Genomic DNA, 63,615 nt, shown 5'->3' on the forward strand with positions numbered 1-63,615 from the left:
AATCCGAGCTATCAGGTGACGAGAAGAACCGCCAGACCCGCCTGCTGCTCTCCTATTGGCCGCGCTGAAACGATTGGCCGAAGTCCATTGCGCAAAATTGGAAACACGGCCCTGCGGGTCTGCCGCGGTGGGCTCCGTGTTCGGCTGAATTTTCATTCATTCAGCGTTCAGTGTGAAAGCAGCTGAAAACTGCGCTGCGTGCCCAGCTCGAGCCTTCAACACGGTATAATCACGCGGGCTCTCGCATCTGATCGCTTTAATAAGTCAGCGCTGCTGTCTGTCTCAGATCACGGACAGACTTTATCCTGAGTAGAACCGTATAAATGATCGTTTGTCTGTTTACCTGCTGAAGTGAAGACTGTGGCTGTGTGTACGGCGAGCATCGAGGTCTTCACCATAAAGCAAAGCTAAAGCGGACTGGGGCCGTTTTGTTTTCACAATGCACAAATTAATCGAACCACAAAATGGTCAAAATGGGTCTTGGCAAATAAAAGGACCTACCTGAGGAGTTGGGTGTGGGAGCATGTAGCCTGTCTGAGACTTTTATGGCGCCAGCAGAATTGTTAAGCTGTGCTACTTAACGCTTGAAAATGTAGTCAGTGCCTCCCGCTGTATTTTGGGTGACGATTAGACCTGGTTAGGCAGGTTAGCTTTTGGTTTATTGGTTTTGTTTTTGGCACTGTCCTCAGTCCATCTTTGCAGTTGGTCAGATCATCCAAGTCAGCGCTCATAATTATGAAGTGGTTATTTGAATCTTATCACTAAACTCCATACTCATCCTGTGTATTATTAATTCCTAGCATCCTAGCAAGTGATAGCTCTCTACTCCTCAGCCTGCTAGAAAAAGTAGCCTAGACCAGCATGGATACCTGCAATACCAGCAAATGTTGTGTTTTGGATGCTAGGATACTGGTCGGCAGCAATGGAGGTTAATATGCTGGTCGGCAGCAAAACTAGAATATGTTGTGTTTTGGATTCTTGTACAAGCATGCTGGGTGACCAGCTAAACCAACACCAGACCAGCATTAGACCAGTATTTGCAATTAGGTTTTACATTTCAGCTTGAAATTTTTGTATCAGGGTTAATATTTATTTTAAAGTTAATTGCCATGTCGTTGTTTTAATTTATTGTTTTCTACAATGTATAAAATGTGTCTGCAAATGCTGTAACGTTTCATACTTGAGTTTACATTTATTAAAGAAAACTGTAAAAGCTAAAGCAGCTGAGTTCCATATTGTCATTATGCTAAATGGGTTTGCTTTTAAGTGGGATGGCAAGCTATATCTCAAGTCTTTTTTGGTAGCAGTTACAAAATACAACATACTGAGAAAACAACAGTGCTATATGTATCTTTAGGCAGATCTAGTGGTTACATGGCTACAGTTTCCAGCAATGGCGCTGTCCCCTTTTTACAGTAAACTCATGCAGCATGCCTCACTTCACAGACTTTAAGAAAGCAAACCTCTAACTGCCATCAACTCTAACACGCTGACTGTTGTGTCAGCAAAAACAGAAGTGGTTTAAGTTCTGACCGTGCTGAGTAAAGCTTAGAGATGTTGGTTAGTGTTGCTCTGAAGCCCTGGAAATTGAAAGTACTTTGCACAAAAAATAAAACTGCCATTAGAGTTGTGTGGGGTTCCTTTCGGTCATACAGAGCTTTGGGCAGCAGACTACAGCAGTCACGATTGTGACTTATCTAGAACTGAGCTGGCTTCTTCAGAAGTTCTTACAAGGAAGAGAGCGGGGGTACTGCCGGGATTTGCATCAGCGACGTTTCTTGTTTCCTCTATGGCACACACAAGTCGAAGGTAGAGGATCTGGCCTTTAACAGGAAGTGCTTACTCCCCACATCCTTCCTAAAGTCCATAAGTGTGTCATCATCTCATCACCAAAAGGGACAAGCTGCGAGGCTTGTTGGGGTCACCTATTTTTTGTCCGTTGCCGTTCGGAGAAAGTTGCCCAATAGGATTAAGATTTAAGTTCATGTTTATCATTCTGCAGAGATTTGCCTTTTTCTTTGTTCTAGGGAAACCACTTCCTCTCAAAACACACACACACACACAGGCACCCACAAAATCAATCACCAAGCAATGATGATTACAGAACAATAAGCATAAATGATGAAATGATACACATGAAATAGCAAATGATGCTAAAACTTATTTCTAAAATGCCTTTCTTGCCCAGGTTTGAGCTACATATTGGGTAGACCCAACCTGTGTTCACAGATGGCTATATTGATTCAGCTCCTTTCACTGGTAATTACAACGTGAGAAAGAACATTATAAATGTCGGTTGTGCTTTGCACCCCTTGACACAGTAATTCTAGCAGCTAACATTGTTACAGTGAAGTAAAATGTGCAAAAAGGCAAAGTCAGATATTGTTGTGGAAATAAAATGTGCAAAAAATGCAAGTATGAAGCTCGTGGAAAGAAAGCCCGAGTGTAAATGTCCGTCCTCACTATTCGTCGGAGGGTCTTGCTAGCTAATTCACCATGTTGGTTAAAGCCTCGAATGCTAGCTTGAAATAGTTTAATAGCTAACTACACCACTTGGGTCCATAACGGATATTTTAGTTATGGGTTTGGTTTTAGATTATAAATGTGTACAACATTACTGGAGTGAAAAAAAAAAAAACATTGTTTGCCTTTGAACAATGCTTCGCTTGCAAGATAGCTAACCTAGCTAGCCTTTATCGCGTGTTAAATAAAAACGTTCAGAACCCGACACGTTTTGTTCTGTGAACATTCTTTTCTCGAATAACACTGGATCCTCTGAATTAGGAGGTCGTTAAAGAGTTGAAATATGAATATTGCTGCATGTAAGCTAAAGCTACTGCGCACTGAATTCACGTCATTAGACTGACAGCCTTAAGCAGGATATCACCCCCCGATAAACGGATTTCGGCTCTCAGAATATCCTAATTTTTATTTTAATGCTGGTAACATTTTTCTCAGGACATTTTCTATGGACATTCGCCAGCGTTTTGTTAGACTTTTCTGTTCCACCTTAAATGGTACAGCAGTCACGTTCTGAACTGCTGCGCCATTTAAGGTGGAACGGGGAACTTCGAACAAGCAGCCGGCGAAAATACAGCTGACTTCAGCTTCATGGAGGGTTGAACGGCCTGATATGAGGAGGTTTCTCTATTTCTGCTTAACAGCTGAGCAACATTAACTTATTTTTGCTGTTTCACAGAACCGACAGGTCATTATTTTTGTCTACCCCTAACATCGGCCGTCCCCCAATATCGGCCACTTGCGCGTATTGCGCATTTCATCTCACTCTCTCCGCCAATTGCTCAGGCGAAATTCAAAACACATAAGCCTGCGCCTTACAAGGGCATTTTAACTTTATTCTAGCAAAAAAATAATATCTGAAAACAATATTTATATGTCGCCAACAACGTTGTAATTCTGCTTGTACAAAACCGCATAGAACACACAACTCATTTTCATTCCGCGATGGATATTCGTCTGTGTAGAAAATTATCGGTTAGCTTTCTCTGCTCTGAGGTAAAAAAAAAAGTTTCCCGCCATGGTAGTTTTACGTATATGGCGTAAGGGTGCCCACTGAGGACAGACTTAACCTCATTGTAAAGCATTGAATCTGGTAGGAATGATGCGTAAACGCGATTACTCATTTGACTGGCATAATCAGATACGCAGTAAAGAGCGGTGCTCCATACTTAGTTAAACAAGCAAATCAAGCTGAATAATGAAACAATACATATATTTCATGTTTTTTACAATTTTATACGCTGAATTTTAGGCTGAAAGATAAGTTACTGAAAACCGAAAGTGAGGTGGCCGATATTGGGGGACCCCCATCATTCTAGCGATTCCAACTGTTCTCTTATCATGTCAAATGACTCTTGGACATTAATCTACCCATGTATCTCTCCCGAAAAACATTGATTTGGGTGAGTAAAGTGCTTTCATTTATTTACAGTTAGCTTAGATTCCCGATGTTTTGTTTTGAGGTGGCCGATAACAGGGGTACCTAGCGTTACTAATGTTTGTGATAGCTAGTCACAGCTGCTGCACTATTTAAGGTGGAACTGAAACATTCAAACAAGAAGCTGCGAAAAAAGAAGCTAAATTCAGCCTCGTAGTTTTAACACGGGTAGTGTTTTTGATAAGGAGTTTTAGCCTATCAAAATATCCTACACGGAGGTTTTATTTACGGGTTATGCGCGACAGTAGAACATTTCGAATCAAATTGATGCGCAGTAGCTTTAGCTCACGTGTAGCAATATTAGTATTATAGCTCTTTAACGGCCTCGTAATTCAGAGGATCCAGTGGTATCCGGGAGAAAAGTGTATACAGGACAAAATGTATCAGGTTCTGAACAGTTTTATTTAACACAGGGTGAGATAGAGGCGATTTTTCGAAAACCCTATTCATTCTGGCCATAGAGAAATGGGGCTTAGACCCGGAGTTCCTAATATGGGCATAACGAGGACTACAGAATGATGCACGACTACAGTGGTAAATTGCTTGCAAGATTGCATAAGCTAGCTAGTGTTAAGTGTCAGCTGGGTCTCTACAGTCAATTCTAAATCATCACGCCTTATCTTGTGCCTTATCATGGTGACGATCTGTTGAGTGTTTCAGGATTTGTATTTCTTTTTTAGGACGTAACTGCCATGGAAAAATCCCAAAATACAGTTTTATTTATCCCATTTACTCTTTATTCATTCTGTAGCGCGCTCTCTCTACCACAGCTGTTCTCACTGTCTTATGCACTGCTTGTTTTCACATGTGAAAAACGTTGTGCCCTTTTTAGATTCTGCATTACATGTTATAAAGTGTATGTGTGACGGTCATGTTTAATTCATCTTCTAGTTCTGTTCTTAATGGGGCTGCAAGCAATGAAGAATGATTCTCTGAAGAATTTTTTCATGATGAAAAGAGCCCTTTAAGCATGCAAATGGTTCTTTGAGTGTTCATGGTTCTATGTAGAACTATTTTCTTTACTAAACCCTTAAAGCACTTCAAATCTTTCTTTTTCAAAAAATTTCGAAGTTAACTAGTGATGGCAAATTTTTCAAGAGAATTTATGATAATACAGATTGCTGAAAGAGCATCTGATTGGAATATAGTAATTATAGCAGTAATATAATTATTCATAATAATAAACAACACACCAGTTAAATGGTAATGGTACACAATAATATGCAAATTCTGAGTTGATCATTGTAATTTTCCCCCTTCTTCTGGCAGTCCAAATTATGAATAATAAGCTTAACACCAAATTGACCCTGATTAATTTCAGCTCTTTTCAAAGTCATTTTAGTGTCCATATCTTGACCAACTGTATGTAACATGCAATGTAAATGATGACTAAATCTGTGCATTTGTTTTAGGTTCATGGAGGAAACCTGGACTTCCTCATCAAGGGAATGCGCATTGGACTTCTGATTGGACATGAAGGTGCCTTACATGATGCTTTTCCTCATGAAATCTTCAACATGGCCGTGGTGGTAGAGGAGACGATCGTTCTTCATGAACTCAGAGACGTGCCCACTGGTTTTGCTATGCTAATGGGAACCATCTACTGCCTTAATCTGGAGTACCCTCGCAAAATGAAGTACTCATTTGAATTCCTGCAGAGGGTCATCATGAAGATAAAACCTGACCACTGTTCAGCTGGGATACATGGCCTTAGGATCAAACTGCTGAGGTATTGTTTATGGACTTACAACTGCACATCTCTCAACACTTAACTGGGAGGAAACTTACTCTGCTGTGTTTAACATTGCATCCCCAAAGAAAGTGATATGTGGACCAAATGTTGGAAAGATAGTCAGGTGGAAAACAGTATACACTTGTTTAGTACATCTCAAGCCTTTGGAGGACATCTTAGCTATACAACACTGTACAAAATTGATCTTGCAGACCATGTCAAATGTAAAATATCAGAAATATAAATGTTGAGACTTGTTTTGACAACAAGGAAGTTAATACATAAAAGTAAACTACTTTGTGGAGTCTGAGAGGAAACATTAATGTTAATCTTAACAATGTTAATGTTAATCTGCACTGTTCAGCATTGCTTTTGCACAGCAACTCTGTATAGACAAAATATTGTTAAAGAATTGTTTAGCTAGAGGCAGAAACATGACATGGAGCTGCTCTTAGAACAAGGCTGAATGTCAAGAGTTATATTAACACTTCAAATGTTTACATGGAGGAAAACTGTTGAGAATTGTTTAGAGGCAAAAACATTACACATGCTTGTTATTTTTACTTGTAGAAAGTGTTTCTTACATGGGTTAAGTTCAGTGTATTCATAACATCAGTCAGCGACCAAGTATTATGCAGACCATTCAGAGGTCAAAAAGTTATGTCAACTTGTTCATAAAGAGTACACCTTAAGTTTAAAGTAGCTGACAAGCAGTTATGTTTTGTCATTGTACATGCAATATCCCTTCTTATCACTATCTTTGTCTCCCTCCTTCTGTCTGTCTCCTTTCTTATTCTTTCTATCCCACTCACACTCGTTACATCTCTCCATTTGCCTCTTTCTCCCCGTCTCTTACTTTTTCTATACCTTTGTCACTCTGTCATCTCCATTTCCCCCAGTTCTGTAAAACACTGGAGAAACCTGTATAGTATTGTGATAAAATGGATGATTAGGCAGTTTTATTTATAAAAAGCTTTTTTTATAATCTGTTTTTCTACCAGGAATGCATTCCCAAGTGGCAGTGAGCTTTGTTAATGTTTTGGTGTATCTTCCTAATTTTAACTGCTTTCTCACATCCCTTCAACCTCCACTTCTCCATTGTCTGCATTAGATGAAGACACTATATTTGAAAATGTACATAGAGCCAATGTGAAAGTTTGTGTAACATTGTTCTTGTTCAAATAAATTGTACAGTTTTGAACAGAGAATTTGTAAGTTACTTCAGTGTGAAGTTTAAAGAAAGTGGCAAACATGCCATTATTAGTCAACAGGAGAAAAAAATCTTTATAGAAACTATTGTATAACATTATTGTTCTTAACTTTAAATGGCAATTGATATGAATATAGTTGAAGTTATCTTCACTTGAAAGTGTGAGTAGAAATAGTGAGGAATTGTATGTTTATTTGACAACTGCTGCACAGTTTGTGTTGGTCATCCTCTAGTCCTTCGTCAGTGGTCACAGGACGCTGTTGGCTGGATAACTTTGGTTGGTGGACTATTCTCAGTCCAGCAGTGATAGTGAGGTGTTTAAAAACTCCAGCAGCACTGCTGTGTCTGGTCTAACTAACACACCACCACCACGTCAGTGTTACTGCAGTGCTGAGAATGATCCGCCGCCCAAATAAAATGAATTTATATAATAGCAATTCCAGACTGTCAGGAATCTGTGAGGAGCTGATTTGTAGAATCATTATTGGGATAAAATTAGGGCAAAGAAAGAAAGAAAAAAGGCAGTGATAATCCCTCTTATCACTAGAGTGGTACCGTCAAGGGTACATCTTCAATAACCTTTGTTAGGGAACATAACTGTACCATAATCCACTGCAATCACATTTTTTAAAATTGTATTGACTCCAACCTTCTATTGTCTTGTCAAAGGGCTTTTTATTTCATTGATCTGTTTTAAAATGATAGATTATGCACAAATATGTGCCTTTGCCCTCATAAAAACTTATTTCAGGTACACAGTTGGACCTTAAAACCATTGTTGTACCTTTGAGGGTACTTTTACATTGTTTGTACCTGCACAGTACCTTTCTCTGACAGTGTACAGTGGTGCCATTGTAGCCTAATTAATGAGATTTTCCTGTTTAAAGACAAAGAAAATCTCTTTCTAATCATGTGTATTAACGGTGGGGTGCATACATGGCTAGCTAACTAATGCAGAAGGAAGCCCGATAGCTAATGCTACAGCATTTGCATAATGCATGCTGGGTACTGTAAAAAAAAACACTGAGCATGTACTTAATAGTTCGATCATTATCAGATTTCAGCAATTATCTGATTTTTCAAATTTGATGAGGAATTTTGATAAAGAGAGCTGGATTTTAGCTCAGTAATTGGGTTTCTCGTGATTGTAAATCCTCACTCTGATTTCCTTTGTTTTTCTCAGTCTGCACATGTGCAAAAACAGAGCGCTGTCCTGGAAATAGCAAGCAGCGTTTAACCAGAGTCGGTTAATTAGGAGCCTGACCTCTTCCTATTTCCCCCGTTATATCAAAAACAGGACGGCAAAACACCAGAGGGCGCCCGCAAGCAAGTGCTCAAGAGAATGAGGGAGAATGGAGCTAAAAGGCTAAAAACAAAAAGTTAAAAAGTCTCGCCTAGATTGTTCCATCAAGTTTTAGAAAGTAGGAGGATGTATTGCACTAAAAAAGCAAAGAAAACTTACCTGTATGTTTCCTTTTTTCTATAGCAATCGGGTTTTGGGCAGCAGGACGCTAGCATTGCTGCTACTGAGTGCTGATTGGTTGGCGAGCATGCATGTCATGGATTTACATGAGGTGCCATTTTAAACTCCTCTAAATCAAGTTTAAAGGCTCTTAAAAATATAACAGTGGTTTTGAAATGTTTTATGCTGTTCTGTGTTCAGGAGATGAATGTATTCCTTTACATTAAAAATGCTTAAGCATTTATAATCTATGATTTTGTTGCTCCATCTTAACCAATTCATTTTGGACTCAGAGCGCCCTCTAGTGTTTGAGAAACCCCAAAGACATTACAGAGCGGTAAATCTCCTCTCTACAAGTTCTCTGGTAACAAGACGGGTTTGCATTATGCTTACGTCACTTCTTAATCTGTGAGTTTACTGGCCGGTTACAAAGAGGAAATCCGATTACTGCCTGACTCATGTCGACCCTAAGTTTCCTATTATCTAGAATATAAAAACAAACAAATCAATAAATAAATAAAAAACGCATTGAACTAATTACTGATCAAATCTGATTTTCTGTAGTTATCAGATTGTTACGTGCATGTTAACACACTCACTCCTGGATGAAAATACGAAAAAGACATAAAATCGTGAATTCTGTGGTGATTGAAGGTTATGTGTCATGTTATGTAATATTCCTCTGTACATCAGCGCTTCCTCGACCTCATCAGTCTGACAAAGGGCATCCCAGCCTACATTTAGCATTAAATAGCTATAAATGCTAGTGTTAGGCCAGGATGCCCTTTAAGATCATACACTGAGAGAAACTAAATAATGAGTAAACAAGCACCACTGCTTTGAATAAATAATAGTTAACAGGTTTTGCTGACAGGGTTGCACAAATGTTGGGACATAAGTTTATAGCTTAAAATATTATTATTATACTTAAAATAAGCAAAACTTTTTCTAACCTTTTTAAAAAAGGGAAATCAAAGTAAAAGGCCTAGAATATCAACTTTCCTGGGCATCCTAATGGCTTATTTTAATCCTAATGGTTCTAATGGTCTTTTTTTCCAGCAGAGAAAAGTTGCCATATTTCATTACAGTATAAACTAACCAAATCCGCTGAATTTCTGCTAATAGCTAAAATATTAATATTTTTAAATAGTAGTACACTTCAACTCACTAAGCAAATAGATACCTTTCTACACTAGGTGGCAGTTTGTGCCTTAAAGTTGTTTTTCCTGCCGTGGGCAACACTGAAGAAGAGGAGCGCGTCGGGATTTGTTGAACTGTGGAAGTGTAACCAGCATCTTTAAAATGACTAGAATGGAGCACTTGAATTCCTTTTTTATCGAGCGGTTAATGTCAGTCGCTGCAGAGATATTTGAAGCCGTTCAAGACACAGTCTCGGAGTATCAGGTGGAGATAGAGCGAACTAAGCGAGAGAACCGCCGCCTGAGGGAGATTCTGACCGAGATCAACAGTAACAGTAGTGCCAGCAGCGAGCAGCGAACACCGAGTTCAGCAGGTTAGTGTTTATTAATTTACGTTCTTATTTATTGTTATTTATGATGGTAACGTTACTGTTAAGAGTGCATTAGTCTTGTTATGAGTGCATTAGGACTGTCGGTGCTACTCTGTGTATACTCCGCTTCCCAGTTAGGGCTGAGGAGGCGTGAGAGCCTAAAGTAAACCAACGTCAGCGAGCAGTTTGATTATGGGGTCCTTGCTTAATTTAGTAATAGAGCATCGGCTCAACACAGGGCCGTTTCTGAACACCCATCCCAGTCATATTCTCGATTAATACTAAAAGAAACAAAGTAGATCTCAGGATTCACTGTTTGGAAAAATAAAATACAGGCTGTCCCAAAAAAATGACATCATTTGAGATGTGAATATCTGAGGGACTACATGTTCTAGGCAAACCTAATTAAATAGGCTTCATGTTGAACAATACAAGATTTATTTATCAAAAAAAATAAATTATTAAATTATTATTAAATGTATCAAAAATTCAGAGGGATGTAGATTTTATAACCGACTTCACAAAGCTTCACAAATGTAATATTTTCTGATACTGGTGGTCGTCCAGATCCCTTTGCCCTGCACAGACAGCAATAAATTAAATAAAAATTGAATAATACATAAATTCGATAAAAATGCACCAACCGGAAAGCAGATTTGGATTCAAAGAGGAACTTTGAATCCAAATCTGCTTTCCAGTTGGTGCATTTTTATTGAATTTTCTCAAAAATGCATGCTGCACACTCTTGTTTGGCTGTGTTCGAGCATATTCTAACACACAAAATGCTTTTTCATTTCTAGTGAACGCCGTTCTTCAACCTGGAAAAAAAAAAAATTATACTTGGTTAGTTTTTACACATTTTGTTAAAATTTAGAGATTATTTGAGGGAGAATTGGCTATATTATTAGACTATGAAATGATGTCAGTTTTTTTTGGGACACCTGTATATAGTCAGGGGGCCCTGGTGGCTCAAGGGCCTTACATGACTTATGAATGAGGCCTCCCAGACAATAGATAGAATAATTGCATATTGCATATTGCAGAATTGCAATATGCAGAATTTATGATATCTGATAAATTGCAGAAATATGCAGAAATTATGATATCTGAAAGTATTTTTCTCTGTTATAAATATGTAAAAGGATATAAATACATAAATAAAATTTCCATTTACTGTTTATATTTACTGCCTAAAACGATATAGGAAATGTGGGCCAATACCCAGTGTGTGTGTGTGTGTGTGTGTGTGTATACATATATATATATATATATATATATATATATATATATATATATATATATATATATATATATATATCCTATTTGTAGAGGGTTGAAATGAATAAAATGGAGACATTTTATCACAGTGGCCCAGCATTGCCTAACATTCTTCCAGAGTACAGAAAATACAAATGTTGGCCAAATTTACACATTATTTTTTAAAGCAAATATCTGCAGATACTGATATAATTCATATCATTCTAATTCTGTGCATCTCCACCTAAAGCATTGTCAGGTTTCATTCCTTTTGTTTCATCTGTCCATTTGTATCTCTGTAAACTCGCATTTTGTCTTTTTCTGCATTTACCTCAGATGTACAGCTCAGTCATGCTGATGGAGCTCCACTTCAGCAGAACTCCAACCAAGGACCATTAGACTCCGATCCCTCAGTACTACAGCTAAAGCTGGAGGTTGCTACTATGAAGCAAGAAGGTGAGCCACAGCCAGCACTGAACAGTGTATCTATCCTTCACCTTGTGAAAAATCTGCCTATGTTGAGGAGTTTGTCCTCACTGAATTGTCTTACTTACATCACACATAGAAAATCATGCAAACACATTGTCTGATTGCAAGGTTTGTGCTTGCACTTACACTTAATGTTTACAGGCAATAATTTGAGGCTTTTATAAATTCAGTTTTTTTGTATGCACAATCCCTACAGGTGATCAGTCAAGTCATGCAGTTCCGCAGGAGCTACCAAACTTCAGCCAAGAATCACTGGACTCAAAGTCTTCATTTATACAAGTAAAGGTGGAGCTTTCCACCATGCATCAGGATGCTGAACCACAGGGGCCACTAAACAATCCAACCTCATCCTCTTCTCCCTCAGCAGAGACTGCGAATACCAAAGACCCACTACATAATTGCTTAGGAGTGACCATAAAGGAAGAAAAAGCTGATGATGGCCCACATAACACAGGATCCACAATCGAATTGGAGCCACTGGACTCCCAAGTCATCTTCTTTGATGATGCACCATCTTTGATGCAAAGAGAAAATATTACTAAGAATCACTGGGAAGGCTTAAGAGATGATCAAGGTAACCATCCTTCCCGATGCAAGACATTATGTGATCATTTTTCTCAAGCTGAAGCTCGTGTTCAGAGCCAGACTGCTGAAGATTTTTTTGGCTGCAAGCATTGTGGAAAGCCTTTTAGAAGTCATAGACAGCTGAAACAACATCAGGTCGTGCATCAGAAAAACAGACCGAGACCATATCGCTGTGACCTGTGTGGGAAGAGCTACAGTTATGCACAAGTACTTGAAAACCACCGTAGAACTCATACAGGAGAGAGACCATACAACTGTAGGTTTTGTGGGAGATGTTTCAAACAGAGAGGTCACCTGAATGACCATGAGAGAATTCACACTGGCGAAAGACCTTTTAGCTGTTCAGTTTGTGGGAAGCGGTTCATTCAGTCAAGTCAAGTGAAGAAACATGTTCGTAACCATCATCAGGCTAAGTAACAATAAACATAACAAGCAGTAAGATCGGAGATGAGTGATGTTTTTATTTTGTGTCGGGGTGCCATTGGCTGCATTCATTGGATCGTGGATTGACATAGTGGATTATAGGATTACACCTTTATAAAGTTCTGTACTGATTTGGTTGCATGTACACTAGGGGTGTCATGACATGCATGGTAATATTAATCTTAAAAAAAAATCTCCATTATGAAGCTCTCTGGAAAAACTGGTTTGGTTAGCCTACCTTGGACGAAACTGAAGTACCACTGCTTGGTTGTAGAGAGTCCCGGATTGCACAATTTGCTGGGAGTGTTTGAGTCTTCTAATAAAGTGACTTGCACTAGTTATCCCTTCGGCAAGCACTGTTGTCTTATTTGAGGGGTGGGGGGGCATTTTGGCAATTACCAAAAATAAATAATAAAATAAAGAAAGAAAAACATGTTAAATGTTTTTGAAAATGGTTCCATATAGCAACAAAAAGGGTTCCCTTTTCAGTGCTATATAGAACCATTTTCAAAACCATTTTCATATACAACACATTGTCTATCAATCTGAAGAACCATTTCACCACACAAAGAACAAGTGTGGTATTCGAGTTCGGTCTTGGCCTCAAGACCATAAACTAGTGGCCTCGGTCTCGTCTCAGTCTCGACCTCATTTGGAATTGGTCTCGGGGTGAGGGGGACTCAGAAATTGTTGCCTCATTTAATACCTGCTGAGCTTCATTTAAACATTAAATCAGTTCCGTCGTGAAACACTCACAATGGTAATAGATACACACACAGACACAAGTACAACAGAAAATTTCAGCCTCTGCAGTTCAGTTTTGACGTCACCACACATAGAAACAACTGTTCCATATATAATGTTACTCAGAAAAAGTTATGCCTTACTACACATACTGTACTGACTGGTACTTTTTCTGAGTAACATATCTGTAACATTGGTTTATATGTGTGGTGACGTCATGATGAATTTATAACTATAAGCTGCAGATGATGAACTTTTCTCTGTTGTACTTGTGTCTGTGTGTGTATCTGTTGAATTAACATTTGGGGCTGTTTCATGATGGAACTGATTGTACATTTAAATGAAGCTCAGCAGGTATTCGATGAGTCCATGAAGGAAGTGGACCACATCCTTGAGGTTTCAACAAAGGAAAAGGAGATGAGCGTGGTGACCCGGATGAGAAGAACGACTCAGCACTTTGGAAAAAGACAGTGGACATGCAAAGAGCCGATGCCCATCTGTTAGGACAGAAAGGCACCACAGTCTTGTAAGGGAGAAAACAGAGATGGAGATAAAAAAAAGAATCTATAGATCTGTAGGAAACTAAAGAACACTGGCAGGTCATTTGCAAGGAAGTGTAATCAGGACAGCAAGGATGGGATATCTCTCTCAGTATAGAGACGTTTTTCAGCAGCTGGTACTTAAGCAGTTAAAGCCGTGGGAAAGACAGAAGGCTTCAGCGGACTATGAATAATAAATAAGCAATCAAGTAATAATAGAAATAATAATAACAATAAATAAAGAACATATAACTTGACAGCTGTCAGTTATAATAATAACATTCACTGTTATTCAATTATTATAATAATAATAATTAGTAATAATAATAACAAAAGTAAGAATTATTAGTTATTATTATTCAATTATAATAATAACAATGTTTTGCTCTCTCTAGGTTACAAAACAATGCACTGACAATGGCATCTTTGATGATATATCCATCATTTTGTTTCTTCTTCTTCAAAGGCAGGAAACCTCTTTGACATGTTAAAAAGCACCACACAAGCACTACTAATACTGCTGGCCCTTGGTGGCTCCACACATAATTCACTGTGGGGACAGTGGAACCTACGTTTGAGCTACCTAATGGTCCTCTCAATGATGCATCTGGTGGTTGTCAAGGCGTTGTTCTCCCTTGCCTAGAAAAAAAGAAAAGGTAAACTCCAGCAACCTGTGTGATACTGTGTGATTTTATCCACTCTTTAAATTGAACATTTCATAGTGAGCTAACAACTTTAATTTACTTTATGTAGTTGTTGATATCGAAAGCAAGTAGCTAGTATTATTTATGAGCCTCCATTACAGGGATAACAGCTTGTTTCATTCTAGGGCCAAACCAGAGAACTTGTTGTGAGGAGAATTACCACTCTGTAATGTCTTCCGGGTTTCTCAAACTCTAGAGGGTGTTACTGAGCGAGCCCAAAATGAATGGGTTAAGAGAGAGCATTTGAGCAAAATCATAGTTTATAAATACTTACATAACATTTTTATGTAAAAGAATACATTTCCTGAACACTGGATAGCATAAAACATTTTAACACCATGGTTATATTTTAAGAGTTTTTGAGCTCCAGTTATAGGAGTTTAAATCGGTGCCTCATGTAGGTTTATGATGTCAGTGAGCACAAACAGCCAATGAGCTGCTCCGCTAGCCAACCAATCAGCACACAGTAGCAATAATGCTATGTCCTGCTACCCAAAACCCTTTTGCTGTAGAAAAAAAGGAAATATACAGGTATGTTTTCTTTGCTTTTTTAGTGAAATACATCCTTCTACTTTCTAAAAATAAAGGAAAGCTTCCGGGCAAGTGATTAGAAGCTATTCTAACTTTTCGTTTTTGCCTTTTAGCTCCATTTACTCCCATTCATTGAGGACTCACTCGCGGGCGCCGTCTGCTGTTTTGCAGTTCATTTTGATAGAACAGTGGAAATAGGAAGAGTTCTGGCTCCTCGTGAACCGCCTCTGGCCAAACCGTAGGGTTGCCCTGTTTTTTTTTTTTATTATTTTTTTTTTTTTCCACATGTGAAAAGCTCACATACCTTCAATGTAGACATCAGAGAACAATTTAAAATGCTGAGTAAATGCGTTCTGTGGCACCTTTAACATATAGGAGATACATGACTGACAGAGAAAGGTGGTTGAGTAGGTGAGCGGACATGCATCGACGAACTAACGTGCCACTCAAGGCCAAATGTGCTAATATGCAACCCTGTGTACAGTACGGTAGATGTCAGTATAGACCTGTTTTTCCTGCTGTTGGTAAAACCGAGGAAGAAGAATGCTTCACGAGAGCCCACCCGCAACTTTATCAACAACTACGGCACTCAAAAACTTGACAGTCTCTTTAAAATGACTAGAATGGAGCACTTGAATTCTTTTTTTATCGAGCGGTTAATGTCAGTCGCTGGAGAGATATTTGAAGCAGTTAAAGACACAGTTTCTGAGTACCAGGAAGAGATAGAGCGAACTAAGCAAGAGAACCGCCGCCTGAGGGAAATACTGACCGAGATTAGCCTTAGCGCTAGCAGCGAGATTCGAGCAGCAGGTAACATTAGTTAGCTTCATGACTTCAGTGTTCATATCCCCGTCTTATGTTAGCATATAACTGCCACCCTTAAGCCTTACTGTGAGTGTGTTAGGACTCTCCAGGCTGCGCTGTGAAAGTGTCGTGTGCGTTGTTTTCCGTCAGCCTAGCCTGCTAGGAGAAAGCCTGAGTACTTCAGTTCTAGAAAACTAGGAAGCTGTTTGATCAACAAAAGCACCATCAACTCCCCCGTGATGGTTGTGATGTAACCACACATGTCTGGGTCGAGAAAACCTGCTCGAGTTTCTCATTTATATGTCTGGAGCTAGATAGCTAGCTGACCCAAAAACTCAGGAAGTGTAAACTCGCACTGCTTTCTGAGGCTGGTTTCCCATTCTCCAGGCTCTTTTTAGATTGTCCCGTGCCACCTTAAGACTCCTATTCGAATCTTTCGTATCTAATGATGATACTGACTGCACTGCTGCAAAATTTAAGGTGGAATGGGAAAATTCTAAGAAGAAGCTGGCGAATAGCAATCCAGCTTCATCCTTGTCAAGCCTTGACCATTTCCATAAATACCACATATAGATGTCGAATCTCCAAAAACACTCTACAGTGGCAGGAATAAACATCTTTGAATGGCAGTTAATGGAACAGCATCTTATTCTTAGTCATTTTGGATCATTTCTGTTCTATTATTCATTATGAAACTTTGACACTGTGAAGGGCAGCTGCTGTTGTGAAAACATGACAAACAACAAAAATGGACAGCGGCGATATCTGCTTATTCATTTTACTGTTTGTAATCTGACAGAAAGAAATATTGGTAGGTCTGGTCAGAAGTTATACATTTCATTTGCAACCCTGTGTACAGCGCAGTAGGTGTCACTACCTGTATGTGTATAAGTACTGACGTGTGCAGATACGTATAAATGAAAATGATCAGCATGGGCCCACAGTTCCCATATTGGTGCATCTCTGGTTGTCTTACACTGTTTTTCTCTGTCAGAATAAGTTGTCATGATCTCCAAAAATACTGATATGATAATATATCTGTGTGATGAAGTATCAGTACACCTTTCCTTTGTGTTCACTCATACATAATTCTGTGTTCAACTTAAGATGTACGACCCAGTCGTGCTGGTGGAGCTCCTCTTGAACAAGACTCCAACCAAAGACCCCTGAACTCGGATCCTTCAGTATTGCAGCTGAAGCTGGAGCTTGCCACCATAAAGCAAGAAGCTGAGCCACAGCTGCCACTGAATGATGCCTCTACAAGCACTTCTCCTTGTGCAAAGAGTGTCCATGGTGAGGAGTTTAAGTGTTTATCAGGTACTCCAGTTATGGTTGAGAAAAACGAAGATGATGGCTTGCATATGAACGAGATGATCGCTGTCAAATTAGAACACTGTGACTCCCAACTCACACACTCTGACACCTTGAACTCAGTCGCAGTGCAAATGGTCGGCCCAAGTAGTGATCAGATGGGACTTATACAGGTTAAGCAAGGCCCCTGTGTTTGTCCTCATTGTGAAGAAGCATTTGTTGATTTGTCTTATCTAACATTACACCTGCAGAGTCATGCAGACAGATTGGCTGACTGTAAGGTTTGTGGTAGGCCTTTCACAAACTGCGTTTGCGTGTTGCAACATAAGAAGGATTTGCGTGAAAAAGGTAAATCCTATCGCTGCAAGCTGTGTGGGAAATGTTATAGGCATCCACATTCCCTTACAATCCACCTCAGAACTCACACAGGTGAAAAACCATATTGCTGCAAATTCTGTGGGAAGGCCTTCATTCAAAAAGGCCACTGTAATGAGCATGAGAGGATTCACACGGGAGAAAAACCCTATACCTGTCCGATTTGCGGAAAAGGTTTTATTCAGTCGACTCCCCTCAAGTCACATATTCGCAATCAGCATCGCAATCAGCTGCAGTTATTAGAAGGGCAAGAAATTGAGATGGTTCAAATCAGGGCACTCGAAAACAAGAATGTGAGGTCATTTGAAATAAAGCACTAGCCATTCTCTCAGTTTACAGTGGACTATTTTTTAAGTTTTTAGCCAAGCACTTATTGCCCAGTTCAGTGACTGTCAGTCAGCAAAAAGAGAGTGAACAAGGATGGGCAAGTAGGAATTGTATAAAATGTTTTGTGCACATAAGTTAAATTATTTTGGATCAGGCAAATAGAGAGAGCATTTAAATTTCAGATAAAGTTAAAAGTATTTGATACTCAAATCTGTGCTTGGTCTGCAAACAGGATTTGGGCCTTTCTAAGCTTTTTTGTACCATTGGTAGTTTATTATTTTGTTCTAGGCATAATAGGGAATTTCACCAATTTTGCCAAATCATTGTATAATTCAACTGTTGAGATGTAAACAAATTCTTTCAGAGTGGTTTGATGCAATGGTGAAATGGTCCATTGTAAATTAACTTTCTTCACAGTGGTGTTGATGGTAACCAGGGGTTGGCAGATATGTAGATGTTCACCCCAAATATAGTTGTTTTACTTACTGTCAAAAATGATCAGTGAACCAACATGCGTTTTAATTTTTTAAAAATATGTAATGTAGAAATAAACGTTTTCTTTATTTACTATTTTGGCTTGTAGTTACCTACATATACCTCTCCACTGCTTAAAAAAAAGTTTTTGGCCGAAAACAAACCATATTTTTAACCATACTTTTTTATGCAGGAGCATTTAGAGGTATAAAATACTTCAGACGTCTGGTTCCTATCACCATTGTGACTTAGTAAGTTTCTCTAGAAATAAACTACTCTGAAAGACATTGTTTGTGTCGTAATGTTTTAATTTAGCAAAAATTGGTGAAATTCTTTTTAAACACATTCCAGACTCTAGGAATACCTCTTTGTATTTCAGTGTCTAATATGCAGGTGCAGGTGATGCACAAAAATAGTAAGGCCATTCTGAAGGTCTTAAAACATAATGAAAACCAAAAAATCAAAATTAAAAAAGGAAACAAAATGAATTTTAGTCTTGGAACCTGTGGTCTAAAATGAGAAGAAAGCCGTTGCACGCGGACACTTGTGTGCGAGATGTGGACTCCCTAAGGAGAAAAGTTTAAAGATGTCTTCCAGCCTTATTAAAGGGTTTTTTGTTTGTTTGAGAAACACTGTTGTGTGAAAAATTGTGCATTTTGCATTTGTTTCTTTATATTACAGCCATCTGTTTTATTTATCTTTATTATGAGGGCCAGTTATTGTAGAACTGATTGTGCATCTCAAGTTACATATTAAAATGTTGTTTTTCAGATTTTTTTTTCTTTTGACAAAACACTGGTTGTAATTCTTAACATAAATAAGAAATGGGCTGCTTTACTTATTTCAAGGGTTGATTTATTTTTCATTTCATGTTTCTATTATTTTGTCTATCCTCATATACCCTTCAGACACATGGACTAGCCATGCAGATGGAGTACTTCTTGAACAGCAAAACAGCAGCCAGGGCCCACAGGACCCAGAGCCCTCATTAATACAAGTGAAGCTTGAGCTCGCCACCTTACAAGATGAAAATGGGCCTCCACAGCACTTGAGCAAAGAAAACCACGCTGGTAACCAGGAGCCACATCGGTCTGTTTCATTTAAGGCTTTGGACAAGGAGGGAAGAATAGACAACTGTCTACGCGGGAACTCCTCTATCGCAATCAAGTTAGAGCCATACGACTCCCAAGTGCAACAGTTGTCCTCGACTCAGATTCAGAGTGGCCATCACCTGGATTCTATGGAATCTGAGTCAGGGATCTGTCCCAGTCCTCACTGTAACCAAATATGCAATGATCTCTCCAGTGTAGCAGCACACTCGCAAAGCCATTTACCTGAGAAAGCGTTCAGGTGTGCTGTATGTGATAAACCATTAAGAAGTGCCTGGTTATTGAAGAAACACATGATTAAGTGTCACAAAGAAAGGCCGTATCACTGTGACTTGTGTGGAAAGAGCTATGGTGATGCCCATGTGCTTAGAGTCCATCTCAAAACCCATTCCACAGAGAGACCCTTTCAGTGTGAGTCATGTGGCAAAATGTACAAAAAGAAAAGTCATTTGAAGGACCATGAGAGGACCCACACGGGAGATAAGCGTTACAGCTGCTCGGCATGTGGAATGTGTTTTATTTGGACAAACCAGGTCAAGGTGCACATTCAGAATCATCATCGTGGGCAGTTAGCTACAGTTATTAAGAAATCTATAGTATAAATGTGAAATTGAGAGTGTTAATTTGGTCTGTGTCAGGGATTCTCTCCTTTTGAAGTTGGGCCTTTAAAAGTGTTCAGAATTTTTTTTGGAAACTTGAAAGATGACATGAGCACACCAATAAACAATAAAGGTTTATAATCATCAGACCAAATATGGATTACAGCATATACATTATAAGCTTTGTCTACCATGTGTGTGTGTGTGTGTGTGTGTGTGTGTGTGTATATATATATGTATGTATGTGTGTGGAAGCTTTAACTGGGCCATAGTTAGATGTTCTTGCAGGACAGCGATCTGACCACAGAATTAAGTTTTTGCCACCCCAGTCCTCTGACCTAAACCCCATAGAACACCTGTGGAATGAGCTGAAGAGGAGAGTCCACAGTGTGGACCCCAGAATCTGAAAATTCTGGAGAGGTTCTGTATGGAGGAACGGTCTCAGATTCTTTGCCATGTGTTCTCAAGTCTCATGAAGTTTGACAGGAGAAGACTCAGAGCTGTTATCTTTGCAAAGTGAGCTGCACAAAGTATTAAACGAAGGGGTGCCAACAATTCAACATAGATTCAACATAGATTTGAGAAAAAGATTTTTCAGTTTTTATTGGGTGGCAATATTGGTGGAGGGCACTGTATGTATATATATATACAACCCCGTTTACAAAAAAGTTGGGACACTCTGCAGAATGTAAATAAAAATAGAATGCAATGATATGCAAATCATGTAAACCATATTTTTAAAAGAAAATACTACAAAGACAAAATATCAGATGTTGAAACTGAGAACTTTTATTGTTTTTTGAAAAATATATGCCCATTTTGAATTTGATGCCACAAATACATTTTGTAACACATTACAAAAAAGTTGGGGCATGTTTACCACTGTGTTTCATCACCTCTTCTTTTAACAAAGCTCTGTAAGCGTTTGGGAACTGAGGAGACGCAACTGCTGTAGTTTTGAAAGTGAAATGCTTTCCCATTCTTGCTTGATTCAGGATTTCAGCTGTTCATCAGTTCAGGGTCTCCTTTGTCGTATTTTTTTATTTCATAATGCACCAAATGTTTTCAGTGGTGACAGGTCTGGACTGCAAGCAGGCCAGTTTAGCACCCTGACTCTTTTAATACAGAGCAATGCTGCTGTAATACGTGCAGAATGTGGTTTGACATTGTCTTGCTTAAATAAGCAAAATAAATTTTTCCCTGAAAACAACGTCTGGATGCAGCATATGTTGCCAAAACATGTATATATCGTTCTGCATTAATGGTGCCTTCACAGATGTGCACGTCACCCATGCCATGTGCACTAATGCACCTCTATACCATCTTGAATACTGGCTTTTGAACTGTGCACTGATAACAAGCTGAGCGCCTGGAGGACACAGTGTCCATGATTTCCAAAAACAATTTCAAATATTGATTCATTGGACCACGGGACACTTTTCCACTTCCCCTCAGTCCATTTTAAATGAGCTTGGGGCCCAGAGAAGGTGGCGGGGTTTCTGGATCCTGTTTATATTTGGTTTCTTTTTTGCGTTTTAGAGTTTTAACTTGCATTTTTGGATGCAGTGATGGAACTGTTTTCACAGACAGTGGTTTTCAGAAGTGTTTCTGAGCCCATGCAGGAATTACATTTCCACTACAGAATCATGTTTGTTTTTAATGCAGTGCCACCTGAGGGCCCAAAAATCATTGCCAGCAAATACTGGTTTTTGGCCTTGTCCCTTGCATACAGAGATTTCTCCAGATTCTCTGAATCTTTCAATGTTATTATGTACCGAAGATGATGAAATCGCCAAGTTCTTTGCTATTTTACGTTGAGAAACGTTATTCTTGAATCGTTGCACTATTTGATTGTGCAGTCTTTCAGAGAGTTGTGAACCCCTCCTCATCTTTGCTTCTGAAAGACTCAGCCTTTTTTTATACCCAATCATGTTATTGACCTGTTACCAATTAACCACCAGGTGTTTTTTTTTTCAGCATTACACAACTTTATCAGCCTTTTGTTGCCCCATCCCAACTTTTTGGAACTTGTTGTTGGCATCAAATTCAAAATGGTGATATATTTTACAAAACTTCACATGCTGTTTAAGCAAGCAAACCTACAAACAAACAAATAAATAAATGGGAAATTCAAGGAAATTTCCAACCGTGACAATATATTACAGTTACTGCACACTCAAAGGTATTTTACATGTTTTTTTATTTAATTATAGTTGGGGAACTAGACATTATTGAATGATATTGTGCTGTAATTATCTGTTTACAGTGTTTTTGTTCATTTGTCTCAAACATTCTAAAATATTTCTGTTTCATATTAATTCATTGCAACTTCATTCTTGGTGCTATGCAGACTTTTTTGGTAAATTTAACTGCTCTTAATTATTCAAACCCCTTAAGTTGCACCGTTTATCTGCAACCAGATTTGTTTTATATTGTTGAAAACATCAATTCCATCCTTTTGAATGGTAGTAATGATATGGGGTGACCGTACTGGATTGTCCATTATTAACTGGAATTCCATAATTATTCAAAAAATAATTGCAAGAAATATTAATGTGTTAATAACCCAAAACATTTAAACATTGTTCCATAGCCTACTTTGCTCTCCTAACCATTTTACACAATTATACATTTTAAATTAATAACATTTTTACGTTATTGGTTCACTTATGTTACTCAGATTTACAGGACAAATCCACGGATTTGTCAAATTTCAGTCGTTGAGATGTAAAAGTCATTCAAATTGGTTTTATGTAAAATTAGAGAAACATACTGAATCTTTGCAGTGGTAGTGATGGCATCCAGGGGTCACAATATCTACAACACAAATGTAGCCATTTTATTTGCTTTCCAAAACCAGTCATGAACCTACATGTGTCTTCTGATTTTTTCCTGGTATATTCCTAACCATTTTGTGCAATACATTTGAGGGTGCTTTTATAGGTATGAAACTCTTTAGATGTCTGCCCCCTCTCACCACCACTGTGAACAGGTCTCTGACTTCATAAGTTTTCCATAGAACAGAGCATTTCACATCAAACTACTTTAAATGATTTTGTGTACATCTTAAACTGGTCCACTGATTTCTCAGAATTTGTTCATAATTCAATGGTTGAGATGTAGACAAAGTTAGAGTGGTTTAATGTGAATTTGAATGAATGGTTACCTGAAGAGAAACTTACTGAATCTTCACAGTGGTGGTGATAGGAACCAGATGTCACAATGTTTACAACACAAATATAGCTATTTTATTTACTTTCCAGAACAGAGCTTTTCCCAGCGCATTCATAATTTTGTGTAATAACTTTGTGAGGGAGCTTTTAGAGGTATTAAATTCTTCAGACGTCTGGTTCCCATCACCACCACTGTGAGCAGTTCTGACTACGAAAGTTTCTCTAGAACGGACCGTTTCACAACAATCCACTCTGAACGACTTTGTTTACATCTTTTTAAGTATACATTTTGAAACATTTGTGGGGTTTCCCTTTAAACAATTTGGATGTCTGGTTGACTCGATATGTTTCTCTAGAACAGACCGTTCTGAATGACTTTGTTTAACGTGTTAATCATGCAGAAAATTTCGGTGGAATTCCCCTCAAATCATGTAATTAATCCCAACATTGGAAAATCAGTGGAATTCCGCTCGGACTCGCGGGTGCTGAACAAACTCCAGTCGTTAAGCGGCGCTATTTCACAAGTGGCGTCCTTGTGAATATCGCCATGTTTAGAACTCGGAGCTAAAGGAGAAGTTTGGCGGTGGTAACGTGAGTTTCTGCTACTGCAAAGCACAGCTACGGGCAAAATGACGAAATTAGACGCATTTAATTCGTTCCTGAGGGAACGACTGATCGGCGTGGCTGAAGAAATCTTTGAGGCTGTTCAGGACATCGTTTGCGAACAACAGGACGAATTAAAACGCGCCAGAGAGGAGATCTGTATCCTAAGGAAAGAGCTGGCTGAAGCGAGCCTCAACAAGGAAACAGGTAGGATAAACATGTTTGCTAACTTAGGATAGCTAGCTCACCTAAGGGATTCGCCTGTTCCTTGTATCCTGTGTTACATATTTTACCACTTAATATTTGTTATTCAGGCAACACTTCCATTATGTTTATACTGAGCCGTTAAAGTGTCATTGCAAAAAAATTGCAACAGCAAATATTTTGCGTTCCCTTGCAAAAGCAGGGATATTTACTTCTCTTTTTAACCTCGGCCTCTATGGGGCTCCGTACTTTTACTCTACATTTTCAAGGAAAACCATGCAACTCATTGTGCTGAGTCAGTCAGGCTTTGTAGGAAAGGCTGCAAAAGCAGCGTAAGGATAATACCAGAGCTCCATTGTAACAACAATTAAAGATCAGTTTTATTGAAGTTTTATTCAGAATTGTCTAATTTCAACATGATTTAAATCGTTCAGATGTAAACAAAGTCATTCAGAGTGTTCTGTGAAATGGTTCAATGTAGACAAACTTACCAACTTTGGTGGTGATAGGAAACAGGAATGGCGATGTGTACAGCACAAATGTAGTCATTTTAACATTGAGCCTTATTACACCCTGCATTTACTAAAGATACATTTAGTCAGGCTTTTACTTAAAATGTTATAAAATAATGTCTCAGGCAATATTTTCTTTCATTACGATTTTCTTTAATAACTTTGTAAGATTGCTTTTAAAGGCATTAATCTCTTCAGATGTCTGATTCCTATTATAAACACTGTGAACATAAATTGCTAAAATGCTTGTTTCTCTTTACATGATGAATGGACCAAAAGAAAAGGCTCAAAATAACTTTCAAAAAAGTTTGGTTAAAGACTTTAACGTATGTGAAGTATGTTTTTCCTTCCCCTGTAAAGTTATCATTTTGGAGATACAAAGTTTTGTTCCGAAAGCAGCTAAATTAATTTAACTGTTTAATATATTATTTATTTAATTTTAATTGCAGAATCAGGCAAAAGTTTTTACTGGTGACCTATTTTGTGTGTAAACTCACTTGAGAAATACCACCAGGTGGCAGGCAAGACCAAACAAAAAGAACATGTTGGTTTCACTGCTGATGCTAAACACTTTCTTGATTAGTTCACTGCTAACTCCTGATTGGCACAGTGCTACAGGAATGACCTCTGAGATTTGTACATGTTTGGAGCCCAATGTACAGTTGTTCTTGAAGGCTCACTGAAGACAGGTTAGTGTGGTGGCTTTGTTGTAGAAAAGGTCCTTGCAGACATGTTCAGTCTGTGCTGGGTTCTAATCCTGTACTGTTTTTCCTTTAGACGCTCAGGCCAGCCATCCAGAAGGACTTTGTACTGAACAGCAGCCATCCCAAAACGAACCGCTGAGTTCAGAGTCTTCATTAATTCAGGTGAAACTGGAGCTTTGCGCCCTTCAGCAGGACGCAGAGCCACAGCTATTGAGCAATGCCTCGACATGCAGCAGCTCTTCCTCTGCAAAGTCAACTGACATTCAGAAAAAACCTCTGTGCTTGCCTCCAAAAACAAAAGAGAGTGAAGGTCTACAGATGAACTCCTATATCTCAATCAACTTGGTACCTTGTGATGCCCTGCTCCGCTCCGAAAACCTGAACTCAAGTGCAGTGAGAAACCAAACTGCAAAAGGTGGACGTGTGGCGGGTATAAAACAGGAAGATATTCATTCTTGTCCCTATTGTGACGCATCTTTTGGTGATTTTTCTCAGCTAGCATCTCACATGGAATGTCACAAAAATGCGATGGGCCCTTTGCAGTGCCAGATCTGTGGCAAGCATTTCAATCATCGTGTGACCTGGAAAAACCATATGCTTGTGCACCAGAAAATAAGGCCCTTCCGTTGCAAGTTTTGCAGTAAGGGATTCAATCAGAAAGGTCATCTGAAGGAGCACGAGAGGATCCATACAGGTGAAAAACCTTTTGGCTGCTCAATATGTGGGAAACGCTTCACTCAGTTCAATCATGTCAGGGCGCATATTCGCAATCATCATCAGGATAAATAGCAGACATCGGAAACAACAAAAAGTGAATGAGATGTTTCAACAGTCGACGTTTGTCATTCAAATCACGCTAGACTTCAAGACACCAAAATTGCCTGGAAGGATTTTAAGACTGATCTTAGCACATTGACTAAAAACTGACCATAAATTTGTTGTGTGATAAGAAACTGATGAATTCATTTTTAAGTATTTGGTATATTGAAAGTTTTAAATGTGATGCTGGTAAAGGACATGGTTGCTTCTTTAGAGGAACAGTCTACAGAGTTAAATTCTCAATCTGATCCAGAACACGACAAGTATTTGATGGGTTTTCTGCCATTGTTTTGTTTTTAGCCTGAAATGGGGGAAAAACGTTTTTCATCATATGAGTTTTATTAAAACAGACTTATTTTCTATCGGTGTAATTGCTCTTATTTGTGCTTTCTGTTGTTTAATAAGTTTTGTAACATAAAATATATATGTTCATATTGTTGTAGGGCCTTTCCAAATATTTGTCTTGAGGGTGCCAAACTACATTGGGCCTTATTCACCAATATCTTTTCCTCAAATTTGTTCTTGAGAAAGGTCTTAAGAAAAAGTCTGTCAGGTTCATGACTTGTTCTTAAACCGCAAAACTGTTTGTTCCTTTGTGCTCTTAAGTGTGTAGATTCTGTTCTTACCTAAGAACAGATTCCAAATAAGAAAACACTGATGAATGTCAGAATCTTAGTGAAAATTGCGTAAGTGGGTTGTAAGAAGATATTTCTTTTTTGGAACGGTTGTTTAATGAGGCCCAATGATTTTGGTGGACGGAGGACCACAAAGACAAACAGTTTGCAAATAAGTCAGTAGGTTTTTAAAATGTATTTTATAGTACATTTGATATTCTATATTTTGTTACTAAAATACTTTAAAAATACAATTTCATAATTGAGTGAGTTTTATATATAGTGTTTAAAAATGTGCTCATTCTCTCTTTGGGTGAGGGTTTGAGGTTAGGTTAACTTCCTGGTGGACCAAATCAGATGTGGGCCACCGTTTGGGCAGCCTTGCTTTTGATGTTTCAACTTATTAGAATGGAACTTATTAGTATTTGCACCTATCTGAGTTAGACGTGGCTGAAGCGTTCTTAAATTAGGCCTGCCGTAACAGTATTGTTTAGTCTTGGGCTTTGCTTAATCCCTATGTGTTAAACCACAGTTTTATTTTAAGTTATGATCCTGTCTGACATTGCATTAAGATGCAGTCCATCCTCATGAATGTTTTTCACTTTGAGCAATAAAATCCCACTTAACTTTAGAAATTTCAAGCCCAGAGAAACTGCCCCTTTACAGAGAGCCAAAAAACCCACCCTTCATGGGCCAAATATACAAATCAAAAGAAAACTACTGTATTTTTTTTTATTTTAAATTCATGAGGTACATTAAGTCCTCAAGTGTTAGGTTATCTGTGATTATGGGTAATAGTGGTCTCAGTTTAGACCATCTCCAAACGTAACGTTGAGATACTTAGACGTTATATGCACAAACAATGCAAAATAAAAGCCCTTTCTCTGTCGGTATTTTTATGGGTAAGGGTAGTGGTTTTATTATTCTGTACTTCATCTTCGATTACATTTATTTATTTATTTATTTATTATTTATTTTTTTAATCAATTAATCAGGAACAACATTAATTAACGTAAAGTAGATGTGCGAGTGTTAGCCAACTGTAGTCCCAGAGACACGAATAGTTTAAGCACAGTGGAGAAAAAAACAGACATACAAACCTTAAAAAAGGAAATAAAACATAACATAGCAATAACGAAAAAATAGAAATAAATGTCGGCAAGTGTACAAAATAAACCGTGGTGTTTTATTATTATTATTATACTGATTTTAATTATCATATTCACCACAATACAGAGCGACTGTGATGACGGTGTTTTTTTAACACCTCAAATATTATCATTTAGTTTCGTAAATTTATTTTAATCTTTAAACGGCTTTGTAAGAAAAACCAGTACGTTTTAGTCTTACTGGTATTTTGAAATGTACAACCCACTGCGACCGGAAGTTCATTCACACCGTTTGGAAGGGTTTTCTTGTTTATGGTCCTGTGTTTAAAGTAAAATTTGTCAAACTGTTTCATATCAAAGTTTTAGATGCTTATTTCGGCCAGGAAAGGGATTTTATCGGTAAACTGAGGAGTTTATTTACAATGGAAAAACTGGAGTTTTTGAATGGCTTTTTCACAGAGCGTTTAATTGCAGCAGCTGATGAGATATTTCAGGTAGTTAAAGACACGATTTCTGAATATCAAGAGGAAATAGAGCGGGCAAAACAAGAGAATCGCTACCTGAGGGACATGCTGGTGAGCATCAACAGCAGTGGAGAAGACCGGAGAGGTAACGAGCTGGGGTTAGTTAGCAATGTGGCTAAGGGCTCAGAAGACATAGCAAGGCTAACGTATAGACCGAGTACAGCTGCAGTTTTTTTTGTTTGCTTCATGCACTAACATCACACAACGTCTGTAGGTGAAAATAAAAGAAACCTATGTGATAAGTTTCGTTTATCCGTCTGCGAAATAAAGTGAGAGTCAGAAACGTACACAGTTCATAGGTTCCACAGTAAGTGTGTAAGGCAAGGCAAGTTTATTTATATAGCTAGGACCTTTCATACACCCGGTCATTCAAAGTGCTTTACGAGTAAGAAAACAGGAAGATATTTCAAATTAAATTGAAAACGATGTAAGAGAATAATAATAAAAATAAACAATAGATTTAAAGCTAGCCCACACAATAATAATGGGAGTGAAATCTAACTATTTATGAATTTTTATGATCATCTGGTCTCGTAGTGCCCACTTGTTTGTTATGAATTGTGTAAGATTTTTTACATTTTTTTCCCAAAAGAGAGATATTTTATTATTGTGTATTTTCTTTCATTTGTTTTTTGTACTTTTTGTTTGTTTGTTTGTGTGCCTTTCTTTTTTTCTGTCAATCAGACTTTATTTACATAGCACCTTTCAAACAACTCAAATTGCAATGCAAAATGCTTTACTAGCGATTGACAAATGAAAGATGTTAAAATGGATTTAGAGATAAAAACACACCAAATTAAATAAGACAACAATAAAGATGGGTAGTTAAGATGATAAAAGGTAAATACTAAAAGATAACTAGAACTAGAAACAACAGAAATTAAATAATGAAGTACTACACTAAATAAATTGTTTATGGTAAAACAGTAAAATGTTAATGAAATAAATAAAATTGAATAGTAAAGTGTTCAAATGCAAATAGAATAAAATAAATAAGATTGTTGATAAATAAAATTGAAAGTAATTCATAAGTTCATAAGATGAGTAGTAACAACATTAGGCACAATTGCAAAAAACAGCAACAATAAACAACAAATAATTCAACATGTCGTTGAATGTTTCATCTTTGCCTAAAACTATTAAATGAACATGATAGTTAACTCTGGAATTAAGAGTATCTGATGTTGTAATTTGCATCTGTAATACTTTTACAACTGTTCTCCGCTGATCACGTTGTAATATGTTTTATTTCACAGTTAAATCAGCATGTGACTCTATCTAAACCAAAAGCAAGGTAGTAGACTTTTGCCGGTATCTTTGTAGAAGAGATGTGTACGTATTTGAAAGTTCTTATGCTCAAAGAGGATGATGTCATGCATATGCAGTACAAATGTAGCATTTAAAGTTAGTGAAGCAAAGAAAATACTTAAAGGGGAAGTCCAGTTAAATTTAAAGATTGTAGAGAAACTTACAGACTCAGATTTCTTTACAGTGGTGATGATAGGAGCCAAGGGTCGCCATGTCTACAATGCAGATACAGACGTTTTATTTACAACTCTAAACCGCCATCAGGCAGCAAATTCATAACCATTTTGCCTTATAACCTTCTGTGAGGGAGCTTTAAGAGACAGTAATCTCTTCAGATGTCTGGTTCCTATCACCTCCAAAGTGGACAATTCTGTCTTGATAAGTTTTTCTAGAATGAAGCATTTCACATCGAACTACTCTGAATAATTTTGGTTACATTTTAATAATTTAATTTTGCCAAAATCCAATGTCGAAATCCAGATCATTTTTAATTCCCCTTTAATGTGTCACAGCTATGCTCACTCTACCTGCATGCTGATCAGTAAATTCTGTGTTTTCTGAGGGTTAGAATAGAGGACTCTAAATCTGCTATTTGATTCTTTCGAAAATGAACAGCATATGCAGAGGTGTTGCATTGATTTGTGGTGGTTTCAATGTTTTCCTCAATTCTCACAGATATACAACCCTGTCATGCAGATGAGAGCCAGACCAACCAAGGGCTACCAGACTCTGAGCCCATGATACAAGTGAAGTTGGAGCTTTGCACTGTACAGCAGGAACTGGAGCCACAACAGCCAATAACTGTTGCACCATGCACAACAACTCACATGGACATAGCGCTCAACCAAGAGCCACTTCCCTGTCTCCCTGTTAAGTCTATGGATACAGAGGAGAAAGAGTGCACTAGTCTGCATGTGGATCCAGTCCCTGTTAAAGCAGAGCTGTGTGACTCCCAAGCCACCTGCACGGAAAACTCTGATTCATCCGCAGCGCAGCGGGAACAAGAAAGCGCCGGATACTTTGAAGTTGATGAGGATGACCCGAGCTCAGGTTACACACTTCTTAATGCGTTGCCTGATCGTCCATCACAGACACAAAATGACCTCGCAGACAGTCTGTTTTACTGTAAGGTTTGTAACAAACCTTTCAAAACGTACTTATGGCTGGAGAAGCATATGGCGAGTCACAAAAATGAGGAACGACACGTCTGTGGTGTTTGCGGAAAGCGTTTCAAACTTGCGCAGACACTTGAGAGTCACATAAACAATCACACGAGGGAGAGGCCGTATTGTTGCCGGTTCTGTGGGAAGGGTTTTGGTCAGAAAAGTCATGTGAAGGACCACGAGAGAATTCACACGGGGGAGAAGCCCTTCATTTGCTCAATATGTCAGAAAGGTTTCGTGCAAAGAAGTCAGCTAATGACCCACATTCACACGCACTCTTACTTGATGAAAGACTTGTCAGAGGTAAAACAGTGGAAGAGACGAAAATAAGAACTGTGTGTGTGTTGAAGGGGAATTCAGACCATTTTTTCTCACAATTTCTGCAAAATCCAGGCAGGATGTTAAAGTTGTTCAGAGTGGCTTGATGTGAAATGCTCCACTGTAGAGAAACTTAGAGTCAGAATTGTTCACAGTGGGGTTGATAGGAACCAGAAGCGATTAATTCATCCAAAGGTTACCTCAGTTATTACATGAAATGGCTACAACTACACTGCTTGATGCCGGAGATGTTAGTTTACGGTAGTTTTGAGTTTTAAGGTTTTGGCCTAAAATGTATCCATTCATGACGGAGAGACAGATACAGGGCACTGTAAGGAATAATAGTCCTCAAAGAAAACTTACTTTTACAGATTTACCGCTATTTTACCTTCATCAACATTACATATAAAGCTTAGAAGACGTGTAGGTTCACTGATTATTTTGTATAGTAAATAAACTGGCTATTTTTGCTTTGTAGACATTGTGACCCATGGTTTCTTTCACCATCACTGTAAAGAAATCAGTCTGTAAGTGTCTCTACAATGCACCACTTCACACCAAACCACTCTGAATGGTGTTACATCTCAACAGCTGAATTATGCAAAAATGTAAAAAAATCAGAGGAGTTCCTCTTTAAAACCCTGTTTGTTTTCTATTTGAAGTGATGTTTCTCCTTTCGGTCTCTGTTTCTTTAAACAGCCTGTACTAAAACTGTTCTGGAAAGTCTTTAGTAAGCGTAAGGTTTTCTCCCCAATGCTTAAGTTTTTTTTGTTTGGTGTGATGATGCCCCTCACCAAATCATTCATATTATTAAATGTGAAAATGAAAGAGTTTGATTCTCTTCAGGCTTCATTGCATAGAGAAGTGACTACTTGCTGTAGGGGTTTAGGATTTCACATTTTAAGTTAGAATGAAATCTTGCGTTTCCCAACCCTGGAGTACCCATGCTATAACACACCCTTGAATTACGTGTTAATTAGCTGATGATAATTGATTGAAAAGTGTTAGGAGCAGGAAAATGATCAGAGCCATTTTGGGTCAAAGCCAAGTTAGGAGCAGGAAAATGGTCAATACAGGGGTGTTCCAGTTCCAGTACTAGGAAAGACTAGCCCAATCTGAGGAGACTGTAGATGTCTAAGGGATGTATGAAATGATCAGGTCTGCTGTGTAGTTATTCTGGAGTGAATTACCTTAATTAAAATTCCCTGAACGCAGAGCTCCCTCAGTAATAGTAGTCCTGTTAAAATTGACATTACAGTAATGTAATAATAAAACCGGGTAACAGAAAATGGCACCTCCGTTTTTTTTTGCAACCTGAAGTCGACTAACCGCTAAAATGGAGCTTGATTAGACCCAGTTCCTTAATCCTCGTCCTTATGACCAGACTGCTGAAATCCACAATTCAGTGGATATCACAATTCCCTCCCGCACGCTCTTATTATGCACCATCATTTGGAATTGCTGTTGATAATGGGAGTCACCACACAATCCTGCACAGATCCTTTATTCCTTACAAATTGGCCAGTCAAATCACGTTCAAATTACATTACTGAGCTTCCTCTGTTAAAACATCCAGCTCGAATAGGGCTCTAATAGCCAGAATCCCCCAGCAGATCTAAATATTGATTACACATTTCTATCACTTAAGAATTACTTAGCCAGTTTGCACTATAGTCCATTATTACTGAATGATACGTTTTAGGATGAAATAACCCGGGTATTAGTTAAGGTGTTTGGTCTAATAAGGAAGCTTTCGCTACTAGACTATTGGTTATAATGTAACTATTCCAGTAGACACCCAGTGTATACTACTTTGCACAAGTCAGAGAACATTCCTGGTTTATTTCATTTCCTGTCAAAAGTTATTTATGGAGTTAGGAGAAAATTAAGATCCACTCTTGCTTCAGATCTGATTGTGTGATTGTCACTGAATGTGTTTGGGGTTACTTGTTTTGTGAGAAGCAGAAAATTCAAACAACTTCTAAGAACTTTGAAGCTAAAATGTTCCTGCAGATTTCTGTGAAAAACTGAACTGAAAAGAATGGAAGCAGTAATAAAGACAAAGGATGGACCCACTAAGTAGAGAAAATTTTGACATTACATGAAGTTGTTGAGGCTTCTGTGTAATTTTCTGTTAATGATATGTTTTCTGTTTTTCTTTTTCTGGTGCTGAAAAGTGAGTGACTTGTACTTAATGGCCATTTTGAATGGAAAATACATGAATGAAGGGGTTCAGAGTTACATTGGTGTAGCAGTGTCTGAAGTGAACCAATTTTTTCCATTCATGTAACTCTACTTATTTATGTTATAAACTTGATGTTGAGTCAAACGTCTATAGGTGGCTTGGTTGGACCCATAACTAAGAGAGTACTACATCAGTCTTTAGCCAACCTCAGCAGGCTGCTATGGTAACACTAGAGGGCAGCACAGTATTCATGTTTGCTGTGCTGTCCTTTTGTGTGTTTACGTTCATGCATGTTTAATGAACTTAAAATAGGCTTAAGGATAAGAGTATTAAAACTCCCCATCACTTAATGTCATCTCATCTCATTAACAGGCAGGTAAAGCAATGATCCATTAGATGATTATGATGCAGGTCTAGCTCAGAGATCTTCCTCTGAGGGGAGTGTGGTGCAGTTAGTGATCCCCACGACTGCAATCAAGGTGTTTAATAACTGTTATGAGCCAGACAGCTGATGACAAATTAGTATGTTTGTGGTTCAGCTATGCTAATAGGAAAAGTGGTGTGACATTCTCAGGGACGTCTCAGTTTGTTCTGAAATATTTGATACTTTTACATTTATTTAGGAATGAAAGTGAAGTAAAAATCAGAATATTGAATTTAGGAGCTTCACTGCCTGTTTGGTCATGCTTGCACTTAAATGTCAGGTTAGTCCATGTTAAGCCGTCTCACTGGGAAAACCTGCAAAGCGTTTTCCTGAGAAAGAGGAGTGCTTGTTTAGTGCAGGTACTATTCAGGTTTGGAATAAAAAGGGCAGGAAAATGCCAAGTTTAGACAAACCACTAGTCACTGTCACTACTCACTACATACAGCGACTAAACAGAGGCAGTTATTTACATAAGGAAGATTTTGAGTTAAAAGTTTAAGCAAAAACTACAGTACAGGTCCACATTTTAATTTATTTTTCATTTATTCTCATTTGGCTTTAAAAACATATTTGACATAGTTACACAGAAGCATCAACAACTAAATATATTTTTTTAGTATTTAAGTATGTCCACCCTTTACCTTTATTGCAGCTTCTATTCTTTTCAGAAGGCTTGCTTTTGATTTTTCAAATAAATGGGCATTTTCTCACACTTCCAAAGTTCAGTCTTAGAATTTGGTTGTATTTTCTGCTTCTTATGATCCACCTAATCCCAATTATAAATTTAAGCTCCTTAGTCCGTAAAACCTTACTCCATGTCTCCGATGTCCAGTTTCAGTGTTCTACACACTTGAAGAAGGTTTTTCAGTAGTTCTTTAGTAAAGAAAATGGTTCTATATAGAACCATGAACATACAAAGAATCCTTTGCATGATTAAAGGGTTCATTGCATCATAAAATGGTTTTTCAGATTGATGGAGATTCTGTTTTATATGGTTCTGTATAGAACCTTTTTTAAAGGTTTCTTTATAGCACCAAAAAAGGTCCTTATATTGTTACAGGCTTGGCATCGTAAAAATAGAAGAACGCTTTTTTGGTGCTATATATTTGGTGCTGGCAGTGTGGGTTGACAGGCAGCAGCAAAAATGGTCATGGCAAAATCTGTAAAACCAGTATTTCATGGTAGTGAGTGGTAGTGAGTGATATACCAGTTGTAATTCTTCCTAGGGTATTTCACTGATACGCCACAAATACACCAGATAAAGCAACATACAAACAGTGTAAAACACAACTGGAAACCCCTACCTGAATATCTGAGTTAGGCTGCTTTCAGTAATCCTTCATCAGTCAGTTACAGTTAAAGATAATGTTAGTCTATTACACACACACGTGCACACACACACACACACACACACACATCCCTAATAACTACTCCTGTTTAACTGGATTTATTGTGAAAAGTATTGTGATTTGATTATATTGCCATATCACCCACTCCTAAATGGAAAGATGTACAGAAACACCTGCAGCAAGAGTGGAGCTGGATTTTCTCCTTTCTTTCAAAACGGAAGTTTCAAGTACTGTTTACCTGACATTGGCAGTTTCAGTGGTCTACCAGGTGGTCTCTGGCTTTTGCACAGAAAGTGAAAATTGTGATTGTGAAGTGTTTATTGTATGAAGGGGGAATACACTGTCATTCACTGAGAGTTTGAGGAGATGGGCTATGCACAAATATGGTGATGCATACCTGTAAACTAGATATATACAGATATATTACAGATGTGTATTACAGTTGTGGTAGAAATCTTAAAAAGGGATTCTGCTCTCGACTAAGATCCTCTCACAGAGTCCAGCACAGACTATGTAAACTCATTATCCAAACACCAAAGGACTGTTTTATGGCCTCTGAATGTATCATAAATTAAAAAATGCAGCATGTTCAGTGGCTGTGTGTGGGTGTTGAGGTGCAGACTGGGCAAAAGGCTGGTCGCGTGGGGTCCATAAACCATGACGGATGTGAACAAAGCCATCCGAAGTTGTAAACTCTTCTTGACAGCCTTATCTCTTCCTGCCCAGCATATAATGGAATCCAATAATTTGTGGGAGATGTGAACTCTCTCTGATGTTTATCCTCAGCACTGGATTCACAGTGGTCATTATGATGTTCAAGCAGCTTTTCTCAAGAGACACTGGTCATATTTTATGCTTTACAATGAGGGATATTGGAGGTTTTCCACTGAAAGAAGACACCTTCACCTCTACCTTATTTTTTTTTTCCACATCTTTTGAGAAACACCTCAATGACCCTTAATTTTGGCACAGCATATGCTTAATCAACATTGAATTTTATATCTGTGTTCTCATTATAATGTACTCCAGTCAGGTGGAAAAACAAATCACTGCCTCAAATACTTTTCTTTCCTTGTGGATATCAGATAAATGGACTATGATTCCTGGTGGACAGCAAGGAGGAATCTGAGGTGGCTAGGGCAGCTTTTTTTTAAAGCAGAAGCCATCCTGTAATTTGCAATTTATCCTTCCTGCCTTGGACTGAATTATAATGTGCCGTCAAATAAATGGGAAACAGTCTTCCATAATGTAACCATAAATTGAGTGGCAAAATTAAGCCTTGAATGGCAGAAGAAGTCTGTTTGCATGAGACTGTCACAGCACTGGTGAATGATGAGGGTAGGGCGTTGGACCCCAACCAGGCATTAAGCCTAAGCCACCCCACCTGATTATTGCTTTCAGAAATGCTTGATTAGCTGTGTTAGATTTGGTTTGACTCGAGGAGGAGGGCTGGTGCGACTCATGGACCACTTTTGGTATTTTTCCACTGGGTAGTATGGTACGTTTACATTAAGCAGATGCTCTTATTCAGAGCGACTTAAGCAAGTGCTTGTTTGACCACTTGTAGAATATATCCTAGCTAGGACAAATAGGTTAAGAGTCTAAACTACAATTGAGCTAAGACACTGCCAGAAACAGAAGCTAGTGCTGAAACCTAGAGAAGAAAGATACAAAATACAGAGTTAAAACATAACATAACATAAGTGCACTACAATACCTTTCAGTAAGTGCTAGAATAGTGTAATAGTAGTACTTACCAAGTACTTCACAAAGAGAGGGGTCTTTAGTTTGCATTTTAAGACTGCGAGAGAGTCTCCTGTTCGGACAGTCAGTGGAAGTTCATTCCACCAGCAGGGCAGAGCCTCTTGACTCTTGTCTCTTGACTCTTGACTCTTGAGAGAAGGATATTGATGGTTGTCTTCCATGCACCTTGAAGGATGGCAGGTCAAGCCGAGCCACACTTGAAGCTTGAAGTTCTCGAGGTACGCATCAAGTTTTGACCACCAGGTCCATTTTTGGTGAAGTAGGCAAGCATCAGTGGGGCAGCACAGTACATAAATCAGAACCCCAAACTATCAACTGTGTCCATTTCCCACCACATAACAGAACCTTGAAAGTAGTTCTCTTTAGTGTGGTCACATGATTTCTCACATTTTATTTACCATTAAATAAATCATCATTTCAATTTATCCCTTTTTACTCCGTTTTATGAAAGAATATCAGACAGTGACTCTGGCTAACTAGACACATCACATGATAATTCTGTGATCACTGCGTTTGTACTATTACTATCTCCACTTTCCAGTTTGTTTTGATTGGTACTTCAACAAGAAGGGTAACCAGTATAAGATCCTGTACATATCCAGTGAAATCAGTAGTTCCCCTGTAGATAAAACACGTTTTTAACATTGTCCCTGGCTTAATTAACACATCTTTTCTCAGTACGATCCAATTACCCTTGTTTAATCCACTCATGTGAACTGTGTCATTAACCAAGTTTACATACTCACAACAACCCGACTCATTGCAAGAAAGTGGGCTGAACTAAGACATTACCATGAAAGGCATAAAAAGCAGTTCAATTACAGCACTTTTTACACGCAGGCCAACAATTAACATTCCCTTTCTGATGCATGTGGGTTTGTCCATATATGAGTTTTCCGCTGTACTGGTTTTCCTTCCATCTAAGTATCTCATGATGTCTATTTCTGGCTAAATGTTTTGTGTGAGAGGTGCCTCCTACTCCCTTCCAAACTGGAAGCCCAATCAGGAGCCCTTTCCACAGAACTACAAGGGAATCTTTCAGTAGGACATTTCAGAGAACGTGACATTACAAACAGAGTAAATTCCAGTTAGCATGACAGCAAGCCAAAAGGTCACTCAGTAAATTTGTTCTCGTTTACTTTTAAATTACTTTTTAATATTATTTTCATAATCTTAACCAGGCCCAGCAAAACAAAACCTAAATCAGGACGCTGTCAACTAGATGTTTTTACTTAGGGGACTATTCTTTGTGACACTAAGTTGTTTAGAAGGTCCTTATGCGTGAGATCCACAACTAACATTTATGTATGTTTATGTACCAAAAACACTCTAATTAATTTTTACATAATCATTTCCCAGCCCTTCTTTATCCCCTAGGATTAAACCGGCTGTTATGTTAATGTGCTTTGTGTATATATGACATCTGTTCTGATTGCTCCTTGTTTCTACGCTCATTGTCCATTTTATCAGCTCCACTTACTATATAGGTGCACTTTGTAGTTCTACAGTTACAGACTGTAGTCCATCTGTTTCTCTGCAGACTTTGTTAGCCCCATTTTACCCTGTTCTTCAGTGGTCAGGACCCCATGGACCCTCACAGAGCAGGTACTATTTGGGTGGTGGATCATTCTCAGCACTGCCGTAACACTGATGTGGTGGTGGTGGTGTATTAGTGTGTGTTGCACTCGTCTGAGTGGATCAGACACAGCACTGCTGCTGGAGTTTTTAAACACCTCAGTGTCACTGCTGGACTGAGAATAGTCCACCAACCAAAAATATCCAGCCAACAGCGTCCTGTGGGCAGCTTCCTGTGACCACTGATGAAGGACTAGAGGATGACCAACACAAACTGTGGAGCAGCCGATGAACTATCGTCTCTGACTTTACACCTACAAGGTGGACTGACAAGGTAGGAGTGTCTAATAGAGTGGGCAGTGAGTGGACACAGTGTTCAAAAACTTCAGCAGCACTGCTGTGTCTGATCCACTCGTACCAGCACAACACACACTAACACACCACCACCATGCCAGTGAAGAACACGCTAGGTGTTCTTCTGTCACAGCTGCCAACTGAAAAGCTTGCTCAGTGGTGTCATATGTGTGTGTGTATAATTGTAGAACTTCAAAGTACACCCTATATGGTAAGTGGACCAGAACTGGACAATGACTGTACATAAAAGATAGGTTTACAAAGTGGCCAGTGAGTGTACATGTATGAGGGTAAGCCTGTCACTTGCTAGGTATGTTTGCATCATTTTCCGTGTGGTTTCAGACATCTAGTATGCCAACTGTAGGCAATGCTAACCACAGTAAAATACGCTGTGGGCCACATGTACGTACGAGTGCAGATACAGCACAAAATGTGTCCTGATCCATCCACAATGTGTGCCCAAAGTGTGCCTGAATTAAATGTTCGTAGACTGCAGCTCGTCACGCATAGCCTCACCCATTAACTGTGCACAGGGTTTAAAAGGCACATCAAAAACCAAAATGGAAAGTTCAGTGAAGTGATAGCAGTGTTAATAAATAAAGTGCTTTCCCACCAAAACATTTTACAGCGATTGTTATTTTACACCAGTTTTGACCTGATAACACAGACTATTGGCTGCCTCACAGCATATTTTGTACTTTGTTCTCTTGAACCCATGCAGATAGTCTCGAGAATTTAAAGTGTTCTTTTTTTCAGCTCTTTTATTATTTCAGTACATGTGTGAGGCTCATGCCTCCATCTAACTGCTGTGTCTGGCTTTAAAAGGCGGAGGAAACAGGCACAAATCCAGCTGCCACGAGTTGCTCAAACTTTAGTAAATCAAGCAGAATATGTAATGAGCTGCACATGTAAATTCTCCATTCACTTTTTTGCACAATCCTTCCACGTTTGCATCTGACTTGCACCTGAAACTGGCGCAAAAGGCTTAGTACATTGGGCAGTAACATTTTAAGTAGTATCAGACAAATGTGTGCTGCATAGGCCGATTATAGTCTTCATCCTCTATCAAAGCCGTCCTGCATACCTAAAAAGTTCTCTGTATGCTCCTGCACTCGTCCACAGGGGTTAGATAGTTTTAACTGTATTTTCCCTAAAGCTCACTTAAGAGTGCAAAAGGTCAAACTGAGGATGCACTGCATGCTTTTACACCCCTGTAGAACCAGGCCTGAGCTAAACAGTAAATACACAGCAGTGGGTACACTGCAGTTCTACTTGCAATATGCTACAGTGATTGAAATCATTTCCTTGGCATGAGAAAGGTAATGAAAAAAGCACCCAAACTTCCCCACCTCTCCTTACTCAATTTTACACCTATACTCTCAATCTGACTAGTTTCAGAAGTTTCAGAAGTTTCTCAGAGAACATGTGGATGTACAGATGATTTTTTTTATATAAAAAGTTTGACCCATTATTAGTCACTGCAACCAATTACTGTTGACAACTTTTTGTAGACAAACATGCCGTTTTCCTCTTTCTGAGACTCCACAACTCACTTTAACGCAACTGTATAAGTCATAAGGAATTTTGGCAAGCAGTTTAGTTCTCTGTGTAGATTATCTTGGCTTTTTGGCACTGTAGCTGTACCTGTCTTCCAAGTTTTTTCCTACAGGAACTACTTGTATTCATCAAGGTGAATTATTTCTTGGACAGTTCAGAGCTACAGACCAGGCTGTGAGCATGAGCAACTCTATCTTTATTTCCACTGTGGGATTTGTGCAAGTTCACATCAGTAAGCAGTGCTGAGAGATGGAGTTGGCAAGTTGACATGAACTAACTTTGAAGTAAAATGTGGCATTATTATTGTCTTATTTCTTTTTATTAGACAAAGTAATTATTTGCCTTTATCAAGGTGGTGCAAATACAAACAAAGCTCCTTAGCTTCCTATAAATTTAATTTTAAGTAAAACTGTGGTCAATAAGTCCACTCATCTTTGGCCAATTCATGCAAATTGGATGTCAAAGGGGAAAAAAGGATGAATCCAATCCAGTCCTGTAACAAATCTGCCCTGAAATAGCACACTCTCATGTTATGTGATGTGATGTTGTTAGCTGTGTGTTGTTTCCTGTGAGGTAGTAGAATGATTGAGTAGTGGGAGCATGATGTCCTATGTTTAGATGCTCATCTTAAGTGCTTCAATATTTCAATATTTCAATATTTATTTTTCAAAACATAACTCATTTTAAAGGAGTTTTATATAGCTTACTCTACCAAAATGGTTTGAAGAAAGGAAAACATATTTTGGACTTTTAACTGACTCAGGCTTCAGACTAAATTCCTTTTGCTTTGAGTGACTGTATACCTTAACCCCTTAAAATCCCAGGCTTATTACATACTAAGGCTTATTATTCAGTAACTACAGGGACTTCAGTGCAAGTTGGCTGAGCTATTCTCAGGTTATAGAAGTGTTTAATAAAACTTTGGGCTGTCTGGCCCTGGCCATTTAAGGGGTTTATTATGTTCATTTTATTAAAATAAATGAATGAACATCCCATTTTGTCACTACTAAAACAATCGTAACACTTCTGAAACTTTACCAAACCATATGAAGTTTTGGGAGTGACAATTTTATGTGATTTTGAGCATAACTCAAAAACACTAGCCAGTACTTTACTAGCAAAAACAGCTTTGTTAACAGTTATACAGACATAAAATCATACTATTTTTCATTATGACACAAAAAAGTTTACTTAAGTGCAGAAAATGTGTTTCAGTAGTGGCAGTTCTTAATGTTACACACTGATTTTCAGGCTATGGACACATTTACTTAAAAACAATGGGATCTAACTGCTAACCATGTTGCCATGAGGGATGCAGTCTCACTTCCTGCTCTAAAATGCAGGGGTGTGGCTAAAGTAAGGCTCTGCTGGTGGACTAAAACCCAGGCTGTGTTCCAAATAGCATACCATGTACTATATATCGCATACTGCATCAGTATATACTGTATACTGCATGTTCTTCATCAGTAGTGTACTGTACAGTTTACAGTATACGATACAGGCTGTGTTCTGTACTGTGTGCTGACCAGCTCAAGACCCGCCCTATTCTCCTCAGCCCTCCACTCACTGCTTAGCAACCACTCCCAGCCATTTTTCAGCGTGTATGTTCATATTTTGGTCGAGAGACGGGCCTATGTGACTTTAAATATACACCCCAGGACATTGTTTTTTTTACCCATCTTTAAACTTTAAAAAAACAGCTGTGGTTTTATCTGTGTGGTAAACCTGTGTGGTTTCTAAACACACCTTTTTTCCTTTGTTTGTGAGTCTTTCATTTTCAGTACACTCATAGTTGGAAATATAAGCTAGTCTGACTGAATAATAAACAGTGTGACTCCACATATGAGCCTGAGAAGCCGAATGTTCAGCTGAGTTACTGTTTTATCCACGTTATGCAGAAACTTTTAAATAGATAAAGTCATCAAACCCACCTCAAGACCAGCAGAGAGAGCTGATGTGGCTTCAGCATTGCATCAGCATTTAGTCAGATTCCTTTAATTTCACCATTTTTAATGTATATAAGAAAGGCTGAATCTAGAGCTATAAAAATACAGGTGGTTATGTCCTCCTGGAATGGCCATATTGCATTTTGGGATGCAGTATATCATGGAGATGGCTCTGGCTGCGTACTGGAAAAATTTGCAGGAACAGTACGTCATCCGGATATCTATGGCGTACTGGAGACATTCATGTTGGTCACATACTGCATACTACTTACTACTTTTAGGGCAGAATCAGTAAGCGAGCAGTATGTAGTAGGCTATTTGGAACACAGCCTTTCTGTTTTGGTAGAGATACAAATAGGACAGCATTTTTTTTTATTTAAAAATTAAACTCATCATAAATCTAAATCTTTGAATTTTAGTTTAAAAGAAACCAAAAAGATAATTAAAAACATTTAAAAAGCCATAAAAGTTAAGCATTATTTTCACAAGTTGAAATTTAGGGGTTAGGGTTTGGGACAGACCCAATAGAAAGCACCCTATAAAGGTGATTTTGTTTTTAGGCTTATTACCATCTCAATTAATGCTTTGAGGTTAAATAGATAACAGTTAATTAGACATAATCTAATCCTTGTAACCTTATAATTTTTTTTCAATAGTTTTTTTTCTTTCTTTCTTTTTTGCTATATCAAAACAAAACGACAAAAATGATATCGTTCCATCTCTACTACGCCAGCTACTGCCTTATGGAGGACACTTACGAGAGCCTGTTGGGTTCACTGTGTTTTTCTTCCCTCACTTCAGTGAACAATCCCAGAAATGATTATTCAACAATTATTCCTGCTTTCACAGCCAAATTATTAAACAGATTCAACATGAATCAGAAATGAGTCTCTAGCATGCAGGTAAAACCAGACCAAACATACAAGGCTGGACTCCATTTGACCATTCATAAAAGTTTAATGAAGCTGGGTCTAGGCCAAAGCTCTGTCTTATTAATTTACAACGAGCTTTTAATGATGATGTAGTCTCGAGTGCGCCATGCATTCTCCACCAGCCAAACAGTATTGGATTACCTTGTGAACTCTGTTCAATCAATCTTTGGAAGGCCCTGGGCTTTCTTCATAGGGGCCACCTCACCACATCATAATTGTCTTTTAAATGAATTTTTGAATGATTTTTACCAAAATAACTCGCCTCATAACTCTTAAAATGACAATCAGAGTTTGCAGACCTACAAATCAGAAGCCACTAACACCACGGAGGAAGAAGGTAAAGGTGCTGTTGCTCCACCTTCAGCATTTAAAAGCTCTACATAGCTTAATAAATGTGTCTTCTTTGTGCAAATTGGAAGCTATAAATGGCTTTGACTGCAGGTTTTTTACTAAGTAATATTGTCTGCCTTCAGGTTTAGTAGTTTAATGGTTTAATTTTAGTTTTTGCGCTGGCCAAATGGCTTTCCTATGGAAAAGAAATGTAAGGCTTATCTTCTTGCAGCCATATGACACTGTGTACTGTTGTAATATTCATTTTTCTCTATCTTTTCTCAAACCTGTTTGTCTTACATTTGAATTAACTGTCCCTTGGAGTGAAAACGGAAACATACTGAAAGTTCCAACCCTGAGTGACCTCACTTCACAGTCCAGCAGAGCATTCCAAGGATATCTGGAGATTATTTATGGAGCTAAAAGAGGGCGTATGCTCGCTTTTGCAGCGTCCAGCTTGGGGAGACAGGAAGCAGTTCCTCTTGCCAACTGCGACTCTGCAGCTGGCTTCATGCTCAGCCTGCTGAGACCAAATGCTTTGAAAGAGTCACTGAGGTCAGTGTCAAGGTCAAGGCCTCAGCTTTTAAACTCTGCACAGCTTGTAAACAAAATCTGCATAAAATCAAGATACCATCAGCAATAGCAATGAAGACTGTAGTCGCAGTTATGAAGACCCTGCAGTGATGTTTATCACACAAACAGTAATTCAAGGCTGATATTAATGTTACTTCATTCACTAATTTAACCCTTGAGTTGAGTAGTTAATGTCAGTTTGCTGCACATTACATTTACATCTATTTATGTTACATAACTACTTGTAATGTAATTATGTAGTTATGTAACTACATGGTTTAATAGGTTTAAGCCTGCAAAACAAGACCATTTTCATCAAATTCTAATCATAATAAAATATTACCTTTTCCTACTTATGAACATAAATACAATATCAACTGAAAGTTAAGAATTTTTTGCACTTTTGACAGATTTTTCAGCCCCATATTGACATAAAATGACAGTAACTTCTTCTTCTTCTATGTGTTAATGTCTATTTCTGTATAAGGATATACAGTCTGAAGTCTTTGAACTAGTTTTCGTCCCATAGACTTGTTTTGCACTGCATCAAATTCCCATAATTCATCAAGCTGCTTGACGTTTTGGCCTAGAAATGATCTACAGAAGCATGTAAAACTGCTACGCCCTTAATTTTCTGTTCTCTACAGCACTAGTTCCTGAGGAAATGTAGATCAAGGCAAGGCAAGGCAAGTTTATTTATATAACATCTTTCATACACTGCTGTCATTGAAAGTGCTTTACAAATGAGAAAATACAGAGTGGTTTAAAAAAGTAAAGGAGAATAGAAATCAAAAACATGATTGAAACATGATTAAAACAAAAGATTTAAAAGAGAAAATCATTAAATTAAAAATCAAATTAGAAACTAAAAAGCATAATTAAAAAATCAAATTCAAAATCAGAAACTAAAAGGTAAATTAGGGTAAAAAAGCACCCATCAGAGAGATCAAACTTGAGAAAATAATGAAATATAATAATAACATATAGCACAGATGCTTGGAAGATACTTTGTAGTTTAAGTTGGATAAGCTATAACGTTCTAGCAGCAGCTGCCCAACAAGACTGTACAACTGCAACAATGAGAAAGTCTAAAGTTATAAATCTGTGTAAGGAAGGCATGTGCTAAAATGCCTGATAGCCGTGCCAAGTGTGCCTAGATGGAATCCACATCGAATCCAAACACTCCAAGCTTGGTCCTTTAAGCTGGAAAAACAACAAAGAGAGAGAGACTAGGGAAGAGGCTGATTGTAACAGAAGCATAGGGTAAGAATTACCCATAAAAGAGTCAAAGAGTGTGGGAAAAAGAGGGAGGTGAAGGGGCACAGAAGGCTAGAAACAAACGGCTAACTGGGCGAGCCTCATTAGAACCGGGACTGGGGACAAACAGCATACAGCTTTGATACAAATTAAGCAGCAACCTTTGAGAACACAATGGAAAGAGTGACCAAGAACAGCAATTGAATGTCCATGTCCATCTCTGTGAAGTGGCCATTACAGCACAAACTATAAACAACAGAAAAAGGCAAAGGTTGATTTGAAGTGTTTGAGAAATTTGTTTTGATGAAGTGCTTTGCTTTTGTTCAAATAAGCTGCTATTTTGCTTTGCTTTCTTTTGATCAAAGTGGTTCAACTCATTAATACATTCCAACATTAAGCATATATGGGCCTGAACCATAGGCCTAAACAATGGAGCCAGAAGTGACTGATATACCTTTCAATGTAAATGATTGCGTGAGCACAGGTATAACAAAAGCTGAGTGTTATTGACTACTCATAAAACAAAACTGGTACTTGAGAACAAGAGCTATGAAGATGCTTTGCTCTTTGCTGTGAGATTTGATTCCACTTGTTGCGTATGCATAACGTTGAGGGCCAGATGTATGCACAAGCGCAGATTTGCACTTGAAACTGCTGCAAAAGGCTTAATATGGTTGATGTAAACTCCACACAAACTACCCCATAACTCAACACAGATTAGCACAAATAACGTGTACACACTTTTAGCATTTTTAAAATAACTTAATACCACAAAGTAGTCTCTCTTACTGGCTAGTCCGACACCCCCTTAATGCTGATACTACACCACAGAGCACCTTCAGAGGTCTTTCAGAGTTCATGCCTCTGCCGGTCTGAGCTGTTTTTGGTGGTACGTGGAGGCCCAACAGCATATTAGGCATAATGTTTTGGCTCATCTGTGTTTATGGTTGTAGTACATCTGGATGAGTAACTCACATGTGGTAGGCAACAGAAGTGGGTCATTTAAAGTTGTGGTGAATTTAATGGAACACACTGAACCAAAACAATAATGGTAAAATCTTGTTGTGTTTAGTGCTGTAATGCCAGAAGTATGTAATGAATTAGGTTTATGTTTTTTCCCACATTTTCCAGCTTTCAAAATCAGAGTAATATTAAGTCCACTGTTGGAAAGCTAGCTTCTTCACTCCCATAGAGGTGTTAGCAGACATTAGCATTACTGTGCCAATCAAACAAAAGCTACTTCTGAAGATCAAGTTTCTTCATTAAATACTGCTACATTATGCCAAACAAACCAATAGATACTAAGTTCATACAAAAACAGATGCCTGGGTTCATTCATACATCATCTAAAACACTTTATATCCTCCTGGGTCACCGGGGGTGCTTGGAGCCTATCGACTGCTAATTGGGCAGAAGCCAGGAAACAGGTCACCATTCCACCGGAGGGCAGACACACAGACACACTTAAGGGCAATTTAGTATCTCCAGTTCATCTAACTTTGGACCATGGGAGGAAACCCACACAGACACAGGGAGAACATGCAAATTCCATACAATCTTTTCGCCCAGCCAGGGACTCAAACCCAGGCCCGTCTTGCCTTGAGGCAACAGCACTACCCACTGTGCCACTGTGCCACCTGGATGCCCAGGTTTAATGACAAAATGTTTCCTACATCCATATGGATCACTGTTGCATTATTGGTTTGGCTATTTTACATGATTTAAAATGTTTTGTAATGTTTCTAAGCAATTACACACACCGCACTGTCACTTGAGTTCACTCTCAAGTCAGCTGGAGACTGTAAAACTCAGAGCTCTACTTGCCAATCTGTAATGTTGACACAGTACAGCTGAAGGTGCACCAAAGGCACACAGTGGGAAGCAGCCACAAAGTTCACTCCAAAAAAATCACTTATATAAGCAGAAGAACATTTGGCAGAAGTAGCTTTTTTAAGTGTCTGCAAACACAAGCATCTCAAAGATAGGCAGGGATACGAGAATGTGACTTTACATCATTAAACATGACAAAAAGCGTGTCCTTAAAGCCAGTGTTTTGCTCTGAGAATGAAATTGTGGAAAGACTTTACCAGTAATACCAACTGGGCATTTAGTGCACTCTGGATGTAGAGGCCATCATTTCATGAAATATGTAGCATACGCTGCAGCTTTGAGAATCATTAAATGCTTCAGATGTCTGGTTACTGTCAGCACTGCTGCGAACAATTCTGACTCTCTTGAATGGCATCGACCTACTCTGAATGACTTTGTTTACATCCTGATGATTTAACTATGAAGATGTTTTGAAAAATATGCTGAATTCTCCTTCAAAGGCCTTTTGAAGTGATTGTTTCTCAACTTTTTGGTGAATGGTTCATTTATGAGGTTTGAATGGCACTGCCTGTCCATAAGATTAGCAGCACTACATTGTGGGACAGACAGTATCATTTCATTGTGAAAATGTCTCTGCAAGGACGCGGTTCTTGGACACAATTTGGTCTGTGTGGTCAGGGAAAAAAGGCTGATTGATGGCAGAGTGTGATTGGAATGGAGAGACGTGCCGTCCTACCACAAGCCTGAAGGATTCTGGGCACTGAGCCTGCTAAGGGTTCTGGGAGCGGTGGCACATCAGCGATGTCACTGGCAAGACTCTGACATGGTCATGCTGTCAAAGTACTGACACAAAGACCCAGTCGGCCATAAACTGTCCTTCATATTCAAATTCTGTGCAATTCCATTATTTCTAGTATCGAACCGCATTCTGTTGGTTTAACTCTTAGGCATCACAATTATTGTAATAACAAATGCACTTTTACTTGTGGCTCATTAACAGTTGGTATGGTATTTGTATTTGTAAGTACATTCTGAAAAAAAGATGGTTCTTCAAGGTTCTTTAGTACAGGGAATGGTTCTATTTAGAACCATAGGTTCTATATAGAACTGATTCATGCTTAACCCCTTACATGGCTATGGGCTCGCTGGTGGGCCCAAGTTTTATTACCCACTTCTATAACCTAAGAACAGCTCAACCCATTTGCATTGAAGTCCATGTAGTTACTGAATAATAAGCCTTAGTATGTAAAAAGCCTGGGATTTTAATGGGTTAAATGGTTTATTGCATGGTGAAATGGTTCTTTAGATTGATGGAGAACATGTTATATAAAAAAGGTTTCTACTGTTGTTACAAGCTTTACCATTGACCATGAAATCTAAATAGAACCATTCCCTTTTCTAGAATCTTAGCAACCATATAGGATTACATTGAAATGGCCTAGCAACACATTAGCAACCACCTGGGTTACATTAGCAAAAGCCTAGCAACCACCTGTGTTAGCATAGCAAAGGCCTTGTCAAGCCAACTTAAAGTTTGTACATGAACTTTCTCTTCTACTTTCATAATTACATTTAAATTTTGTAGCAAAATGATAACAATAACTCATTGTTAACTCATTTAAGAGTTAATACTCATTCATGTCTAACTGTATGTACACAAGGAAAAGCAGGAAATAAGTTCAGGGTTGGCAACAAAAATGTCTTGAGGCATTGCAGTTCCTCAGAAAAGGTGCATCAAATGTCATGATAATTTTAACTGTCACTCTAACTTAGAAGAGAAAGAAGAGCAATTTGGGGAAGAGTCTTTCTTTTAAGTTGTCTCATGATCCATTTCCTCTGCATGATGCAAGGGCCACTGAAATGATTTCATTGAAACATGGGTATCAGAAGAGAAACTCAGTGATTTAAGCAGAATGAGGGGGCGATGGTGCGCTCATCATCATTGTCTGACTGCCCGTCAGTAGCCCATGGATGTAATGTAAGTTAGCATGGCTTAATAGTCCTGCAAAGAACTCAAATTAAGCATGTAAATATATGCTTTGCATGCGGAGAAAACACATTACAGTAAAGATAAATATGACATCTTGCAAGGTAAAAAGTGTTCAATTAGCTGATGATAGTGTTCTGCTAGCTAACTTGTTTTGCTTGTGTTATTGATTGCACTCTGGACATGGAGCATGTGTGTAACCTCATAGCGCCAAAAATCAATGCTTTACATCAGTTTGAGATGAAATAGAACAATATACAGTATTGACTACATTGTAAAAAGAAATAAGTATTTTCACTGTCAGAGTGATGTAAAATTTAATGGTCAATACCTGTTTTATTAAGATGAAATGCATGTAAATAAACCATGTATATACTTCACTGTTGTTAATTTTCAGAAATATAAGGTAAATTTAAAAATGTACACCTTTATTTCACAGACATTTGTGTTTATTTAATGGTTGTTGCTGTTATTATTATGGTAAAATACTGTATTTCAGTATAACTCCTTATAGTAATGAGACTGCTGAATTAGATCAAAAAGCAGTATTTCTGTGTATTTTAATGACTGTAATTTTACAGAATTTTGCCATCATTGAGAAAAAATACTTTTACTGTTAAATAACTGCATTTGTCCATTGTTTAACATGCTTTTGCTTTTTTTTTTTTTACAATGTAGAATAGTATCGTTGAAGGGTTGGTTAGTTATTAAGGCTCACATCAAAAAAAGACAAGAAAAATGGGAAAATTAAGTGTTTGCCAAATTAGCCATAATTTAGTAAATTAGGTCTTTATGCCTAATTTAAATGTGATATGTAGCATATTGGCTGTTATATATGAAGAACTACAATAAAAACAGTCTGGGACAAGCCAAGATGTGATCTGCCTTTTATTGGAAAGGCTTGTGCTGTAGAGTAAATCAAAACAGACTTCTATTTGTTCAGCAAGCACAACTGCCTAAACTACTTGCATCTTCACCGCATCTCTCAGTACATTTTCTGGTAGTAATGTTAATGCTCTTGGTTTGATGGTGCTACTGGGACACCTGTAGTCAGAACAGCAGGCAGAAGGATGTGATCATCCTCCCTGAAGGAATGTGTGCTGTCAAATAGAACAATATTCATGATCCATTTCATATGTTCTTCCCACAGAGATGGAACCCCTATTATGTCTGGGCTCCTTTCTTTGGAGGACTGAGATTTATTTTACATGTGATTCTGGAAATCTTAATAAGGTTCTAGGAGTTGTTGGAAAGTCGAAACTTGGAGACAGAAATGTATTACGTCTGGGGTGAGACATTATTAGATGCTAATGGCCATGGTGAAAAATGAACAGATGTTATTGCTGCACCAACAAGAACTGTGACATGTGGCAGTACATTTGCACTAGTATGGCTGTGGTAAATGATAATTCTATCATAATTCTATCATAAAGTCCCATATAATTCTGAAGTTAAATGTTAAATATAATGTAGAAATGTAGAAAGTTTCTTGATTTAATTAAACACTAAAATACTCATTAACAATTTTGTGTTTTTATACATTGTTGTCGTTAGTAGTAGTAGTAGTAGTAGTAATAGTAGTAGTAGTAGTAGTAGTAGTAGTAGATGTAGATGTGGTTTGTGGTGACAAACAAATTGTTAATAAACACTGACTAAAATGCACTTAAATGAGTGGATATGTTATGTAGCTAAAACACAAGGTAAAAAATATGGGACAATTTTCTCTGTATTGTAGTTAAGTTAGGATAATATTAGATGGAAAACTTTGTGTAGTTAAAAATCACACTTGAAAAAAAATACAGGACACTTTTTCAGCCGGTCCTCCCTTGAAGAAAACCACTTAGCTAGTGGCCGCCAGGTAATCTTCATTTGCAACCCCTTCCCTCGGTGAGGGAGACTTGTCGCTGCCATTTAGCCACTGACCTTGACCAGGCGGACAGTTGGCTGCTGCATTGTAGAGCCTCGCTGCCTGATGAGTCACCAGCTGAGAGCTATTGAATAATCAGGCAGATGATATAAATCTCAGCCACACTGCTGTCAAAGATGTTGCCTAAGAAGACAAATCAGTACTGCAGGTTTAATTATATTTTGCTTTTTGCACGTTTTGGTCAACATGACTTAAAAGGTGTTAACCCAGAACATGAATGTGCGCATCAGAGAGCTGTGACTAAACCAGAATGTACAGAAAACACATGATATTTTGTGATATTGTGAAGAGGGTCATGTAAATGTTTGTAATGTTGCAGCTCTTCTGCCTCCCAATCTGATTAAGTACTGTTTGGGTCTTGCCCCGTCCCAGAGAGAGCCAATCAGCATTGACCTGGCATGCAGTTCTACAGATTTGCATGACATACAGTTGAGATTTTGGAGGTGGATGTTGTAGCCCCTGTGCAACGAACGTTGCTTACCCATGTTCCCCTTCTCTGAATCTCAGTGTAGATATGTTAACACGCAAGTGTATGTGAGCCTTAGAAATGCCAAATTGCTGGCAGTGGCGGCCTTACGATTGGGCCCGACAGGCCTAGGTCCACCCAAAATGGCTGCTTAGATTTATTTTCACTATAAAAATCTTAATACATTTTGAAATTCAGAAAAATGAAAGCTCACTCCACAAATATTACATTTTGTGTCATAAAGTGTCATAAAGTAAATTGTGTTTTCACTCGCTACTGTTATTGTTATGGTCGAGGCTCTCCAGGCATGCTACCCATTAGCATCTAACATTAACCTAAATGTTTATGACTACCAATTTAAATTTTAATATGATAAATAATGAATATGTCATGTTGCAGGTTGTGAAGGATCCATTTGAAAATGCTTGACATGGATGAGATGCATTATGCATAAGAGGGAAATAAACAGACATCAGTTCCGTCTGTGTGTTGATGGATGCTACCTGGTGAGGTATGTTGTAAAGAAATTGGTTCTTTACACGGGAGTTATGGGTGTGAGTGTTTAAAAGATGGATCCAATGAAGATTATACAGGGTTCAGTCGCCACAGGCCCCCTGTGCCATGGGCCTCAAGGTGGTTGCCCCCCGCCAGCTAAGTAGTTACACCACTTTCACAATGTTTTTAATAAATGATCATGGTTTCTGTGTCACATTATATTGATATTACACAGATAATTGTTGTTTTCTTTGAAAAAAAAACTGGCAAACGTACTACCTTGGGAACAATGACAAACCCCACTCATTTTATCCTCAAGGAAAACACTTTGATAAACTTGAAACTGGGTCTTACAAAATATAAGCAAAAAGCAATAAGGAATAATATATTAGAACCTGGCTGTTTTGTAGTAACAAAATCTTTGCAGGTTTGCTCAGCTTTTGTAAGTAAACATTACAAAAGAAAGCAAACTTTTGACAGGCAGTGTAAATGTTGTTAAGTAGTTATATAAATGTAAAATGAGAACACAATACACTCAAAAGAATACACCATGTGTTTGCTCAAGGGACTTTGTAAGACAACATTTATAATGCTGTAGCTCTATGTGGTGTCACAACAAGACATCCCTGATATTCCTCTGTTGTATCCCCTTGGGGTTGGGGGTGTATCTACAGGAAATTCTCGCAGCTGCTGTATCACTTTGCAGAACACTGCTGTGAAGTGATGCCAGGATCAGTAGGGAGATCCGTCTTCACTCCCGTATAAGTCTGGGATACAGGAAATCTGTATCTACTGCAGTTTCGCTAATAAACTTTAGCCAATCAACATCAACAATTCTGTTCTACTGTGTTTTTTCTCCCTTTCCCTTTCTCCCTTCGCCTTGTGGCAAAGTAACATTCACTGAAAGATTATTTGAGGAAACCAAAAGTGGTTCTTCTATGATATTGTGCAGAGAAACTTTTTTAAGAGTTCACACTTACTAGCCTACGCCGAGGTGCTCAGACTGTGGGTGGTGGGGTGGGGGTTGTAGGTGATGGGTAATTCATGTGAAATTCCATCACTAATACAGATATCACCACCTGTAAGAAATGAGCGTCAACAGAGTGTCACTTCCAAGATCTGAAAAAGTGGTGTAAAAATCAGAGCACCACCCATGGGACCTAAGGTTAGTTTCCTTGGAAAAAAATGCTGTGTCTGGAGTGAATCTTACTTAAAAGTGCACTTGAGTGCACAGCACAACGATGGAGACGCAAAATACATTAGCAAAGATGCATTTGCCCCTCAATCTCACCTTGCAGGCTACACTACACCAGGAAAACTGGGGATCTTCTGGGCCAAAGTGCTGCGGACATTAGCGTTTACCCTCATCTGATGCTCTTCAGTTCATGAAGGCCTTGCTAATTAGCTGAAGAGCTGATAAACTTGTGTGTAATGTCTGTGGTGTTTTGGGCCACAAAGGCTGGAGGCTGACAAATGTGCACTACACCATCAAAAACTTTTTGCTCTGTCAGCGAATGTACCGTTAAATACAAATGACATGATTTATTCTGTAGGAAATAATTAGTATTATATTAGATTACCAGACGAATACATTGCAACAAAACACAGACAGATGATGGTCTTGCGAGGCCCCTGGGCACAAGAATCTTTGTCAGGCTCACACCTTCCCCCCAAGCACTTCAACAACATGTAATAAACAAATAAATAAACAACCAAGAAGATAAATACACATAGGACCTTAAAGTGAGATAAACCCTCTGGGATCTATGAGCATTTTCTTGATTTTAGCATATCTTCTTAAATTTGCCTTTTAAGGCACTTGCATTTAATATGATACCTATGCTACCTTCCAAAACTGCTGCAGCAATTACAGCAACTGTAAATTCTTTGCACATCATTTTATGTGCCTCCAATGTCTAGTGAATGAAGAATGAAGGGTTTCTGATGTGATGGGTGAATCATTAGTGATTTCCTGAGTGTCCATTGGTCAAATTCACACAACATGTAGATGGACACACAAATCCACCAATTTCACATGGTGAGAGGCAGATGACGTGTACCTCAACCCCTCTTCACTGCCTCATAACTCCAGATGTGAGTCACATGATATTGCGACAAGATGGAACGGAAATGGAGTCTACAGATTCAGGAAATGTTTGAACCATTTTTCCTGTGAGTTATCGCACAGATAAAGAAACATATATAGAAACATCAAATCTAAACAAAATTAGCGTTATTAATGTACAGTATTCTATTGTGACTACATCACAAATGCTTGTATTTTTGTGTAAGGATTGTATGTCTAAAGCTAGCTAAAGTAACTAGCTGTCATGAGGTAAAAACCTGCTTAAAATGCAGCACGACAACAGCTCGCTAGCTAAACTAACTAACTATCATGAGGTAAAATCTGCTTAGAATGTAGCATTATGATGGCTCGCTAGCCAAACTAACTGTCATGAGGTAAAAACCTTAGAATGTAGCCTGATGACAGCCTGACTAGCTAAACTAACTAGCTGTCATAAAGTAAAAACCTGCTAAGAATGTAGCATGATGATAGCTTTGCTAGCTAAACCGACACTTATGGCAAACAAGTAGTAAATGTAACATATAAAGTTACAGTTGGGTACAAAAGTGGTTACAAACATTTTATATCTGCCATTTGCTGGTTGTTGGAGTTTGCATTTTTGTAGTGAAATGGAGGAGAACCAAAAAAAAGCTGGCTTGCTAACAAACCGAACCAAACTTTTTTTTATGCAGATGGATCAGCAGCTGGGTTAAAGTGACCCAGCAACTGGGTAGCTACACCTGGCCATACTGGAAGGATTCTTGTCGGCATTGTCTGCACAGTAACTGAGACACAGCCATTAACCCAGCAGCTCGGCTACACAGAACAAACCAGCACTGTGGAAGCAACCCAACAAAATACAGTACCTTAACATGGCATTTGGGTAGAAAAAGAACCCAGCAGTATGTTGCACTTACAGATCTCCTAATCCCTATAACTAGATTGCACTGAACTTAGGGGCAGTGAGATTGCTCTCACAGCAAGCAATCAGCGCACGGATGGAAATCCATTGGTGTCTGACAGGGCTATTGAAATTACTGAAATGACTTGTTATGCAGGTAGCACAGTAATCTCTCTGCAGGAGTTGGACTTGGCCTCCACCGTCTCCTCAAATTAAGCTGGATTTATGGGTACTCAATGGGATGGCTTGCGTGCTTGCTAATCTTTACTGTGTGCCATTGCCTCAGAATTACTCTGTAGGGCTCTCAGATGAAGTGTAGCAGGGCCATCTTCTGATGCAATGCTGCTCTGACTAATCAAGAACTCTAAGCCAGCTGGTATTATTGATCTGGGGGGTGACGTTCCCTAAAGCCTTGTAAAGCAAAGATTATTGTGAAATAGTAGGTCATGCATCACTTTGAACAACCTCTCCAGTTGCTACAGTGATCTTCATACCATGACGCTTTTGTAATGTTTCAGTCCAAGTGGCAGAAGCGTGCAGGTGCACAGATACGTGAGCGTGAAGAAGCTTTTTAAAGTTTAAAGAGCCTCTGCATAAAGTAAAGGTTCTATACCAAGTAAAGGTTTTTCCTAGAAAGGTGTAGTTGAGGCCAGAACTAGGTCTTTAAATTTTTTTCCACACCTTTTATGTTACCTGTGTTAAGTTAACCAGGGTATGTACTTCTTATTAGAGGCCTGTTTCTCCTGACAGAACCTATGTAACTCATTCAGGTTTACGGGCCTGCTTTTGCAGTTTCATCATTTTCTATGGGATGCAGATCAGGGCTCTGTGATGGCCACTCCCATACTATCACTTTGTTGCCATTTTATCAAAACTATGGATGATTATTAGGGTTCTGCTAGAAGACCCAGCTGTGACCAAATGCCATTTGTTTTCTGAAGTGCATCATTCCTGTTTCCAGCAAAAACATCCTCACAACATGATGCTACCACCCCCATGCTTCACAGTTACGATGTTCTTTGGATTAAAACCCTCACCCCTTTTTCTTCATACACAGCACTGATCATTATGGCTAAACGAAATTTTTGTTTCAGCTGAACCAGAGAACACTCCAAAAGGAGAAGTATTTGTCCTGCTGATTACCTGCAAATTTCAGTTTGGCTTTTTTATATTGGTTTCTTTTTTTGTTGTTCTGGGGTTTAGGTGAACCACTTGGATCAAAGTTCATTCAGCCCTGGGAATTCATTTCTACCTCCTTCCTGAATGATTCCGTGTCAGTGTGGTCCCAAGATTTTTGAATCTGCATACAACTGTACAGATGCTTGTGGTACTTTCAGCTGTTTGGTTATTGCTGAAGGTCTTGGCTAAATTGTTTAAAATTTTCCATGGTCAAAATGGGCAAAAAAGGTAGTGGTTCTAAAAGTAGACCCTTTAATACAGCCACATGTACACACCCAGTAAACTCTTACTTAATTGGCCAATCAGCTTCTAAAAATGACATCAATTTCTGGAATCTTCCAAATTATTTCAAGAGACAGTCAACTTAGTGTATGTAAATATTTAACCCACTGAAAATGTAATATAGTGAATTAAAGCTGTCTCTAATCAAACGTTTAAAATTACCTCTGCTGTGAACAATCTACATACTCCAACTGACCAAAAAAATGTATGATACATAAAATGTATGCAGCTGAATTTAAATGTCTTTAGCGTAGGAGTATGTAAACATTGGTCCTGAACTGTACAGGGAATGCAAGAAGCAAATAATAGCCTTTGTTTTTGTGGGTGAATTCAATCTGAGAACTCTTTCTTAAAATCGTATGTGTGGACACAGTAAGTGGTAGTGTAATATTTTAGTACTAAATGCCTTAAAAATGAATTACCACAATTTTTACTTTTAACAGAATGATATCAGACCAGACTCAAGGGCTCCCAGTCCTGCCTATATGATTGTCCAGAGAGTCCGTCAAATAAGCCCCCATAATGAGTGCGATTAATTTTAGTAAAGTAGTTTGTTGGCTATCAGATCAGATATAAAGTGGACACAAAGTTGTTGTTTCAGACGTATGTCAGATTCATTTGATTTATTTTTATGAACCATTTTGCAAATGACCTAATCCTGTTCGATAAAATAGGAATTGGAGGCCAAACTCAGTATACCCCTTATCATTCCTCTCTCTTCTCCCTACTTTTTTTTTCTCCACTAAAGTTCAGCTAATCAAGAAAAACATTCCAACAAACCTGAAGTTTCCACCAAAGTCAATTCTATAAATTACCAATTTGCAAACATAAACGACTCACAGTCCCAGTCTTACACTTTGGAGATGCTGCGCTCTCATTGCCTCAACATTATTGCTCCCACGTTCCATGTGGTTGCAAATGAACAAGAAAAAAAGATGCAAGAATCTGATTTGCAGTTAAATGGTTACATTATAGCCTAATGGGTTTAAATTCGACCTTCAGGGAATGCAAAAGCTCTGGCTGATTAAATGAATAAACAAACATCTGGTAAATAGAACTGTTAAAATTAGTGTTGCATGAATTTGACACGTTTCCCCTGCCTCTCTCATTTCGTCTGCCTGGGCGTTCATCTCTGAGGGAAGGCCGCATAAACCAGCGAAGCACAAGTTTCTCCTCTTGCCTTGGCCCTGGACTAACCTGACAGGAATAACAATGAACACATACAGAGAGCGGCGTTTCCCCTGTCACATTCGCTGAATTATGCAGCGGGGATGAGATGGTTTACACATTCAGATGGTAGTTTTATCGAAATGGCTTTGTCCATATGGTGGGTGGAAAATCAACCATTGTGTGGCTGTGATTGTTTGGGGAAAAAAAAACAACAATGGCTGAATCTCAAACAGACACCTATTTGCCTTATAATGAATTGCATGGACTGCATAGGCTATATATAGTGCTCTATATACACTCCTAAAAGTACAGGTGTCGAAAGGGTTCTTTGGAGGAACACCATAAAGAAATACTTTCTGGGTCAATGCACTGGTTTTTAAAGAACTACCTGTAAACAAGATAATTGCAAGCACATTAAAAGAGAATTCAATGTGAGCTCCTCCGAGGATGTAAGATAACTAGATACTATTGTCAATTTGATCAGTATAGTGTTGATTTTGCATATGAGACCCAAACATTGAATGAGACCTTGTTTTTGAGCCTCTGCCCATGACATAAATACATAAAGACATTTGGCGTGGTCCAAAAAACATCAACAAAATCTGACTCGACACCTCTGTCTTCTAAATTACTATTTCAGGCTTTACAGGGCGACAGTGCACACACCATATTTTAGTGTGTTTTTTTCTTCCTGGCTCAGTAATGAATCTTACATAGTGTAGCTCTAAGCTTTAAGACAGTGTGCTTCATCTCTTTTTGGGTTAATTAAGCAGTTTAATATCATATATGTAGCTTTTTTTTTCATCATTGACATTTTGAAGACAATTTTGTTCATTTAAAAGTAACATTTCCTCAGTAAGCTCTTCTTAGTGTTACTTAAATCTAACCCCAATGGCTTAATCAAGGGGTTGTTAAACTTGGGGTCAGAACCCCCTAGTGGCCCCGGGGTGGGGGGGTGTTTGACGGCTACAAGATGTATACCTTAGAGAATCATTTTGATGAGTGCATACAAGCTGTGCTGAACAGCTCCACTGACAGACCATAAAAGACAGGCTAATGTTGATGACTGGGTACTACTGGGTGAACCTGTTGAGTTACTGCTAAACTTGAAGCATTTTACAGCACCAGTCTAAAGATTTGTGGTTTGTGGTGAAGTGCTAACTAAGGAATGCAGGCCCAGCAAGTGAGTAGACTTACGATTACTAATATTCTTTTGCCATTTCTTTAATGTGTATATTGGTATGTGGGAGGAGGAGGAGGGAGGGTGGAGGGGGAGCTGGAGCGGGGCAGGCTGGCAAAGAGAGGGTGGCAAAATTGTTTTAACCCCAACAAAAGGTCACACTGTGAAAAAGGTTAAGTACTCCTACTGTTTAGGGCCCCGTGGCAGTCAGGAGGGCCTCCAATAACTTCTGTGTTATTACTGTAACACTGTGTCTTTTAAGATGCTCAAAAGAGGGGAAAAAGCAACTGTTTAACCATATCTCAAATGAGGAGGATTCGCCAAAGAAGGAACAAGAAATCATACCTAAATAAGTAGAAAGTTTTTATAACAGTAAAAACGCAACAATGGAAGCTTTAGCCAAAGTTCTGCCAGGAAGACCCTAATGCTACATCATTCATTCATTCATTGTTCCTGACCAATCACGGGCAAACACCTGTCTTTAAAATGACTCGGCTTACGTACCTATTCTACTGCTTTAAGGTGCCTACGATGTTCCCCTCCTTCCTCCCCACCACCTGTTGGGCCCCTGTCTGGTTGCACTGAGGGCGAGGCCTATGCTAAAAAATCTTTAATTTCTACTGAATTGTTATTTTTTAACTTGTAAAATTCCATCAAGGAATTGTCCTCCTTCACTCTTGCCTCCTGAGTCTTTATGGCAGAACTGTCGCTTCTGCCAGCAGAGGTAGATCCAACTAAGTATAAAGTTAGCTGGGTAGGCAAGACATACTGCATCATGAGACAGAGCCCTGGATCGAGAATGCTGAGAAAGTTATCTGTAAGTCAAAATGTAACTTGTTAGATCCCTAAACGAGTATCCAATCATCAGCACTACACAATCAGCCAGTTATACATTTATATAATTTAGACAGCTCGAGGTAGTCATTGTTATTAGTTAGAACGTTAATTTTACAGTACATCAATAACTGTAAATGCCATAGAAGAACCACTTTTGGTTACTTAAAACAGTGGTTCTCAAATCAGTTCTCAGGGGTCATTTTTGCAATGCTTTTCAAGTTGGGTTGGCCGCCAAGAACCTCTGCCATAAAGAACCGTGTGTGAAAAATGAGATCTATGCGTTTGAGGAACATTTTTAAAGGTTAAAATAACCACACAGTTGGTACTTTACATAGTGTGAAGGTTCTTTAAACTTTTCTCTCATTTACAAAAAATGTTTCCCGTCCATTAAAAGGTTTTAGGGTTTATATGAACAGCCTGTATTCACTCTGACATTGGAGTAAACCCTGCAAGCTCAGATATTGATTATCTCAGTGACTTTTCATATGACAGTTTGTCTCAGTCATCCTCTAACATTTCAATTGTGCCTGTCTTTTGCGTTCGCCAGGGGCAAGCAGCAGATGGCGTGGCATTAGACTCTTCATTAATGAAATGATAAATCAGTCAGTCGTTCTCCTTTCTCCATCCCTCTCTGCCCAAACAGCACAGTCCTCGAAATGGATGCGTCATTCTTAATTGGCCCTGTTTGCGGTTGCACTCAAATGGTTTATGATGATGCATGGTACTCCAGCGATTGGCTGAGAGCAGCCGTGTTTCACAGAGAGTGGCAGATGATCCTCTAACAAAAAAGGAGTGTTGTGATATATTTGCATGGCATTAACATCGGCGAGCATATCCAACACACGTTAGTCACTGTATTTTCAAAGAACAGAAGCACAGCTCAGTGCAATCATGCAGGATTACTGTAAATGAACACAATGTGTTATCACACATGTTCACACCTCTGTGGAAAGTACTGGAGGTGAATACAGAAAGGTTTTTGCTAACCAGTGCAAATGTCTGTAGATTTTTACCAAATGACAAAACAATGTGCTGTTCATGGAAGATGGCATCAATGAGCAGCTGTCCTAGATGATGTCATTGAGAGTTAAACGAAGCAGGTCCATAATTGCGCACATTTCTACCAATCAGAAAACGGCTGCTTAGCTTCGGAGTCAATAAACAGCTGCATAGCTCAGTGGAAGCGTGGTGAGAACAGCACCATATGGTATGCATTCATTCCAGAGATTTCATCTCATGCTGTCAGCCTCTGTCTTTGGGGAGGAGTTCATTCCTCGCATATCAACGACTCCCAATAGCTGCTCTTCATCAGTCTGCAAACAGTTCTATTACTTAACACCTTAGGAAATGAACATAGTAAACAAAACCTTGTTGGAAAGGATAGTTTGAACCATTTATAATTAAAGGTTCACACCAAGTGGAAGGCAGTGAAACTGAAGTCAACAAAAGATGACATCTTAGTGCTTTAGAAACCCAGAAAACCAGGCTAGGTTTCTCAGAAGAACAATGAATTCTGAGCCCGGAGGCGTTCCACCCATCCTTGATTATGATAAAATATGTCACAGGAGAACTAAATAGGCCACTATTATAATAATTGCTTTAGACATGTTTGCTTTGTAAATGTTAATCAAAGCACACATGGCCAGTGATAGGCAGAGATCACAGGACTTCAGCTTGATTGAGCAGGGCTTTGATTTGATGCTTTCGTTTTTTTGTTTTTTTTGTCTTTTTTTTCTTGATCCTCTGAACAAACAGCAGTCCAGCCAGCCCAATCAACCACCCTGATAAACCCTCCCCTGTGTGCGGAGATCAAGGCGACAGAGCACTTTACACCAAATTGAATGGCAAAAAGACCTATTTGTCTTCAGAGTGGTCCAATATTTGTGAACCACACATGGTGCACTGGTCAAAAAAAAAGCCTCAGGTTCAGCGTATTTCAAAAAAAGTCATACATTTCATAAATGCTTTGGATTCTAAGAATTCTCAGTATCTATCTGAATCATGTTTTGTGGAAATTCATGCTCACTAACTGACCTATCCATGCTGCGCCCACATAGATGTTCTTTCATAGCAGGTGTTGCAAGGTTAGACAGGCTTTATGGAACATTATACATTCATACATTTTGCATATTGCACTGCCACTTTATGGAACATTATACATACATACATACATACATACATACATAAATCAATATATGTTGCATATTACACTGCCACTTTGTACATCCAAAATATTGCATATAGCACTGCCACTTGTTTATACACCCAGGCATATTGCACAACTATTAACATATCTTATTGTTTACAGTGTTTCGTCACTCACTTACTTATTGTTATTGTACTGCACATTATCTATCTATCTATCTATTCAGAAATCCCATTGAACCTAATGGCACTCTTTGTTTAGAGTTGCTACATAACATTGCGTTTATATGAGCATCTTGCCAGTGATCCATTCTAAGAAATGGATGTATATGTTTATGTTGGCCACAACAAAACCTACCATCATGTAGAATTAGAGCTTTCCATGTTTCCTATCACTGTACAAAAGATGCACAAGGTTTCCTTTGTGGTTAAAGGTACTGTTTTTTTTTTTTCCTTGTGAGCACACTAGCTTGTTCAGATAGGTAATTTCTTATTACTTATCTGTTTAATTAGATTAATAATAACTCGAATTATCTATAACATTTCTTTAAAAAGGTAGTTTGTGATGTAAACTAACTTAAAATCTCTGAATTTTCAGCTTTGTCAGGTCACGTTCTTTGCATATCAGCATAAATGCAACAACAGCACTGAGAATAATGTGATCATGTGTGCTTTTGTGTTAGCTTCAACTACTTAAAATGTTAGACTACTGAGCTGAACTCTGTTGTGCTACCTAATTGCAGCCAAATGCTGCAAAAAGGCATTTATGCACAGAGCATGGATAGGCCAGTTGAATTCAGGTGATATAAAGGTGTTTTTGCACCTGACTTGTGCTTTATTAATGTGGTTAGTTAGTAACTAATATTAGTGAGATGGCATCATTAGCACATTGTGAATGCACATTAGACTTGCATGTGACTGTTTGCGTAATAGGCTTGGGTGCGTGCCCGGTGCCTATCATTATTCCCCTGCGGCAGGGCGTGTAATGCATTTTCAAATTTGAGGTGCATGACAAATGCAATTATACAAACAAGTGTTCAGTCACTGGACATTACTGCTGGACCTCAGTTTCCAGGTCAGGGGAGAAAAGCAATGCAGAAAGAATTTGCAGTTTTCAGAGGCACAGAAGTAACTTCTGGTCCCCCTACAGAGAGAGAGAGGGAGAGAGAGAGAGGGAGAGAGAGAGAGAGAGAGAGAGGGAGAGAAACTGCGGGTTAATATTAATTAAAATCAGTTGATTAATACAGTTTGCTCAACAGAAATGGATTTATTCATGTGTACCTTGGGTCCAATTATACAGAATATACAGTACTCTATATAGTAGTACCCCGCAGGCTTTTTAATCTGGGTTCTTCCATATCTCTGTCAGCAGTTTTTCAAAACCCAGTCAGTCGATTGCACAGAGCTTGCTGAGCCTTCTGAAAAAAATCATAAACAGAGAAAATCAATCTAAAATATCTGAGTCATCGAATCTCTGAACACCAGAGATCATCTGGACGTGTTTAGCACCAACAGCAGAGCCTAAGTCTGCACCTCCATATTGTACTAGTGTATGTGGGGATCTGCTAGTGCAAAATCAAAGGGGGTGTGGTGGGAGTTATGAGGGCGCATGGCCTACCCACTTTTTGAAATAAGAGATCATTCTGGCTGGATTGCTGTTGAAAAAAAGCACAAAGCTTATACACGCTTATATATAGTTTACTCTGTAGTT

General features: G+C 38.5%; 4 protein-coding genes across 4 annotated transcripts; all 4 read left to right on the top strand.

The window, feature by feature from the left end:
- Positions 1-9,611: 9,611 nt before the first annotated feature.
- Positions 9,612-12,644, top strand: LOC118799259 (zinc finger protein 394-like). The gene is made up of 3 exons (XM_036558994.1): positions 9,612-9,875; positions 11,466-11,585; positions 11,815-12,644. The coding sequence occupies exons 1-3, from the start codon at positions 9,665-9,667 to the stop codon at positions 12,618-12,620; spliced, it is 1,137 nt and encodes a 378-aa protein (XP_036414887.1). The 5' UTR covers positions 9,612-9,664; the 3' UTR covers positions 12,621-12,644.
- A 2,978-nt stretch (positions 12,645-15,622) lies between these two features.
- Positions 15,623-20,292, top strand: LOC118799258 (zinc finger protein 37 homolog). The gene is made up of 3 exons (XM_036558992.1): positions 15,623-15,954; positions 17,056-17,241; positions 19,344-20,292. Exons 1-3 carry the CDS (start codon positions 15,759-15,761, stop codon positions 20,144-20,146), a joined length of 1,185 nt encoding a protein of 394 aa, XP_036414885.1. The 5' UTR covers positions 15,623-15,758; the 3' UTR covers positions 20,147-20,292.
- A 3,579-nt stretch (positions 20,293-23,871) lies between these two features.
- On the top strand, positions 23,872-26,526 carry LOC118799265 (zinc finger protein 667-like). The gene is made up of 2 exons (XM_036559001.1): positions 23,872-24,126; positions 25,413-26,526. Exons 1-2 carry the CDS (start codon positions 23,946-23,948, stop codon positions 26,126-26,128), a joined length of 897 nt encoding a protein of 298 aa, XP_036414894.1. The 5' UTR covers positions 23,872-23,945; the 3' UTR covers positions 26,129-26,526.
- A 1,632-nt stretch (positions 26,527-28,158) lies between these two features.
- On the top strand, positions 28,159-33,126 carry LOC118799261 (zinc finger protein 69 homolog). Its single transcript, XM_036558996.1, has 2 exons — positions 28,159-28,490; positions 30,389-33,126. Exons 1-2 carry the CDS (start codon positions 28,304-28,306, stop codon positions 31,204-31,206), a joined length of 1,005 nt encoding a protein of 334 aa, XP_036414889.1. The 5' UTR covers positions 28,159-28,303; the 3' UTR covers positions 31,207-33,126.
- The last annotated feature ends 30,489 nt before the right edge of the window (positions 33,127-63,615 follow it).

This window comes from Colossoma macropomum, unplaced genomic scaffold, assembly GCF_904425465.1.
Source record: "Colossoma macropomum unplaced genomic scaffold, Colossoma_macropomum, whole genome shotgun sequence".
In the NCBI taxonomy this organism is placed as follows: Eukaryota; Metazoa; Chordata; class Actinopteri; order Characiformes; family Serrasalmidae; genus Colossoma; species Colossoma macropomum.

Bases quoted from the DNA above. Each gene is read 5' to 3' on its own strand.
- LOC118799259 (XM_036558994.1), top strand. From the start codon at position 9,665: ATGACTAGAATGGAGCACTTGAATTCCTTTTTTATCGAGCGGTTAATG. The intron at 9,876-11,465 runs GTTAGTGTTTAT...CATTTACCTCAG, and splicing joins GCGAACACCGAGTTCAGCAG to ATGTACAGCTCAGTCATGCT. The intron at 11,586-11,814 runs GTGAGCCACAGC...CAATCCCTACAG, and splicing joins TGCTACTATGAAGCAAGAAG to GTGATCAGTCAAGTCATGCA.
- LOC118799258 (XM_036558992.1), top strand. From the start codon at position 15,759: ATGACTAGAATGGAGCACTTGAATTCTTTTTTTATCGAGCGGTTAATG. The intron at 15,955-17,055 runs GTAACATTAGTT...GTTCAACTTAAG, and splicing joins CAGCGAGATTCGAGCAGCAG to ATGTACGACCCAGTCGTGCT. The intron at 17,242-19,343 runs GTGAGGAGTTTA...TATACCCTTCAG, and splicing joins TTGTGCAAAGAGTGTCCATG to ACACATGGACTAGCCATGCA.
- LOC118799265 (XM_036559001.1), top strand. From the start codon at position 23,946: ATGACGAAATTAGACGCATTTAATTCGTTCCTGAGGGAACGACTGATC. The intron at 24,127-25,412 runs GTAGGATAAACA...TTTTTCCTTTAG, and splicing joins GAGCCTCAACAAGGAAACAG to ACGCTCAGGCCAGCCATCCA.
- LOC118799261 (XM_036558996.1), top strand. From the start codon at position 28,304: ATGGAAAAACTGGAGTTTTTGAATGGCTTTTTCACAGAGCGTTTAATT. The intron at 28,491-30,388 runs GTAACGAGCTGG...CAATTCTCACAG, and splicing joins CAGTGGAGAAGACCGGAGAG to ATATACAACCCTGTCATGCA.